At 44.3% G+C, this 72,089-nt stretch overlaps 2 long non-coding RNA genes across 2 annotated transcripts; one reads left to right on the forward strand and one right to left on the reverse strand.

Annotated features, from left to right (window-relative positions):
• Positions 1-7,294: 7,294 nt before the first annotated feature.
• Positions 7,295-22,550, reverse strand: LOC122461136. Its single transcript, XR_006282892.1, has 3 exons — positions 22,490-22,550; positions 9,030-9,136; positions 7,295-8,342 (listed from the first exon to the last, which is right to left on the reverse strand). It is a non-coding gene; the product is annotated as an uncharacterized LOC122461136 (long non-coding RNA).
• LOC119859324 lies at positions 10,886-33,662 on the forward strand. The gene is made up of 3 exons (XR_005294182.1): positions 10,886-10,916; positions 18,751-18,838; positions 33,380-33,662. It is a non-coding gene; the product is annotated as an uncharacterized LOC119859324 (long non-coding RNA).
• The last annotated feature ends 38,427 nt before the right edge of the window (positions 33,663-72,089 follow it).

Below are 72,089 nucleotides of genomic sequence, written 5' to 3' on the forward strand. Positions count from 1 at the left end.
CAACTCAGCAATAAATAATGGGGTAGTACCCTTCGAATTGTGTTTTGTTGGTTTTCAGTCCTGGAGACATGGCCAAGAGACTGTTGAGGTACTTAGCCTCTGTATCATACTGTGGCACTAGAAGTAAAATTCTTTGCCTAACACAAGAAAAGCCAAACCAAATAACCTGCCAATCACAAATAAGCTTTTAGGGAACTCTGGGTCATCAGGATTTCTGTATGAGGCTGGGGCAGGTTAGGAAGGATATTTGTGTGGTTACAACCCTGGCCTAGGACTTGAGAAATCTGGACTCACCTAGCTTTGAGGAGCAGCAGATCCGGATTCATGTCCCACCAGTGAGGAGCAGAGCTCATGGACTTTCAAGGCTCTTACAGCCTGAGTGCCCTTGTTAGTAGCAGTTTTCAGAAAGAGGAGGAGGTCTCATTGAAGAAATGTTCAGGAGTACCTAAGCAGTTACAAATTACAATTAGCGGTCTCAGATGCTAATTCATTAACTGGCTGAGTCTGTCCTCTGAGAAAAATAACACCAATGAATCCAGTGTTATAGATTGATAGATTCATAGATACTAAGGTCAGAAGGGACCATTCTGATCATCTAGTCCGACCTCCTGCACAGCGCAGGCCACGGAATCTCACCCACCCACTCCTATGAAAAACCTCACCCATGTCTGAGCTATTGAAGTCCTTAAATCATGGTTCAAAGACTTCAAGGAGCAGAGAAGCCTCCCTCAAGTCAACCATGCCCCATGCTACAGAGGAAGGCGAAAAACCTCCAGGGCCTCTTCCAATCTGCCCTGGAGGAAAATTCCTTCCCGACCCCAAATATGGCAATCAGCTAAACCCTGAGCATATGGGCAAGATTCACCAGCCAGATACCCAGGAAAGAATTTTCTATAGTAACTCAGATCCCATCCATCTAATATCCCATCTCAGGGGATTTGGCCTATTTACCCTGAATATTTAAAGATCAATTACTTACCAAAATCCCATTATCCCATCATACCATCTCCTCCATAAACTTATCGAGTAGAATCTTAAAGCCAGATAGATCTTTTGCCCCCACTGCTTCCCTTGGAAGGCTATTCCAAAACTTCACTCCTCTGATGGTTAAAAACCTTCGTCTGATTTCAAGTCTAAACTTCCTGGTGGCCAGTTTATACCCGTTTGTTCTTGTGTCCACATTGGTGCTGAGCTTAAATAATTCCTCTCCCTCTCCTGTATTTATCCCTCTGATATATTTATAGAGAGCAATCATATCTCCCCTCAACCTTCTTTTAGTTAGGCTAAACAAGCCAAGCTCCTTAAGTCTCCTTTCATAAGACAAGTTTTCCATTCCTCGGATCATTCTAGTAGCCCTTCTCTGTACCTGCTCCAGCTTGAATTCATCCTTCTTAAACATGGGAGACCAGAACTGCACACAGTATTCTAGGTGAGGTCTCACCAGTGCCTTGTATAACGGTACTAAAACCTCCTTATCCCTACTGGAAATGCCTCTCCTGATGCATCCCAAAACCGCATTAGCTTTTTTCACAGCCATATCACATTGGCAGCTCATAGTCATCCCATGATCAACCAATACTCCAAGGTCCTTCTCCTCTTCCGTTACTTCTAATTGATGCGTCCCCAACTTATAGCTAAAATTCTTGTTATTAATCCCTAAATGCATAACCTTATACTTCTCACTATTAAATTTCATCCTATTACTATTATTCCAGTTTACAAGGTCATCCAGATCCTCCTGTATAATATCCCGATCCTTCTCCGAATTGGCAATACCTCCCAGCTTTGTATCGTCTGCAAACTTTATTAGCACACTCCCACTTTTTGTGCCAAGGTCAGTAATAAAAAGATTAAATAAGATTGGTCCCAAAACCGATCCCTGAGGAACTCCACTGGTAACCTCCCTCCAACCTGACAGTTCGCCTTTCAGTAGGACCCGTTGCAGTCTCCCCTTTAACCAATTCCTTATCCACCTTTTGATGTTCATATTGATCCCCATCTTCTCCAATTTAACTAATAATTCCCCATGTGGCACGGTATCAAATGCCTTACTGAAATCTAGGTAAATTAGATCCACTGCATTTCCTTTATCTAAAAAGTCTGTTACTTTTTCAAAAAAGGAGATTAGGTTGGTTTGGCACGATCTACCTTTTGTAAAACCATGTTGTATTTTGTCCCATTTACCATTGACTTCAATGTCCTTAACTAATTTCTCCTTCAAAATGTTTTCCAGGACCTTGCATACTACAGATGTCAAACTAACTGGCCTGTAGTTACCCGGATCACTTTTTTTTCCTTTCTTAAAAATAGGAACTATATTAGCAATTCTCCAATCATTCAGTACTATTCCTGAGTTTACAGATTCATTAAAAATTCTTGCTAATGGGCTTGCAATTTCAGGTGCCAATTCCTTTAATATTCTTGGATGAAGATTATCTGGGCCCCCCGATTTAGTCCCATTAAGCTGTTTCAGTTTCGCTTCTACCTCTGATATGGTAATATCTACCTCTATATCCTCCTTCCCATTTGTCAGGCTATCATTATCCCTAAGATCCTCTTTAGCCTTATTAAAGACTGAGGCAAAGTATTTGTTTAGATATTGGGCCATGCCTAGATTATCTTTAACCTCCACTCCATCCTCAGTGTTAAGCGGCCCCACTTCTTCCTTCTTAGTTTTCTTCTTATTTATATGGCTATAGAACCTTTTACTATTGGTTTTAATTCCCTTTGCAAGGTCCAACTCTACTTGACTTTTAGCCTCTCTCACTTGATCCCTACATTTTCTGACCTCAATTAGGTAGCTTTCCTTGCTGATCCCTCCCATCTTCCACTCCCTGTATGCTTTCTGCTTCTTCTTAATCACCTCTCTAAGATGCTTGATCAGTGTTGTCTGATGTGAGATGAAGTTACTGAGCCCAACAGTTTAACAAAACCAAGCCAAACCAGGCATAAATTAGCAAGTGGAAATCAGCTAATGCTGCTCCAGTTTACAGCAGCTACCATTCTCCTGTGCTTGTTTCTCTCCTCATTTCAGAAGGCCTTGTTTCCTCAACAGTCTGTGTAGACTGCCTGTGAACCCTCAACACTACCCTTGGATGCTGCTGACAGCCCACTGGTGCATGTCTGAGAGGTGACCTATTTGCAAGAGGAAAGGAGACTGGTAATCACAAACTAATAATGTATGGGGGGAAGCTTTTGGTGGCTGTTACTCTTGTTCTGAAACCACTTTCCAGCTGACCCGTGTGGATGACATAGGAAGTGATCCAGGCATCCGCTCGGAACCCTGATTTTAACCTTAGCTAAATTCAAAAGCTTCAACTCAAGATCTGAGCTTCCACAGCCCAGTGCAGCAAGTTTGGTATTTGTCTCAATGCAGGGGCTTCCCAGGCTGAGAAATCTGCTCAAAAGCTCAAAATCCGAGGGTATTTTTTCCCCCTGGCCCTATACAGCTGAGTCAAAGCTGAGATTTAGAGAGAGCTTGAGGAAGGGAGACTGCTCCTTCTCTTGGGCCCTGGTGAAAGGGCTGAAGGTACAAGGGGCATTGTAAATAGTATTGCTGCATGTAACTGTAGGTCAGTTGGTGAAGGGAACTGAAACTGCACAGCATGGGTACCTAACTGGTGGAGTCTGAACAGTTTTTGGGGGGCTAGAAGGCAGGAGTCCACAGTATTCCTCTGGCTGACTGGGGGAACCTGGGGAGCACTGGAGGTGGGGGGGGGCGGAAGGTGGGAGTAGCCAGGATCTCCTTCTCTGCTAGGTCCTGGCCCTGGGCCCAAGGAGGAAGGGGGGAGAAGAGTCTTCACCTCCACTAGCTGGTACAACAGATCAGCCACCACGTTCTCTCTTCAGTTTGGGGCTTGGTCCCAGCACTCGGCTTCCCACTCTGCAGAGGGTTGCCCACGAAGTCTCAACAACTCAGCAATCAACTAGGGCTTCCCAGCTTGCTTTTCAGTGTCCAATTGCTCCACCTTGTCAGGGAGAAGGGTGGGGTGAAAAGGGTGGCAGGCCTTTGACCTCCCAATCCGGTCTTACCCCGATCCAGACCCTTCCTCTGTAGATCCCTCTGTCCCAGAAGCTACAGCCTGGCTGCCAACCTGACAGTCTCCCCCTGTTTGACTGCCAGAGTCCCCTTTTAAACAGGTCCTCTCTTTGGCACATGCTCCAGTACTGCTCCACAACTCCCTTAGCTTTAGGCTATGTCTACACTTAAAACGCTACAGCAATGCGGCTGCACAGTTGCAGCTACGTCACTGTGGTGGTTCAGTGTAGACACTTGCTACAGCAACTGGAGGGGTTCTCCTGTCACTGTCGTTAATCCATCTCCTGGAGAGGCAGTAGCTAGACTGATGGAGGAATTCTTCTATTGACCTAGCACTGTCTACACTGGAGGTTAGGTTAGCTTAGCTATATCTCAGGGGTGTGGATTTTTCACACCCCTGAGAGACACAGATATGCCAATGTAAGTTTTCAGTGTAGACCATCCCTTAGGGTGGGGTCTGTAAACCCCATCACAAGGAGCAACATCTGATGCACAGCGTACGTGCTGGGGGTTGGACTGAAAGGTAATTTACCAGTTCCATCGAGCACAGCATCCTTGTATCTCACAGGATTCTGCAGGACTCTCCCCCCTCCACAGATGATGCTGTAAACGAGATAACACTAAAGAAAACAACAAGGCGTCCAGTGGCACCTTAAAGACTAATGGATTTATTTGGGCATAGGTGTTTGTGTTTCTCCTTCTGAAGCTGGGTAATTTGAGTCATGTGCAGATGATGAACATATGCAAGTTGTAACCCTACATTAATTTCTGTGCACCTTACCTGCTTTAACAGCAACAGGCTACTTCCCTTAATAACAATTATTATAGTCTAGACATAGCATACAGAATATAATGAATATAAATTGACCCATTTGCAAGAATTTACTGCTGGTGGCAGATGAAGGCTCATAACCAAAAATGTTTAACCTAAACAAAGCGGTACACAAGAGCCAGATTCTGAACTCAGCAATGTGAATGTGGACTAATGTTGATGCTGTTGGTGGAGTTACTCCAGATTTACACCAATGTAAATGAGACCCAAATCCGGGCCCTGGTGCTGTATCATGGAGATTGTTTTTAAAAGGAAACTGCATCTTTCTTGCCCAGCTCATCTGTATGAAAGTTCAAAAACACTTCATATTATGAATAGTTTATCGCCTTTGTGATTATTTCAGGGGAATTTAAGAGCTGGGATAAATTGTTGGACTGACACCCCTGGAGTAAGGAGTCCTCTGTTTTCCTATTTATCTTTGATGGAAGCAGTAAGCTGCCTTACCACCATGTTTCAGCTTTGTTCTGGAGAATGCAAGGCAATTTTACCTGTATTTCCCTTCAGTGGTCATCAAGGGTGCTGACTCTCAGGCTTCTAGCTCCCCCAGCACCCTCTCTCTTGGATAGAGACCTGCGACTCTCTCCCTTCTGACTTTGGTATCTCCAGACTGAACCGTTCGCTGCCTTCCCTGTCTGATTCACAGCAAGAGACTGGCTACCTAAGCAGACCGGTTTGCTCTGTTTTCAGAGACTAAACAACAGTGCAACTGTCCACGGTTAAGCTACCACACAGCTCTTTCTATGCAAGCTCATGCAATTTTTAGGTTAAAGACATTAGAGAAAACATATTCAAAACAATAAAAGTATCAATATGCAGGCTAATCAGCTTAGCAGAGATCACTCTAACTCTGACATGGGCTTTGACAAGTCAGCTGTCCTTCACTCCCCACAAAAGGGTCTCTTTTGTGGTCACAAGTTCAGAGCAACCTCTGCTCAGAACTCATGAAAAGTTTAGTCCATCCTTTCTACAGTTCAGGAGTCTTTGATCTGGAGCAGATAATCAGTGAACAATGGGTTTTTCTTTCTCTTTCAAAAGGCCTCCCAAGTTCTTCCCAGGAAACCTACTTCACATGTATTATTCCGACCAGTTCTTTGACATTCCTAACATTTTCCCAAGGTTTACATTAATTAGGCTCCTAGACAAGTTACATACAATCCTCCCATAACATGTATACCATTGCATTTCTAATACAGTAGAGCTCAAAAGGTATTAAACTTAATTCAGTAAGGTTTGTCCAGAATATTGCAGGAAATTGTCCTCTGTCACTACCACTTTGAGAGGTGACAAGACAAGCCAGACTATCCCCATTTGGTCATCAAACTCTCTTCTGATATTGCTAAAATGGGTGATAATCAGTGGTTGGCTTTGGTGGTGCTTGGTATACCGGGAATAGCTCATGGTGGCTAGCAGTTCTCATTAATCAGCATGACATTTTCATGCCACAGTTGAGCGTGACAAGCAACAGACTTGGGATGAGGCTACTAAGTATAGGCCTGACACAAAGGCCAGGATGGTCCATGGAAAGACTCCCAATCACTTCAATGGACCTTCACTTCCCTGTAAACAGGCCCCACCCTTCACAGCTGCAGAACTTCTAACTACAGAGGACAAGCACATTTCTGTCAAATAATAAAACAAAGCAAATCCCATTGGCTTGATACACGTGCAACAATGGACTTCGCTATGTGCTCCATTGTCACATCTCAGTTCCTTGATCGAAGGATCTCCCAGCAACCTGGGACACAAGCAGTATACACACCCAGGGGCCTGTGCTTCGTGGCTTTAAGCAACCTTTGCACTCCATATGCACTGGCACTATACAGGAGCCCACCCCACCGGACCCTGGTGTAAGTTAGAGCCATCTCAGGGCTTCTGTAATTTTTTCTCTATTTCACTTATGGCAATAGTTTCAGTGCAGTGCATTCTAGTCAGCCTCTTCCTTTCTGTACCTAACCTTGTCCTTTTCCCAACTTGCCTCTGTGCTGGGGCCGAGAGCAAGGATGCCATGTAGGGTCTTTATGCCAGCTATGTAGGCCTCTGCACAGGGTGTCCCACAAGGGGCTGTTTCTATCTTTCTGAGCACCAGTTCATTCTTAGTGTAAATAAGAATCAGGCCCCAAGAATCCAAAGAGTGTTCACAATGTCCTTTGCCTTTGCAAGGCCAACCTTCTGTTTGTCTGTACAGCTAGGTATCTCTGCAATAAACCTGGCCAATCAATGAACAGAGAGCTCAGATGTAACAGAGAGCGGCATGAATAAATCCTACCTTTTGGAGCAGTCGTGTTTTACCAAAGCTCTCCGAGTTTCACATTGGAAGGAGCGAGACAAGTCCTTGCATCCCAGTGCAAGGTGAGGGAGTCAGCTACTTCACCTCATTAATTAAGGTGAAATCAGCACCACCGTGCATGAAGGCAAGGAGGACACTGGGCTAATCATTTATTGCTTGCATGCAATGACAGCAAAATAAGTAGGAAAATCAGGGGCAGCTCACACTTGATGTTTTCATTTTGTAAGCCGTCTCCCCTCTTTTGACAGCCTTTACCAAAGCTGACACTAATTAGTGCGTGATTCACTGGGGATAGCTCATAGTGTCTAGCAGCTCTCATTAATCAACATGAAATTTTCATGCCACGGCTGAGCATGACAAGGAACAGAAATCCCAGCAAATCGCCTGTCTGTGGCTATAAGCATCAGTGCTGAACTGAGGGTAAAGATTATAGTGTGTAAAGTGAGGAAGCACAGCCAGCCAGTCGGCTTCTTGCTGCCAAGTTGAGCCAGACAGAGAAGATGCCAGGGACAAAAACGAAACAGCAGCAGGTTGTCTGCACAAGATGACTTGAAATGAAGCAACCCTCAGAGATACCTTGTGGGGCACCCCCAATCCCGTGGCTTTCCCATTTCATGTAGCCACCTATCAGCTGATGTGTGTACAACGGGACACTGATCAAATGGAGGAGGCCAGATCCTCAGTGGGTGTAAATCACCAGAGCTCAATGCAGTTATGCCAATTTGCACCAGTTGAGAATCTGGCCCATGAGACAGATGCAAGCCAGTGCCATTAACACCTGCCATACAGAGGCACTGTGAAAGGTTGGCAGTCGAGGACCTTTTAAAAAAAATTAAAATTCCACCCACCTTTGGAGGGTGAATTCCATTAAATAACATTAAGTTCCTGCTCCCAAGGCTAGACTGTGCCTTGATGGTACCTAACTCCTCCTTTCTCCTCAAGAGCGGTAGTCACTTTTGCTGGGCCTCCTGCTAATTCATCGGTGCTGGCTGGTGCACTAAGGGAGTGGTGCCAAAGCTCCACCCACACACTTCCCCCTCTGCAGGGTGGGAAGGAGGGGGAATACACAGCTGGCTTCTTCCATTGCTTCCCACTCTCCCCAATCAAAGGTCCAAGAAGACTGTGCAGCAGTGTAAGGCAGGGAGGGATCCTGGATTAGTGTCCCAACATCATATGTCACTTCCCTAAAAGCATGAGATTTTTTTTAGAAATAATAAATGTGGGATCATGTGCATTTCCCTTCTGGTTTCTGAGCCTTTAGAGTGCACTTGGGGGTCATGTTTTGGGGCTTTCCTTCACAGTCATGAACGTTTTTAAAAAAAATGAAAGCTCAGGTTCTCATGTAACCAGTTTCCTTGCAGCAAATGGGATTTTATGAAAGACAGCAAATATCATACAAGTCGGTAACACTAGATCTTATTCCCTCCCCTTACATGCATCTGTATGGCACAATCTAGCCCTAGGGCTGTACAAAGAGGAAGTTCAGATCAGCTAGTATTATTCATTATTAATTAGAAAAATGTCAGTTTAGATAGATAGCCAGCACACTTAACAAGCTGCATCCTCATCTAGTGTAAATCTTTATAATCCTATTGACTTCAAATGAGCTATGCTGATTTGTGCCAGTATGTTTCAAGGTCTGTACAACCAGTTACCTGAACATCCTTCTTAACACCGCTGTGTAGCTGATAACTAGTTTTAATTGAAAAGTTTGTGTCATGTATAATTAGTCCTAAATAATCATTCTGAGCTGAAATGAGGCATGTGACTTTTTCTCCTTTCATTTGAATAGCTGTGGCTGTTTTTAGCAGAGATACTTTTTGAACGTGGTGTATTATAATAAAACAAAGAACCAACAACAACAACCACACCAGTTTTAAAATGGACTTTGGCAGTCAAGTAGCATTTGTGAGCTAACAGCTTTTAGGTTCAGATGCTTCCCAAGAGCTGTGTGTCAATGGGACTGCAGCAAGTGGACCTAAAGTGGTAATAAGAAAGCCATTAGTATAAAAAGACATAGATAAGGAAGATCAGATGAGATTCCCTCATCCAAAACTCATTTTACTCTGAACAAACAGTAATTATTTGCTGTATATTTTAGGAAGGATTTCAACCACAAGAGTCAAGCAGAAAATCTTCCAAAGTCTTACAAGAACTTTTTTGCACTGACAAATGCTGTATTTGGTGCTAGATAGTTATCTAACATCAGGCTGGTTCTGTGTTTCTGGATTGCATGCATAGCTTATTTATGGCATTTTTAATAGAGAGCATATCAATATTTGATAACATTCAATAAATGATTTACAGTCATGAAAATCAAGAACACGAAATACAAAAATCTACTTTTAAATAATGCTGGGGTTGTGACATCTATGAATAAATAACCCTGGAGCCTGTTCCTGCTCTCAGACACACCAATGTAGATCCTCAGGCACTTTAGAGGATTTACTCCAGATTTACAGCTATATTCTCAGAGAGCAGGATCTGGCAGGAGGAATTCAGAGTTAAGGCAGATGCTACTCATATATCATACTAGTGAATGTTTAGCTTTCTTTTATATATAATCCCTTGTCTTAAAGGTGACCAGCAAATTAAATTTAAACAGATACACCCTTTTTTTTTCTTTTTAGTGATATAAGGAAGGCCTGACCAGGTTTTCTTTAAAACAAAATTCTGCTCCTTTCTTTACCTTAGAAATTTGAGGACTATTAACTTTGATCCTCCGTGGCTTTGCTTGAAGATTTTTCTTAGGAAAGTCAGATGTCTATTCTGTTTCAGTCTTTATTAATGGAGACATCCTTGCTCCCCAATGTTTATTAAGAAATTGTTATTATTTACTTGTATTATAGTAGCCAATTGAGGTCAGAGTCTCATTGTGTTAGGCATTGTACATACAAATTGTAAGAGACAGTCCCATCCCTGAGAGTTTACAATCTAGACTGACAAAACAGATAGGGTTGGAAAAGGAACTGTTATACCCATTTTGCAGACAGGCAACTGAGTTTTAGAGAGATTAAGTGATTTAGCCAAGGCCACACAGGAAGTCTGGCAGAACTAGTAACAGAACACAGATTCCCTGAGTTCCAGTTCACTACCTTTACCCATAAGAACATCCTTCCTTGATTAAAACTGCCTTCCCCTCTCAGCTTTCATGTTTTGTCTCTTGTGATGGCAGAATTCCAGTAAGCAGTTGTTCAAAGAGATCTAAGGAAAAAAAGCTTTAAAATTAGACTTGGTGAAAAGTTTTCTAATGGAACTTTTGTCCATCGGAAAATGTCATATATCAAAAATGATAACTTTCTGCTGGAAGGTGTCAATTTTCATAAAATATTGCTTTAAAATATTGAAAGAAAGCAATGTTTTATGTCTTTCCCATCTGGAGAAAATGAAGCGTCCAGTAATGGGGTAGCCCTCTGGGTTAGGTGAGGCTCTCCTGGTCTCTCGCTGGGTTGAGGTCTTGACCCTTCAGTCCTCAGGGTCTTTTCTCCCCTAGACTAGCCCTATAAAGGTGTCAGCAGGTACTTTGGGCACCCTGTAGTGGGGCGGCTGCCCCACTCCATGGGGGAAAGGGCTAGAACAGGCCAAAGAGGCTGCCCAGACTAGCAGCCAATCAGCAGGAGCCTGTGAAGAGCCAATCAGGACAAAGGGAGAGGCAGCCAATCAGGGGCAGGCTGGGTCCTATATAAAGGCTGTCTAGCAAAGGAGTGGGCAATCTCTCCCTGACTAGAAAAGAAGGAGGATGATGACTGGCTCCTGAGGTAAGGAGGTAGCACCTTGGTCAGAGCAGTGCTGGACAAGCAAAGGAGAGCTCCAGCCCAGTTACCTGCCAGGCTGTGACCCTGAGATAGACTATAACTTGCCCCTGAGGTGAGGGGATAGACTTTAGGGTTGTGGTTGGCCTCTGAGGCAGGTGAAAACTGAAGGACTGCTATTAATCCCACCCCTGGAAGGGGGTGAGACTGGAGTAGGGGGCACTGCCGGAAGGCAGGGGCCAGAAGAGGACACTGTCAAGCGGGGAGTGATGTGGGTCCCAAATGAACAGAGCTGACAATGGGTGAGACACCACTTGCAAAGGGTACCCTGTAACTGATGAGGTAATTCCTGGAGCAACCAGCAGGAGGTGCTGGTGGTGGTGAATCCTGACCCTGTCACACACCCCCTATCATTTACATGGGGAACCCAGACCTACTCTCTGCACTGGGCTCCAATCCAGGGCCTAGTATAAGCAGCTAAGTCCTGCATCACCTAAGTGCCATTACGCTAGATCCCATCCCACCAGTCCCATCTTCTCCCCAATGAGTAAAGATATTAAATAACTGGAAATCAAATATAAAGTCTGAGAATCCCAACTCTCTTCTCTTTGGGTTTGGCTATATTGCCATAGTCAGACCTCAGGTAACAGGTGCTTCTGTGGAGCTCCAGCCCAGAAACTCAGTGGCAGTGAGCTGACCTACACTCTCTCTGCTGCCCTGGCCTGCTCTCCTTTTGAGCTCAACCTCCAAGCTGTGCATGCTTTGCAGATATGGCAGGATAGGGCTTCCTGGGCCCAGAGCCATTGCTTAGCACCTTCCCGACCGGTGCAGGGTTTGTAGACCCCATCACAGCCACAATACAAATCAATAGCCTAACCACGACAAAAGCCAGGTTTGCTGAGCCCCAGATCATTGCCCTAGTCATGGGAAATAACTCTATGCCTATGAGTAATGAAAGGTTGGGATCTGCCAAAACCAGTTCTGTGCAAATCTGGACATCATTAATGTGTATGAAGTTGAGTTTTGCTGTGTGGTTGTTACTGAACTAAGCTGTAAATTTGCTAGGGCATACAAAGTACTTCTGCCCAAGAGGGTGTTCAACCACCATTCATCAGCAAGGGAGTTATAATCAAGGGATTTACAATTCAATTACAGATGCCCAAGCACCACACAATGGGGACTGCTCAACTATGACTCAGTTGTACAAGACACTGCCCCCCGGGGGGGGGGATTGCCCAGTCCAGTAACTCAGCAAAGCCCACCATGACATGTCTGGGCAAGTGTCTTCTAGGCACATGGACTAAGGATATAAAGTAGGAGACAGGCAAAAACCTTTACAGTCCCCTCCTCCATTTACAGTGGAAGCAACAAGAATGCTGAGGAGATTGTTTCAGGCTTTAGGGAGAAATCAATGTATTAAGGACTGTAACATCTCCTGGGGTGAAAAAATTGCTTGATCTAAAATACTGCCTAATGCAATAAGATTCAAGATTTAGATTGTGCATTTATATTTTCTCTGATAACTCTGACTCTTTATGCCTACCACTTATAATCACTTCAGTCTATTTCTGTAGTTAATAAATCTGTTATACTTTACTTAAAACAGTGTATTTCGCTTGAATTTGCTTGGAAAAATCTCAGTTCAGTTTACAAGGCTGGTGCGTGTCCTCTCCGTCTTGAGGGAGAGGCAGACTGGGTGATAAATTTACACTAGTCAGGTGTCAGACCAGGGCTAGATGGTACAGCTCAGGGGTGCAAGGCTGGGGAGCTGATGGGAATTGGCTGGTGCTTTTCTCTGTGATTTGTGAGTGGCTCTGGGAGCATTCATGCAATTTAGCTGGATGTTGGGCTCCAAATACTGTTCTGAGTGATAACAGAATCTGGAGGGGTTTGCTGCTTGTCACGAGCAAAACATTGAGACACAGCCCAGGCTGGAGAGTTAAGAGGGCACAGTAGTTCCCCAGTTCCAGGTTGTGCCCCAGGGAATACCATCGAAGTGTAAGGGTATGTCTCCACTACAAGCACTATAGTGGCACAGATGCAGTGCTGCAGCTATGCCACTGTAGCGTAGACACTTGCTACAACAATGGAAGGAGTTTTCATCACTGTAATCCACCCACATGAGGCAGTAGCTAGGCTGATGGAATTCTTCTAACTGCATCTATACTGGGGCTTAGATTGGTTTAACTACATCTCTCAGGAGTGTGAATTTTTCAACCCTGCCCTGTGATATAGCTAGGTTGACTTAAGTTTTAGGTGTAGACCGGGCCTGTGTGCCTTCTAAGGAGTCTTGCTACTAAAGTTGCAGGGGTGTGAGTAATGAAGAATTTGTCTAATGTAGGGACTCCAGGACTAAAAGGAGTGAAGTTTTTAATTAAAAGCGGGAGCGTTTCACCAGGGCACACAAACTTTACTATCCGTTTCCTGTCTGAGGCAGTTGCAAATTACAACCACTGCTTCTTCCCATTTTAATTAAAAGTTGTTACCTCAGTATAATCAGCTTCCCTTGCTTTTGTGTCCTTAATGAGCATAAATAATGGAATTAGAGTATTGCTTAGTATTCAATGTGTATATTGATGGTTAAATAAGGCAATGCCAGTTAGGTTTCCAGGGCCAAATCTGATTAATGTAATGCCTTTAGGAAATTGCCTTGCACCTAGCCTAAGAGCAAATAGCCAAAGGAAGGCTGCAGGGTGTCCATACTCAGGTCTCTACAGTGCGAACATAGTTGTTTGTTCTGTCAAAGGCAAATGCAACTGACAGTTATTTAATCTGTAATGGAGCTGCCTGATGAACAGGCTGGTGTTTCTATTCTGGGTACATTTATCCAGGTAAAGGTCAGTGTTTCTTTTTATCTTGCCCATTCAGCATGAGGACTGGATGTTTGCACACAGTATAAGCAGATTATGGAAGCAACGTGACTATGCCGCTTCCTTCTTCAAAGGGTCAGGCACAGGTATTCCCAACAATCAATATTCCTGCTGGGATTTTCAAAGCCACCTGTTCAGTTCCCTCTAAGGGCAAGGGATGTGGGGCACAAAACAAGTGACAGAAAGAAGACATCTGGAGAAAGAGGACGGGGATTTCTAAGGGGAAGGAGGACAGATAAGGGACTTGAGGAGGATGGGAATAAGGGAAGAGGGAGAGTGTCTGAGGAGCAAATAAGGGAATATCATGGACAGTCCATGGGAAGCTAGACCCAGTAGTCGGAACCAGAGTCTGCAGTCACAAGACAGGAGTAGAGAATCAGCTGGATTGGGATACCGGAAGGTCAGAAGCAGGAGACAAACTGGAGGCTGGAAACCACAACTCGGATGCCTGCAGTCAAGCTGGGTGGGGATGCCAGGACATAAAACCAGAGAAGCACAAGGCATACAGTCAAGAACAGGATGGGGTCCACTTATTCAGACAACTTCTTGTTCCTGATGGTGACTGAAGTAGGGCTAGCAGGCCGATCAGCTGCTCTGGAACTCCACCAATTGGACTTAGAGGCAGAGCCTTACACTGGTGCAGGGCTTCATGGGCCCCAGGTAAACTATTGCTAGCAGGCTGCTAGATGCAGAGTTGGAGCACGGCTACACCCAGAAACCCGGAGGGCTTGTGTTTGAGACCTGTGGGTCATCAAGGGGAAGGAATTAGGAAAAAACTGTAGAGAACCCTGAGGGGAGGAGACCCATAGGTGTCAACTCCATGGGTGCTCTGGGGCTGGAGCACCCATGGGGAAAAATTAGAGGGTGCTCTGCCACCAAGCTCCCCCCTCCTTGCCTCCTCTTCCTCCCCTGGGTACACCATGTCCCTGCTCCTCCCACTCCCTGAGGTGGAATGGGGGTGGGGCAGCAGGAGTGGGGCCAGGCACCGACCAGGCAGAGGGAAAGTTGGCACCTAGAGGAGACCATCCTGCAATGGCTGAAGGATGGACATGGTGATAACCTCCTTGCTGTCATGTAAAAGCCTCTGGTTATCGTTCAAATGAATCTGTTCCCTTTTTCCTCTTAGGCCTTATACCAGAGTATCTCCGAAAATGGAAGCTTCCCCCACCCCACCTCCACACAGAAAATGAACACCATTTTTTTTTTTTTGTAGAAATCTTCCACAGAAATGTTTGGGGTTTGGTTGTGGTTTTTTTCTTTTCTTTTTTTTTTTTTTTGACACAAAAAACCCAAGCCTCCCACCCCCTTTCCCTATTCAGTTTTGGCAACTGAAAACTGAAATTTTTCAAAACCGCTAAAAACATTTTTGGCCAAAAGATTTACAGAAAATGGCTAAACTCTGCCAGTACCTAAGCGTTTCAGTTTTTATATTTGATTTTTCCATTAAAAAAAAACCCTTTGAGGAAACCAAACACGCTGTGAAAATGTATTTAAATTGAAACCCCCAATATTCCAGTAGAAAAACAAGTTGACAGAATTTTTAGCATGGGCTGTGGCTCACATTAGCCGTCAGAATAGAAACCCGCCAGCATTTGTCTCCCCAGACTGGGAAGCATGCTCCCAGTTGCAATATAGACACATCCTCTTTCACCTTCCAGTGCTTGGCTTAATCAAACTGCTCACAGACTCCTATTTTGCAGGCCCAATGAAAAGGACCTGTGACTGCAACACTTCTGAAAGGCAAACTTCTCCCTTAACTTTAGTTCTGCTTCTCAAGCTTCTCTGATGTTGCCCACATCCTGTCAGGTACTTAACTTCTGCCTGTTGGTCATGCACCAGTGAGCTTAATGGACTTTTAAAGGAGGTTAATTAAATACTAATGCTAAGGATCCCTGCACACACTCCACTTGTCCTGAGCGGTGTTAATTTAGGTGTCTACATCTTTAAAACCTTTTTCCAAATTTGACCCTCTGTGGATTGGTGTAAATTACTCTAGGGGCAGGAATACTCTTTGGCTGATTCTCCTTGATCTATTAAAAATCTCAGAGAGACACCATTAAGGTCAGGTAAGATTTGTGCAGTAGGCTAATGCAAGGGCAGGGAGAGACCACGGGGTGGGTTTGTTTGTTTAAGACCATTCTTTGCATGCAAACCAAAACCTTTTGCACTACATTCTCTATTTGAGTCATTGAATTCAGTCAGGTCAGATACATTTAGACTGTGCCCATGTAACTGAGGGCAGAACTTGGCAGGGTGAAAGTATAAAAGCTGCACAAAAATTCTTATATTTTACATTTTTATATCACCTTCCATCCCCGCTACTTTACGCTGACAGTTTTTGGACACTGCTGGGAAAACGTTGTCATGTAAATGCTCAGTATAGTTATTACCCACTTTATGTCCCTATTCCATGAAACATTTAAGCATGCTCTTATGTCCATTCCTACTTAGCAAAACCCTTAAACACATTTTTCTTTAGGCATGCATTAAGTGCTCTGCTGAATAGGAATGCACTGTTGAATCTAGGCATGTATAGGTATTGTGAGGGGTTGTTACCCCCGGCGTGTAGTCTGGGAGCTGTGGGAAGCACTGTGGGCTCCCACCCTCCAGTTGGAAAGGCCTCTCCCACACTGGAGATTCAGCCAGCCTAACCAGGTCCAGTTATCACTCAACATGACAGCAGGTGGCACCACACATCCAACTGAGTTACCAGAGTGCTTTATCTAAGCCACTCAAGGACAAACAGCCAATTTACCAGCTTCCCCCACCTTGCACCCTTGCTGGAGTATAAACTCAAAATTATATCATTTTGTATTGCACAGGGATCTGTACAATGTAAACTCATTAATAAAGTTTGCTTTCCCCTCAATGAGGAAAAGATATGCAGCCACCTTTGCTCACAGAGCTGAGATTTTCCCCAGACACTTCTCTTAAAGGTGCACTAGTTTAGATAACTCATAAAACAAGTTTATTAGCTACAGAAAGATAATTTTAAGTGATAGCAAACAGATCAAAGCAGGTTACCTAAGAAATTAAACAAAAACAGAAACTAAGCCTAAAATACTCGATTATTGATTCAAATCCTCTCACCCTGACTGATGATACAAGCAGCATACTAACTTGTATGCAAGTTTCCATACACAGGCTAGAAATCTCTTTAGCTTGGGACCAGCACTTCCCCCAGTTTCATCTTTGATCCTCACATGTTTGCTTGTATGGGGAGTAAGGCCAAGAGATTGTCACTCCTTGCCTTATAATATAGCTTTTTCCATATGGCAGGAACTCTTTGTTTCAACTTCAGTTCCCAGGCAAGTTTGTGGAAAAATACAGGTACCAAAATGGAGTTCAAAGTCATGTGGTCTAGTCACATGCCCTTGCCTGCCTTCCTGAGTCGTAGCAGCCATTATCCATAGGCTTTCTGGAGTGTTCTCAGGAAGGCTCACCAGGTGGGGAATAAGCGTCTCCTAAGGCCTATTGTTTCCCTTAATAGCTCATTACCTTGAATGGGCCATTCACAACCAGCTGTCTAGACTTGAAGCATCTTGGCTAGTGAGTGTCACCCAGGTGTGACTACATTTGAAATACAGATACATAGGTCAATATTCAAAACTTGATACAAAAATGATACATGCACACAAATAGGATACTCATTCACCAAATCATACCTTTTCCATAGACACCTCACAAGACATGTATTGTCTAAGATGCAGCCTAATTATGTCATAATAATATTACGAGGAAGAATATGGGGGGCAGTGTCATAGGTATATATATGTTATAGGCAGAGCTAGTAGTGTTGCCTATACTTAAGGTTCCCAACACTTCTCATTTTAAGGCTCTCTTTTCAATTGCTTTTAACATTGACAAATTGTAACGGTTTGGGTTGAAATTTTCCATGCCAAGTGGCTGCCCCATGTGGAGATATTGGGGAATGTTTCCAGCAGTAACAGAAAGCAAGGGAACTGGCTGGCGCCCAGGCAGCATGGAGAAGAAAGTTATCTGACTTGCATGCAGAAGAGACAAGAGCCGATCCTGCTGCAGAGGAAGGAAGGAGTAGATTAGGACAAGGAGCGGTGGGGTTTGGGGGGGAGATGGAGAAACTGGATCTGAGAACAGCAAGGACAAGGAGAACTGCGTGAGGGGAAGACTAGGAACCAATGGGGGGGGGGGGCGGTGTCTGAGATCAAAGAAAATCCCACTCGTTATGACATGGTGGTTAGTTACCTTATTGCATAAGCGGCAGAGTCCTGTGGCATCTTATAGACTAACAGACGTATTGGAGCATAAGCTTTTGTGGGTGAATACCCACTTCAGGTGCATGTAGTATGGATTATATGTCGTGTAGATTGCATAGTGTGTTTTCCACAGGACCCCTTGCCACATCTAGTGCACAGCATGGACAGTACTCTAGGGGTGAAGGGCTGTGCAGTGAAGGAGGCTGTTCGTAGAACCCATCTCATTTGTTGCAGAAGTTGGGAGGTGCATGGTAAATGAGGCAGGGTTGCAGGATGAGAAAGGACGGCCTTGTGATCAAGGCAGTTGACTGCTGTCCTGGAGAATTCTCTTCCCTGCCTCAGTTTCTATGTGATACTGGGAAAGTCATTTGATGCAAACTTTTCACAGTTGGCCACTAATTGTGTGTGCCTCATTTTCTGGGTGCCTGACCTGAGACCCTGGGATCTGATGTGCAGAAGTAGTAGGCATGCATGAAATCTATGGAAACTCTACTTGAAATTTAAACGCAAAATCATGCTAAGTGCACTAAAAAAAAAAAAAGGCCCGGGGGGGGGGTCTCAAAACAGGCACCTGAAATTAGTGAACACTCTTGTCCTCAATCATTCTGTGCCTTAGGCCTGTTCTACAGTATTGGGGCAAGTCGGCGACATAGCTTAGGTCGACTTACTGCGGTGTCTACACCATGCTGATAGGAGAAACTCTCCCATCGACATAGCTTACACTTCTCGTTCCAGTGGAGTACCAAAGTTGACAGAAGAGCGATCTGTGGTCGATTTAGCTAAATCGACCTTGGTGTATTAATCACTGCAGCGTCAATTCCTGGTAAGTGTAAATATACCCTCAATCTCATCTGTACTATGGGGAGTACTAATGATGTCTCCCAGGGGTGTTGTGTAAACACATTGATTAGTGTGTGTGTTCGAAGCACTCTGATACCATAATGGTGGTTAGAGACTGCATCATAATGAATATGCCACAAGGGGGTGGCACAAACAGTCCTCCTGCTGCTGTTTCCTAACTTTTGAATGCTTGACTTTGCAACCTTAACATTCTTTTAACACTCTTTTGTGCTATATATTTAAAAAAAATAATCACACACAGAGAGAAACCACCTCTTCTGCTTAAGAGGCCACAGGAATTTGGGACATGAAGCGAAGGCAACATCCAACTAAAATGATAGGCCTCTTCCACTTGAGCCAAATCCTTTAAGTGCTTTAAATTTAATCTAACATGTTAGCTGTTACAGAGGTGTAATTTGTTGAAGGTGTACGGTTTTTATTCTGGCACTTACCAAGGCCCCCAGGAGGCTGTGGACACGGGATTTTTGGCAGTTTATCTGTAGGCTGTGCATTATCAACTCTCCTGCAGTCTCTCTCTCTCTCCATTGTGTGTTTCTCAGAGCCCCATTCCCTTGAAGTTGCCTCTTTACTGTGAGCTCCCTGAAATGTTCCAGGTTCAGATGTGGCTGCGGAGCATAAAGAATACAGCACTGCATGCCTCCTGAATGCTTGTGCCAATGGGCTAGGCTTTAAATGGGCCAGCAATATGGGCTCTTTATTTTGGTTTGATTTATTTTTTTGGCTGTAGACTTACAAATAAAGATAATGTGGAGAACCAGGTGCAAACAATATTAATAATGCAGCTATCCATCACTCTGACTAATCCTTGGAGGAAGAGCCTCTCTCCTCCTGATTGATAGCTAGCTAGATAGGCAGGAAAAAGCCTGTCTGAAATGATTAAAGTGGGCACTATATAACAAGCCTTCCCCATGTTGAGAATGCCACAAGAGAAGCCGGTCACTAATATTTAAACACATATTATACTTCCATCTTCCTGTCATTTTCTTCTCCGAGATGTTCAGATTGGTCTGCATCAGAAAGGAGGCTGTGAAAAGCAGCTGAGCAAACAAACAAAAAAGAATTCATCAGAGAGCAACACACTCACAGGGTTGGTCCTTCAATCTGTCCCCGGATGAAGTGTTTGTTTGTTGTTTGTAGCACCTGCAGCTTGCTAACTTTAAAACTCAGCAGAACCCAGGGAGAATGGAAGCAGTATGGGTGGATGAAGGCAGGATGGAAAGGTTCTATTGCTTTGACCCTCACACCACAAAGGGGATCCCCCAATTTTCCCCTTAGGTCCTCAACATTTTCAACTCCCTCTCTGACCCTGAACAAAACTAGATGCACATGTTTGAGACCTCTGGATGTCTGGTCAATTCGGGCTTTGAGCTACCTCAGTCTTACACCCTCTATGGCTGACCCACAGAGAATATCCCCCTGGTACTTTGTCATGTTAATGGGGTTAGTTCTTTAGGCTAATGTGGTTCAGGTCTAGGATCCAATGCTAGAGATCCAAACCCTGCAAATGATCTTCATTGAAATGTAGGGGCTGCAAAGGACCTTGAGAGGTCATCCAGACCATCCCCCTGTGCTCAGGCAGGGCTGAGTAAACCTAGCACATTCCCGAGAGGTTTACGCAGCTGGTCTTAAACCTGCAAGGTCAGGTTTTTACACCACCTCTCCTGGAAGCCCACTCCAGAGCGTAACCACCCTTCTAGTTTGCAAGGGTTTCCTCATAGCTAACCCACATCTCCCTTGCTCCTGAGGAAGCTGAACATTCCTTAACTTTCCATGAACATTTTGTGCCTCAGCCTCTTACAGCACTTGAAGATTGTTACCAGGTCCCCACTCCATCTCCTTTTCTTGAGACTAAGCATGCTCAGTTTAACCATCTCTCCTCCTTAGGTCAGGTTTTCTGAACCTGTATCGTTGTTGCTGTATCTTCTGGACTTCCTTCACTTTGTCCACATGTACTGCAGCCAGAACTGGACACAGTACTCCATCTGAGCCCTCACCGCAAAGTAGGACCGTTACCTCCCAGGTCTTACAAATGACACTCCTGTGAACATGCCTGTGATGAGACACACTCGCCTCTCATGAATGTCCCTACCAACCAGTGAGTCAGGCCCTGCACTCCCTCTGCACTGTGCCGCTTGCTGCGACCCCTGCTGGCGGCTAACCTTTGCAGGCAGGTTTTCCAGTGACTCAGCCCTCTGGAGAAGTCACACATAGGCCATATGTGAAACAAATGGAAAACAGAATCCCCCCCCCCTTCTGGGGTAAACCGTCCAACAGGGCCTATCACAGGACCCTCTGTTGGTCCCTTCACCCACAGCCCTCCCTGGACTTATTTCTAATCAAATAGACCTTATCACAAGACTCTCTTTTGATGTCTGCCTGCAACCCAGTCCTGGGCTCAGGTCATCAATCAGTCCAGCAGGGCTGTCAAGGTTCCTTCCCCACTCTGAACTCTAGGGTACAGATGTGGGGACCTGCATGAAAAATCTCCTAAGCTTACTTTTACCAGCTTAGGTTAAAACTTCCCCAAGATACAAACTATTTTACCCTTTGCCCTTGGACTTCCACTGCCACCACCAAAGGTTTGACTGGGTTTACTGGGAAAGTGTTGTTTGGAAACTTCTTTCCCCCCCAAAATCCTCACCAAAATCTTGCACCCCCCTGCCTGGGGAAGGCTTGATAAAAATCCTCACCAATTTGCATAGGTGACCACAGACCCAAACCCTTGGATCTTAAGAACAATGAAAAAAGCATTCAGTTTCTTAAAAGAAGAATTTTAAGAAAAGGTAAAAAGAATCACCTCTGTAAAATCAGGATGGTAAATACCTTGCAGGGTAAATTGGATTCAAAACATAGAGAATCCCTCTAGGCAAAACCTTAACTTACAAAAAAGACAGACAGGAATATCCATTCTACTCAGCACAGCTTAATTTTCTCAGCCATTTCAAGAAATCAAAATCTAATGCATATCTAGCTAGATTACTTACTAAGTTCTAAGACTCCATTCCTGTTCTGTCCCCCAGCAAAAGCATCACACAGACCCTTTGTTTCTCCCCCCCTCCAGCTTTGAAAGTATCTTGTCTCCTCATTGGTCATTGTGGTCAGGCACCAGCGAGGTTATCCTAGCTTCTTAACCCTTTACAGGTGAAAGGGTTTTCCTCTGGCCAGGAGGGATTTTAAAGGTGTTTACCCTTCCCTTATTTTTATGACAAGGGCCTATCACAGTACTCTGGTTATTGCCCTTCATGGGCTAGTTTTCATAGTGTCTTAGTCCCTCCTGTGCTCACTCAAGTATTGTCTCTTGCTGTGATATGGAGCTGTGCCCCCAGGGTGTCCTCTGTGGAGACTCCTCTCCTGGCGCTGCAGCTGAGTCACTGTTTATAGTTCAGCCCCCTTTCTGGGGAGGGAGGAGAAACAAAGTTCAACAATTACTGACCCTCTCTGGGCTACTCCCTTGCTCAGAGTTTTAGCTACTGTGGCTGTAGGGGAGAACCCAGGCCCACCCACTGCTCCGGGTTCTGACCCAGGGGCCCTAAAGGTAACAGCCACGTGCTACTTTTCTTTAACTATTTGCTATGGCATTTCCCTGGGCCACTTCCCTTCTTAGCCCCAGTACTTTCCTTGCAGCCTGACTCCAGCCAGCATTGATCTGCCCCTGCCCCTTTGGCTCCAGCCAACAACTCAACTGCTGTGTCCAGCAGCTTCTTTTATATGAACCTGCTGGACTCTGATTGGCTGCTTCCCTCACAGCCTCTCTAGGCAGCCTGGAAGACTTACCTCTTTTGCTCTTTTCTGGGGCAGGGTATGGTAGTACTGGGAAGCCTCTAGTAGGGGACCTCAGGGCCTGGTACACCCTGTCACAATGCCCCTGAATGATATCAGCCTTTTTCACAATTGCATCACATTGTTGGTTTCTATTCAATTTGTGATCTACCATAACACCCAGATCCCTTTCGGCAGTATTGCCACCTACCCACTTATTCCCCATTCTGATTTTTGTGCATTTGATGTTTTTCCTTCCTAAGGGAAATATTTTGCACTTGTCTTTAATGATTTTCATTTTACTGAATTCAGACCAATTTTCCAATTTGTCAAGGTCCTTTTAAATTCTAAGCCTGTCCTCCAGAGTGCTCACAACCCCTCCCATCTTGTGTCAACCACAGGTTTTAGAAGCATACTCTCCATGCCATTATCCAAGTCATTTATGAAATATTGATAGTTCTGGACCCATGGCAGGACAGACTCCCACAGGACCCCACTAAATATGTCTCCCCAGTTTGAAAGTGAACCTTTAACTACTTTTTGGGTACAGTCTTTCAAACAGTTGTGCACCTTACTTATAAGAATTTCATCTAGACCACATTTCCCTAGTTTGCTTATGACAATGTCGTGTGGGACTGTGTCAAATGCCTTATTAAAATCAAGATAGCCTATCTGCAGCTTTCTCCCATCCACCAGGCCAGTAACCCTGCCAATTAAGGAAATTAGTTTGGGCTGATGTGATTTGACAAATCCATGCTGGCTATTACTTATAACCCTATTGTCCACTAGTTCCCTACAAATCGGTTGTTTAATAATTTGTTCCAGTATCTTTCCAGGTCTTGAGGTTAGGCTGACCAGTCTGTAATTCCCTGGGCCCTCTTTGTTCCCATTTTTAAAGTCAGGGCACATATACTATCTTCTCCAGTCCTGTGGGTCCTCACACATCCTCTGTGGGTTCTCAAAGATAATTAATTGTTCCAAGATTGCTTCAGCTAGTTCCTTAAGTACCCAAGCATGAACTTCACCAGGCCCTGCCAACTTGAAGACATCTAACTTTTCTAAATATTCTTTAACCATTTCATTTCCTAATTTGGCTTATATTCATTCCCACTTGTTTTTAATATCAATGGTCGGGTCACCATTTACCCTTTTAGTGAAGACTCATGCAAAATAGGCAAGAAATCCCTCAGCCAGTCATCAGTTATTAGCTCTCCTTCCCCACTAAGTAGAGGACCTACCCTTTCCTTTATAATACTTTAGGACTAAGAGAAAGATGATGTCCAGTGACCGAGGCCGGCTGGGGGCAGCCCAGAGCACAGGTGGTTGGGTAGCCAGGAGGTCAATTGGTATCGGAGACAGTACAGAGCAATGGTCAGAGTGGTCTCAGGGGTTAGTAGCTAGGAGAGCCAATCCAAGGGGCCTGGTCATAAAATCATAGAATATCAGGGTTGAAAGGGATCTCAGGAGATCTAGTCCAACCCCCTGCTCAAAGCAGGACCAATCCCCAATTTTTGCCCCAGATCCCTAAATGGCCCCCTCAAGGATTAAACTCACAACCCTCGGTTTATCAGGCTAATGCTCAAACCACTGAGCTACCCCTCCCCTGAAGGAGGTCAGGAAGATGAGGTGGCAAGGCAGAGTCAGGCAAGGCACCTGGGCAACAAAGTAGAATGAGGCAAAACAGCAGGGCAAGGTGGTCTAGGTAGCAACCAGCAATGGTCTATTGCTTCGACAGCATCCTCTGCCTTTTGGGGTCTTTATATAGCCAGGGACCCAATGAGTGTGCCTGTCCATCCAATCAGGGGCCTGGGGCGTGGCTGCTGTGGGTCTGTTGGCTTTTAGCAGTGAGGCTGTTGGTCAAGGGTAACGGTTCAGTGCATTGTGGTGAACCCCAGCCCTTAGCCACTGAATCAATACCAGCATCGTGACAAGTATTTATACAAACTCTTCTTCTTGACCTTTTATGTCCTTTGGTATGTGTAACTCATTTTGTGCCTTAGACATTCTGATTTTTGTCCCTATGTGCTTGTGCTATTCTTTTGACTCAATTTAGCAATTTGTCCATGTTTTCACTATTTGTAGGATTCCTTTTTGATTTTTCAGGTCATTAAAGTGCTCCCAATGGTGCTGTATTGGCATCTTGCTATTCTTCCTTCATACTTTTTGTCTCGTCAAGATAGTTTGCAGTTGTACCTTTAATATTGTCTCCTTGAGAAAATGCCAGCTCTCCTGAACTCCATTTTTCCCTTTGATTTTCTTCCCATGACCTTACCTACCATTTCTACGAGTTTGTTAAAGACTGCTTTTTTGGAAGTCCATCGTCCTTGTTCAGCTGCTGTCACTCCTTCCTTTCTTTAGAATCATGACATCTATGATATCATGATCGCTTTCACCCAAATTGCCATCAGCCTTCCAATTTGCAACCAATCTCCTAACAGAAGAACTAGGGGTCACCAAATTAAATTAATAGACAACAGGTTTAAAACAAACAAAAGGAAGTATTTCTTCACACAATGCACAGTCAACCTGTGGAACTCCTTGCCAGAGGATGTTGTGAAGGCCAAGACTATAACAGGGTTAAAAAAAGAACTAGATTCATGGAGGATAGGTCCCTCAATGGCTGTTAGCCAGGATAGGCAGGGATGGTGTGCCCAGCTTCTGTTTCTCAGACTCTGGGAATGAGTGACAGGGAATGGATCATTCATTATTACCTATTCTGTTCATTCCCTCTGGGCACCTGGCATTGGCCACTGTCGGAAGACAGGATATTGGGCTAGATGGACCTTTGGTCTGACCCCGTATGGCCATTCTTATGTTTAATTCTTCCCACTTAATCAGAATCCAGTCCAAAATGGCTGTCCCTCTCCTCCTCCTCACTTACTTCCTCCACTTCTGAAACAAAAAGCTGCTCCCTATACCTTCCAAGAACTTACTGAACATTGTGTGTTTTGCGGTATTACTTTTGCAGCGGACACCTGAGTAAAGTCCCCCATTGCTACCAGGTCTCCTGTTTTGCATAGTTCTGCTATTTGTTCTAGAAATACCGCATCCCTCTACCTCCTTGTTCAGTGGTCTATAGTAGATGGCTACCATGACATCACCCCTGGTTTTAATGCTTTTACCCAGAGACTTTCAAATGCTCCTCTACTCACCTCCTCCTGGGCGTGAGAACAAGTGTGTTTACATTTAGATGTATAATGCAACCCCTCCTCCCATTTTATACTCCCTGTGCTTCCTGAACAAGCTATGCCCCTCTATACCAATATTCCAGTCATGAGATTTATCCCTCCATGTCCCTGTGATGCCAATTAAGTTGTAATTTAGTTTATGTACTAATACTTCCAGCTCTTCATGTACATTCAGTATATTCCTTGCACCTAGGGACTTATTATACCTGCTCATCAGAGTGACCTGCAGGGGCAATTACCAGTGACACTGAAAGGAAAATGGTGGAGGGAGACAGGTATATTGGAGAGGGAACAGGTAACTTCCATGGTCAGGGTATCTGCCTTGGTTCTGTGTAAACTGTCTTAAATCATGTTTTCACCAGTATTGTGCTGGTTCATCTCAAAGCTGATTTTTCTGAAAAGGGGGAGGGGCCAGAGGAGGGGCAGGAGCACATCAACTTGATCTAAATATGAAAAGACTTGGGATTTTTTTCCAGAGTTTGATTTTTCAGGGTGGGAGATGGAATGGGGCATTGCAAACACCACCTACTGCCCTCAAAATAGCCAAGCTTCACACCCTGTCCCATCTTCTGCAATGCGTGGGCTGAAAATGAGACCCATTTCTTCAGCTTTCTTCCCTTGCAGAACTCCATTGGAGCAGTGGCACCGAGCTGGGGTTGGCTTTGAAGGAGGAGAGGAAGGATTTTCCCAGCAGATCCTTCTAGTTCAGGAGCACACAACGTGGTAGAACAGCACCAGACTAAAGAAGTGGCTAGTTCAGTCTTAGCTTGATTTGGCCATGACTGGCTTACAATCAGATCCACATGCTCACACAAAACACATTTATAGGTACCCCCAATTCCAGTGTCCCTATAATCTTCTGAGGCAAACAGGCTACTGCACACCTTAGTCACTAAGGTCCATATCCTGCTTCGCTCTTGGAAGGTCAGCAGTGGCAGGGGGAACCACAAAGGGACCAAGGACCTTCCTCCCCACCTTGTTCAACCTGTTTAAGGGCTGGGAAGAATTACTGTACTTGAAAGTTCCTGTACTTTCAAATTGCATGGACTGCTCCCTATGTGCTACCTCAAAAGGTGAATGGTAGCCCAAAGAGGTCAGGGAGTAGACAGTCATGGTTCTGCCTGCCAGTGGAGGGAATATGCTGCACCCCTTCTGGGGCAATAGCACACCCCCATGCACCAGGGCACTGTGGGAAGGGTCCACTTCCCTGAACCAGAATGACTCTCATGCTCTCCCTGGAGGCAGTACACGGTTGTCCCTAAATCATAGAAATGTAGGGTTGGAAGGGACCTCAAGAGGCCATCTGGTCCATCCTCCTGCATTATATAGCTGTAAAAGACCTACTGCAACAGTATCTAGCTAATACATGCCTTCTCAACAAAATGAATCTCTCTTGCCCCCAGGACCTTCAAAACTGTACAATGTGATAAAATTGTCTCTATTCTGGTAGCTTCTAAAGGTCCCAATTAGGATCAGACCCCCTTCTGCTAAGCACTATACAAACTCATGGCATGGCCCTGTTCCAAAGTCCTTCAATCCAATGAAGAACTTCATGGGGAAAATTTTCAAAAATGCCTAATGCCTGAGGTGCCAGGATGTAGGCACCTAGGTCACCTAATGGGTTTTGAAAATGGCCCCCAGTACTAATAAGGTACATAGCAGAGCTTGGCTGCCATTGAGTATCTTTCATCTAGTGACCTCAAAGAGCTTTGCAAACATGAATGCAATAAGCCTCACTTATTTCATCCCTGGGAGGTAGGCCAATATTTATATCCCCATTTCACAGATGGAAAAACTGAGGCATAGAGTCTAATGGACTTTTTCTCAGCTCACAAAGGCCATAATTCAGGGATGCACTTGAACACTCAAGTGTTTTCTTGAATAGGAATGGACTTCTGACTTGAGCGGGACTTAAGCAGTGACTTAAGGGTTTTCCTGAATCAAGACCAGTGTGGGTCTGAGGCAAAGCCAAGAATAGAACCCAGGAGTCCCCTATCCATACATGTGGCGTATTTCTGGCAATGTTTCTGCCAAGATGCACAGATGGGCTGTCAACCATGCCAGCTCCCATTTAAAAAATACAATAGTAGTGATAATGCCCTTGGGCAGTAACAATAACCCAAAATAAGTCTGAGAAAGCAAAATTTACCCATATGTACTGGATTCCCATCAAACTATGATTTCTGCCATATTAAGGTACATTGTGCTTTAATCTATTGTGCTTTATTAATAGCCAGGTGTAATTCCCTTTAAAGCAGGAGATTAAGGTGCTATCTTATTAGGTGGGTTTTATGTGCAATCTAAACTATAACCATTAAGCTGTCTCTTTATATTACATTTCAAAGATTTAACTAAGATATACATAGACAATTAATGTTATTTATTTTAATTGAGTAATTTCTCTTTTCTGCTGAGCCAGTCTGCTTGCAATATAAATTATCACAGGATGCAAATAGCTAGCTAATATAGTGATAGCATATAAGTCGCCATAAACTTCCAGTGTAACATGTTAACATATTTTCATATTGACCATTTCACAGCTTGGATTAACTTTCCCCATAATTGAACTCTTATGCTTAGAGCACCATATATTGAAAGATTATTAGGTGCTACTGTGAGACTAGGTCATGCAACTGGGACCAGAAAATACAGATCAGGACTCCTGAATGCCACAACTTTATTATAGCTTCAGCCTAGATCTCAAGAGTCGCAGAATTCCAGGTAGTTGACTAAAAAGGCAAATTTATAACAAGTCATGGCTTGTTAACATAAGTTGACAGCTAACTTTATATATTCAGCAGTGGGAAACACATCTCATGACCTTCTAGTTTAAAAACAGAAATCTCTATCATCAAAGTTGTAACCGGTTGTCTAGTATGAATTTACAGTGCTCATGCTAGAGAGATTCATAAACTTTACTTTGGAGGGTCTGGGTTCAAACATCAATGATGACCAAGAAGATGGTCTTTATCAATGCTCCACCTGTTACTCGCCACTGGATGGTGACATAAGCACTACACAGCAGTGGTACACATGCATACCAGTAAAAGCAATATTATGCCTGACATATTTTCCATGAATCTCCTCAGATGCTCTTTTACTTTGTCCTATGTGCCTTGTTGTCCCACTCTACATTTGTCTCTTTAGGTTTTATGCTGTGTCCATCACCACTGTATCTGAGCACCCAGTTGTTGAGAGCCAAATGCTTCTTCCTGCTGAGTTCTTCAGGTCCCAGTGTGAGTTACCCAGAGAAGATCTCCCAGAGAACAATGAGGCCTTGCCTCCTGCCCCTGGGCTGAGTAGAGGCGCTCAAACGCTTCAAAACCACCATTTTCCACTGGAAAATGCAATTCCAGCAAAATCCAAAATGTATTGCCAAATTGGGTCAATTTCACCAATATTTTTTCAGAGGAGAGAACGAGGGGAGAAAAGGCTTTAAAAATGTCAAAATGTTGCTTGTTGATAGTATCAGAATGAAGTTTTTTAAATTTTCCTTTCAAAATGATTTATTTTGTATTTTATTATAATAAAATACAAAATAATTTAAAAAAAAAGAGCAAAATCAAATTTGGGAAAACAGCATTCTGATTGACCCAAAATGATTTTTGTTTTCTGGAGTTTTCTTTCACAGAAAAATTTGAAAATTTTCAGGTTTTATCTTGAATTAGAATGAAAACAGTTTTCAAAAATCTTGAAAGTCTCTGCAAAATGGAATTTCTGTTCCTTGCATGCCTCTAGGAGTGAGCCTCCAGCCAGGGATAAAAATAATTTAAAGGACTTACCAGTACATCAGAGTCCTGAGCAGGGGGCGGGGGCCTCAACCAGAAGGGGGCGGGGGCCTCAACCAGAAGAGGCGGGTCTTCAAATCCCCAGGTCCTTTAAATTGAGATTTAAAGGGCCCGGGGCTCCGGTTGTGGTGGCAGCAGCCAGGAGTCCTGGGCACTTTAAATCACCACCAGAGCCCCAGGATGCCACCACTACTCCAGGGCTCTGGCAGCAGGGCTCTGCAGGCGATTTAAAGGGCCCGGGGCTCAGGCCACCACTACCACAGTGGAGCGGTACCAGACCGTATCAGCCTACTTTCACCTCTGCCTCCAGCCTTCTTAGACTTATCCATACAAACACTACTCTGCTCCAAGCAAGAGAGACATGGACGTCAGCTGGGGCTCTGCATGAACAATTTACAGGATCAGGGCTTTAGAGTCCCTAGACTCTGCCAGCCTGGACAATTAGGGGCTGAGCTAGTCTTGGAAATAGGGAGTTTTCCATAGCCCAGTGAAGTAAATGGAAGGGCTCCCACTGACTTCAACTGGCTTTGAATCAGTCCCTTAGATTAAAAATACAATGGTGATGAGGATCAGAAAATTGGATAAGTATATAGTTTGATTAGGTCACAAGGATGCAACCCAGTATCTCTCTTAGGTGTCTAACTGTAACAGGTTGAGCACTCAGTACTGCAGTGAAACCTGCACTTGTTTAAGGGGCTGGATTCTATGACAGAAATATTCCTGGCATATTATTTCTACATGCATATTGCACAGAGAATGTACACTTCTCTGTGTATCAAATCAAAGCTGTGTCCCATAAAACAACAAAGATTTGCAGACCCAGTGAAAGAAGGATTATTTGCAATGCCTGGTAGAAGATTGATACCTGCACCACTCTCATTAATTCCCCTTTTGATCATTTGTTAGCATGCACTGACACACAAGTCACAATGACTTTGGATCTGCTTGATTCAAATATGCAGGCTCCCAGCACTTCCTTCACCACTGTGATTGCCATCAGCTTGGCTCCCCTCAGGATAGGAAATAGCATTTCCTAGCAGCAAAATTGCCTTTGATCAATGGAGTTTATGTAATTTGACTGTACAGCAAAAGTCAGTAATACACAAAGGTCTCCTTGACAATTGCAAATTAGAATGTTTCTCTGCTGAACTAAGAAAAAGCCATCTGCTTGCATAACAGTGTATGTTTTGTTTCTTTTGTATTATACATGCCTGATGAAAGCAGATTGGATTAATCTTGTTCCAAGTGGAAAATATATACCCTCAATACGAAGACTGTCTAGGTTTTAGATGTCACCGGCTAATTGTTGTAGATGGGTTGCCTAAAAGGAGCACAGATTTCAGAACAGAGAAACAATGGTGGACCATAGGAATTGCCATACTGGATCAGATCTCATCCAATAATTTGTCTCTGACAGTGGCCAGATATTTCAGAGGAAACATCCTGTAATAGACCAGATATGGGATGTGAGGTTTAACATCTTTCCAAAAATGTTGTTTTAATTAACTATGGTAACTCTGATTCTTATTCTTCTTATCCATATAAATGTCCAGTCCCTTTTTTAAACTTGCCATGCTTCTGGCCTCAATGACTTCCGATGGTAGTCGGTTCCACAGCGTAATAATGTGTTGTGTGATTGAGTTCTGAATGAGATAGAACCTACTCTTGCTAAGGCCCCAGATCAAATCCATCCCAGGTTGATACTGAGCAAACACTGTTGCCCTTTGATAGCTGATTGGTTACAGATCTGAAGTGAGTTGGCTGGTCTCATTCCCCACTTCTCAATTGTCAGGTGTCCGTATCTCAGCAACTACCACCACATTGAATACCTATTGGTCACATTGCCAGCAGTATTTGCAGAGGTCAAGAACTGGGGGGGGGGACAAAAACCCCTCTATCCATAGAGATGGTCAGAAATTTTCAGGTGGGACATTTTTTTTCCACAGAAAAATGCCAATTTGTCGAAAGTTAGATGTTTTCATTTTGACAAAGTTTCATTAAAAAGAAGAGATGGAAGCAGCATTTTGATAATGTCAAAACATTTAGGTTTGACATTTTCCGAATGGAATGGTTCAAAATTTTTTGTTTAGAAATTACTTTAAATTTTGAAATTTCTTTTCTTTTACATTTTAATTAAAAACAAAACAATGTCAAAATCGGAATGAAAAGGTTCAATTTTTACCAGAATAGAACATTGAGCGCAAGCCTAAAATATTATTTTCCCTTCAGTCACCTTTCTCTACCTACAAGTCTTAGATTAGACACTGAGGACCACAATCTGCTATGGTACCTTACCCTGTGAGTAGGCATATTGGTTTATGGGAACCTGTGGGGTAAAGGACTATTCAGCATTAGCAAGCATGACTGAATCTGGAGCTAAATGAAAAAGATGCTTACCAGCATGAGTTGGGGATGCAGAGCTGGGCCCTAATTGTAGAATCTGCAGTGATACCAGAAAGGTATACAATCACCCATATTATTTTTCATACTTCAGTCTGATGCTCCAATATGGCGGGAGTCGAAGGCCTCTCAGGAGGCTTTCCGTTCATCTTGGGATCAGACCTTTCGTGCACACACTCATCACAATCTGCAGTCAGGCAGATATTTCCTCCCATGATCCAGCATTGAACAAAAGGTGAATTACACATTCCTCTGAAGCAACCAGCATTTTCCGCTGCTGGAAACAGGATACTAGACTAGCTGGTCCATTGGTCTCTGTCCCACTTTGGCAGTTTCTGGCCTCCACAAACAAAATTAACCTCAGCATCACTGTGTGACATTAAGCCAACACTGCTTGTTGAGTCCACTCAAAGACCTCAAGGCAGGCACGGTCACAAAATGCTGCATGGAATATTTATGATGTACTGTTACAACCAGCCTTGAAGGGTGAATTTTTCAGGCTTCAGAGACACCATGTGATACGGCTCAAGCTATCAAACTAACAATGACACACATTTTCCAAGGTAGACAGGTGTTCCTTGTTCATGCACATGTCCAGATGAGAGGCAGAGTTGAGATGGAATGGGATTTAGATGGTGCTAAGATCCAACAATGCAATAAGGATTTGTTCTATTCTTGTGGTTGATGTTCTGCTGGGTTTTCTGTAGCTGGGCCATTTAATTCCCTGAAATGAATCAAATTGAGTTCTTTAGAGCAAAGCACCATGGCTTCATAATATTCATACTGGGCCCAATTGAAGTACTGAAAGTGGGGGGAGAAACACTGACTAACGAGCTTCACTTGCTGCTCCTCAAACTTTGGCTCACCGAAGAAATCCCTGCTGACTTACATAACACTAACACCATCACCATTTTCAAAAACGGAGACAGGGCTGACTGTGGCAGCTATCTAGGCATTGCCCTCCTCTCCGTACTGGGAAGATTCTTGCTAGAATCTCACTGAATCACCTCCTCCTTCTTGCAGAGGAAGTACTTCAAGCATCCCACTGTGGCTTCAGACCATGACAAGGCACCACCAACACAATTTTTGCAGCCAGGCACATCCAGGGAAAATGTCAAGAACACCTGGAGCTGTATATGGCCTTTATCAATCTGACCAAAACCTTCGACTCTGTCAACTCTGAGGCTCTGTGGAAAACCATGTCAAAGTTTGGCTGCCCAAGCAAATTTATCACCATTGTAAGATTCTTTCACGACCAGATGACTGCTTTCATCCTCTGCAGTGGCTCTGCCTCTGAGCCCTCTGTCATCTGAACTGGTGTAAAAAAAGCTGTGTCCTGGCACCCACCCTTTTCTCCATTTTTCTTAGCAGCTATGAAAACGTTAACCTAAGACCATCTACCCCAGGGCATTGGCATTGGATGCACCTGCAACATCTGTCAACGAGTCTGTGGCTGAAGAAATGGACTCCTTAGTCACCAAAGGGCCCATGAAAAATAAAACCTGTGGAAGAGATCATCCTCGAGGGATTGCAGATGACTGGGCCCAATTCAATGGGACTCCAGAGTTAAATGTAGCAACCTGTGCAGCCTCTAGAACCCACTCAAGGTTTAGAGGTGAAATGTCTCTGCTAAAAAAATAAATGCAGAACTTTTCACCAGTGATGGCTGCTCTGTTTGGACACCCACCTGAGCATCTATAGCTGCGAATTAAGGGGTTTGTTTTGAGGAGGCAATTGGAGACATCTCTAATGACTGGGTGTGATGGGGTCTATGAGGCCTTCTCTGCCCCCTGCTGATGGCATCAGCATCCTGACGCTCCCTGCCCGAGGGAACTCCACTCGGATTGGGTGATCAACAAGACAGTCCTCCAGACCCCTAGAGGGGCCTGGAAGAATATTGACCAATCAAGATCCAGGAGGCCAGTTAAGAAGGCTTGCCTGTGCTTGCTCAGGGACACAGCTGGGGGAGAGTGGGACAGAGGAGGAACACCTCAGGGCTAACCCAGAGCCCAGGCCAGGGCCTTGCCCTAAACACTGCAGCTAAGTATTTGCATTTGAAGGGTTTTTTTTTTCTCTTTGGTTAAAGCTGTGCACACAGCCGAATCCTGAGCCAGTGTTTTGTTGTCTGATTGTTTAGAGGCTGACGTGAAGCTTATGGCACAGGCTGTCAAATCTTGCAGACTCAGACAGGCAGCACCTATAATACCACACATGGCCCCAAAGGGGGCACTACAGGGCAGCCCTGTCTCCCACATTGGGCTTCTAATGTGTGGCACAATCCTGTATCAGCAAGAGCAAGCTGGCTCACTACCTACACTATTTAGCAAGAACATCATAAATCCTGTCACTACTGACCCCCCGCTCAGCATCTCCCTATCAGCATCCCATAGTGAATGGATGCATCCCTTGGGGCTGGGAACCTGACTTCCCCTGAGTAGTATCTGAGCTTCCTCAACATGTGTTGCCCTTGCATTGCTGAGCAGTGAATTGAACACCTAGAACTGAATGCTTGATTCTACCCCCCGATGATCAAATTCTTTAAAAATATATATATATATGTTTAGAAAAAAGAAAAGGAGGACTTGTGGCACCTTAGAGACTAACAAATTTATTTGAGCATAAGCTTTCGTGAGCTACAGCTCACTTCATCGGATGCTCACGAAAGCTTATGCTCAAATAAATTTGTTAGCCTCTAAGGTTCCACAATACTCCTTTTCTCTTTGCGAATACAGACTAACACGGCTGCTACTCTGAAACCATATATTTTTTAGGTGTGCCACATTTAACTGAAATTCAGGATCAACACCTGGCACCTGTCCCCTCCGCATTGTCTGTCATATTGAAAACAGACAATGACATCAGACACAGAGGAGAAGGAGGAGGGAAATATGCCAGAATGCAGGGGGTGGAGTGGGGGAAGAATGATTTCCTCTTTGGCTTATCAAGGATTGTGCTTTCCCCTGTGCATGGGGAAATTCAACCTTATAAGCCAACAAGGTCATCAACACCTTGGTTCCTCTGCATTTCCCAGCAACGGGGACATAAAAGAAGGAATAATCTTTTAAGTAGTAGTAATGGGATACATATATATATATATATATATATTTAATTTATTTAAAAGATAGGGTGTTATAATGGTTTAATTAAAATAGTAATGGCACACTTAAAAAAAGAGCAGAGCTAGTGCTCTGTGTATCATCTTGGAAAATTCACTTTCTCTCCCTGAAACTGCCAAGTCATATTGGGTAATTAATCCAGCTTTGTAACTCTGGGGCTTTGTGGAACTCCAATCCAAAGCCCAGGGAGGAACAGGTAGGCTGCCCGCAGAACAGCCAGTAACATGGACAAAAAGGGAAATTGATCAAGGTCTCACTTCAATCTGATTTCAACGTAATTTTAATGACGTGCTGCTTTGTTGCACTGGGGGTTAAGGGGAGAGTTGCCGAAGCCAAACTGTGGGGGGTTTTTAAGTAAGTACTCTACAGTTTTTAAATTCCTGTTGCTAGAGGGGATGGGTGTCTGTGGGGACTAGGCTTTCTCACCACTAATTACCAGTGGAAGTCCAGCCCATGTCTGAGGTGATCTGAAGGCCCTACTGCCTATGTACAGCTCAGTAGCCTTTGAGAAATGATTTGCTTTGGTCTTAATGGGCATTTTCCAGATCATAACATCCATCATCGCACATGACATGAATGGGAATCTTCAGGGATGTGAGACTTCCCTCCCCAGCCCCAGTGGTGGTTGGAGCCCAACAGTTTAAGAAGCCATTCAGCACCAGCTCTGGAGAGGAGTGGTAGCTGAGACATCATGAGAGAGAAGCTGAGGTTGCTTGTAGTGGCTTTGGAGTGTTGAAGCAATTGCTGTGGCCTTGAAGAGATCAGGAGAAGAGGAACTGACCAATGGGACTGGGAGGATACAGGAATAGCGATAGACATACTCCTTGTGCATTCATCACAGCTCAGTGAGAATATTTTTGTAGGGGCTGTGGTGAATGCACAAGGAGCATATGTGGAGGGCTGAAAGTAGATTTCCCAGTCCCTGCCCTCTGTCTGTATAGTTGAAAAATATACAGACAATAGAGTTCTCCTTTATCATTTGAAACTTGGGGATGGAAGATTAAGAGTGTTTATGGGAGGCCAGGGAGTATCTCTTCCTCCAGGAAATCTGTACCTGTCCTGTGATGCAATCAGGTGCTTAGCAAAAACAAACAGAAGTGTTTTCATGAGCTCCTGGGATAAGCCACGACTGGCAGTGATCATTTAAGAGCTCACCCAGAAAGAGTATGAATTTCATAAGAGGCAGGGGATTGACCCCAATGCTCCTTTCAGTTTGGTGGCAGAGAATTAGCCATGGTCTCCTGAGACATCTCACTTCCCCACAACTTTATGGGCCATGGTCTGGATGAGGCAGCAAAAAGCACATCCCTGAGGTGAAGTGGTAGATTTGCATGACGGGAGAATCGATGGGCTTGAGAGAATGGAAAAAGTGGAAAGAACTGTTGGGTTTTGGGTGAATATAGGATGGTGAAAGGAAAATTAATGGGTTTGGTGGGGAAAAGAGAACTAATGCATTTAGTGGGGTTGGGAGGGCTATGAATGGGCTGGGGAGTGAAGGACAGAGGAGAATAGATGGGTTTGGTAAGAAGGAGAATTGATGAGTCTGAGGAGTGGAAAACAAGGTGAAGTCGTATGCCTACTGCAGGTACTGGGGTGGGTGGGTGACCCAAAAGCCTGCCCCATGAACCAAGGGGGAAGAACCATTGAACCCAGGCCATACAAGAATTTTTGGAGGGGGTGGGGAATGGGAAAAAAAACATGAATGGGAATGAGGTCAAAGGTTAAAAATCAGGGAACCAGAAGTAGACACCAAGCAGAGGACTAAAGACAGCACCCACCATTCCTCAAAGGCGTCTAAGGAATCAGTGGACACCACCCAGAGGAACTCTACCCTGGAATTTGGCCCCAAAGACATAGAACACTCCCCCATCCAGCTGCCTCTTCCTTGTGTGATGGACTGCCATCTTAGCTAGTGCTAGGAGGAGGAGATCAATGAGGAGGTCTTGCAACTTTGTGGGGCTATGAATAGAGTGTGCATGAATGAGGTACTGGGAGAGCTAGATGAGGAGCCAAAGCCTGAATGCGTTCTATGTCAATGTGTACTAGGGCCTTCCTCTTGCTTCAGGAAGGACAGTGGTCAGGGGGTTCAGTGAACTACACCAGCTACACGTCCATGCTCACTGCTCTATGGAGTAGTCACCAGCTAATGTCCTCGGTGGGCCGAGGAACCAGAGTGGAATACAGAATGGCCCACCAGGGTTGTCTGGTCCATCCACAAACCATTATGGCCCTAGGCCCCTTTGTTGGCAGTTTGAATGACCACAGAGACTGACCTACTCTCTCATCCCATAGAGGGGGTTACTCTAGGGCAGGGTGGAGTCTTTTGGTGGGGTGCAGTGAAGGCAGGTTGACAGCCCTTGCCTATATTGTATTGGTTCCAGAAACAGAGGACTTCAGTCTCCAGAGTTGTCACCTATCAATGAGATGACTTACTTACACAATCAATCTTTTGCCATTATTTGCATGACAGTAGGCCCAAAACCCCTGACTGAGATCAGGGTCTTATGGAGACCCCAAAGAGCTAGAATCTGCAAAGGCAGAGAGAAGAGGTTGATTGTCTTAATTTTACAGAAGAGGAGCTGAGAGTTGACGTGACTCACCCAAGCTCATACAAGGGATCTGTTTCAAAGCCAAAAGTTCCCACAAGACCAGTCTTCCACTCTCTCAGAGGGTGTCAGGCTCCTTTAAGCATGTCCAGTGCACCTGGACTGATTGCTTTCTCCCCACCTGGACTTCAGAGAAGGCACTTGGACCTTATAAAGGGGAAAGCAGCTGCAGGTGCTTGTTGGCAAATGCCTGCAGATAGTAAGAAAGCTCCAGCAAGGTCCTGAGTCAGCAGTGGGGAGATGCCTGAGAAGAAGACCAAGCTCTAGGCAAGGGGTGCTGGGGGAACAGGAAGACAGACCCTCAGGGCAGTGAGGCTATGCCTAGTTTGGGACTTGGGAGAAAGAAGTGAATATTAAAGAGAGGGCAGACCCTTGAGGAGGAGGGCCTGGGCCTGATGGAAACTGGAATGAAGGCTTTGTAAGTCTGAGTTGTCTTTTGAAAGAGTTTGTGCAGGACTTAATAAACTGTAGCCCAGAAAGGGGGATGTTTTAAATATCAGGACTTGGTGGACTTTGTAAGGGAGCCTGAGTTGAATTGAAGCAGACCTCGGTAGAGCCATTCTTGGCCAGCAGGGGGTGTGAAAGGACAGGCACCCTTTGAAATATTCCCTGACAAATATCCCAGATTCTATTCCTTAGTGGAATTTCCTACTTCCTATAGCTGTGGTCATAAGTATGTGATTCAGGCTACCACAAACGCAGGCTAGCAAAGAGATGGATTTATGCTTGCGGCTCTGTTCAGTCTCTAATTCAGACAGCTGTACCTTGTTTAGAATGTGTGTGCAGTGAAAGTGTTTAAATGGCAGCCAGGGCTGGCTGTCCATTTCTAACTGTGTTTGAAATCCAACTGTTGTCTTCAGCCTCATTAGCCCGTGTCTTGGTTTCAATGTCTGACATTAGATGTAGAGTGAAGGTTTGCATTTAATAGAACAAAAGGCTCATCGCTGACAAGATTTATCCAGGTCCCAAAGCCAGCATGGCTTCACAACTAATATCTGCTACTTATGCTAATGAGTTTCATGGTGCTTTATTAAATCAGCATGGACTCTTCAAACGGGTCTGGATTTATAACAAATGCATGGAATACAAATTCCAGGCAAAAGAGATGCATATGTAAGTTAAACTGTCTGGGGACAATTTGAGCTGTTTGGTACAATGCCCTAGGAGGGAATAGCCCCATGTATGTGTACACAACAGGAGATCACCACAATGCACAAAGAGTCTATCACATAGGTGGTTCATCAAACAGTGCTGCTGGAAAAATACACAAGCTGAGTAAACTTTAATGCTAGCTGAAATGTATCATCATTGATTTATTCTCCTTGCCCAATAGTGCAGATCATTTTGTCCCAGATTTATTTTAAATACAGTTTGATCTTTCCTGACTGTGATTTGTCTTTCAGGGACTGATCCTGCCAAGTGCTGTGTTTGAATTTGGCAGGAGGTGCACGCACTCAGCAACACCAAGATGGAACCCAAAGTCTTGCAGAATTGGGCCCATATGTTAGTATACATGTAACCCTTCTGCCCATCAGAGTTGGCAGCAACAAGGGCTGGGTTCAGTATCTAGGGGTTCCGTTTCAATAACACAATGCAAAACCAGCTCAAGCCCCCACCCAGTGACCTGGGACAATTACATACCACCCCTCTGGGTGCCTCAAAGAGGCAATACTTCCCCTCTTGCAAGCTCAGAGTCTGAGTGTAGCAAAAGTCTTTTAATAAAGGAGGGAAACAATGTGGCATTATGTTGGGGAAACACCACAAACAGGATTCATAACCCAAACCATGAGCAAATGACCCTCCCCCAAGTAAGTTTGATAGTGTCCTTTTCCCCTCAGGGTCTTAAGTCTAGCAATCCAACAGTCACCCCACCCACAGTTTCTGTCCTTGGCCAGTGCAGCTCCAGACTTCAGAAGTTCATCTATAGAGTTTACCTCCCAGCCTGGGTGGAAGTGGGGGGAGGTATGGGGAGCATCTTACATGCTCCACTGCTCGGATTGACAGCCAATTGTCACACCTCTCCATGGGGTTCTGCTGCAGTCTTCACCACCAGCTGTGCCTCTCCACCAGCTATCCTGCTATCCGCTCCACTCGCCATCCTGCTAGCTCCCGACCCCCAAAACACAGCTCTCAGTGAACTCAGCTCTTAGTAACTTTAGCGATTTCAGCTCTCAGCTGGGTGCACCTCAGTGCTGGCACACTCAGTACCACTAGTCCAAAGTAGGTCTGATGCTTAGACCTAGGACTCAGTGATTTCAGCTCTGTAGCACGTAACAAGACTCATAACCAAGTCAAAATTAGCTCTGTTATTACACAGTGGAGAGCAAGAGACAGGGGCCAAAGTGATGCTGAAAACCCACATACCTGTCCCTAACTTCTCTCCATTCACTGAGCTTTGAATCTCATGTGCCTTGCCTAGCGAGTGCTACTTAGTTGAGGGCGAATCCCTCCATCATAAAATGCCAAGTACAGTTCTACTGTCCTTGATTCACATAAGCAGGATAACAACCCTTTATTACTCCTGCCCCAATAGCAAAGAGACTGGGGAATCCCACAGCAGCCAAAGTAACCATTTGGGCAAGCGGTCCATCATGCTAGACAGGGTGAGTGTGCCCATGCAAACGAGATCAGCCCCTGAAGTCATTTCCCACAGCTCACCACCAGCTGTCAGGGTAGAGCTCATTCTGACTCTGCTTACATACATCTAGAAGAGAGACAAGGCTTGAAACCTTCCAACATTTAAAAGGGTGTTAATGGTCAATGGAGCAGTACTGAGATCCCACTGTACCCCTCCCCCCCACATCTCTATATCATGTTTATTTATGTTCAAGGCCTTGAGTATCTCCCACTATACTGTAACATGTAGTGCTTATAGAATAATGCAAACCATAAAGGAGGCCAATTTTTAAAATGGTCTCCTTAAGCCTATCATACTAGGGAATGTGAGACAGCATCCAAAAGATAATTGCTCCTCAAATAAATCACATTCTGAATATGGAACCAGGCCCTCCTTCAAACCATGTAGATAACAAATCCAGCATGCTTTCCAGAGCTATGGGGTGCAAACATGAGTAATGGCAGACCTGCAAAGGCAAAGATACTCCATTGGTCGCTCCCCTCAGGCTGCCAACATCACTGCTGCTTTGTCTGGGTGTATGCCAGCCAGCTAACCCTCATCTGTGCTCTGCTTAGGTCAGGCATTCAGCTGCACTGACAGGAGGGAGGTGGGAGAAACCGAAACACACACCTGAGTGCCATCATCACAGCAAAGGTGCTATATTTCTTCCACTAGCCTGCCTCACAGCCCTGTGTTAATGTGGAACAAGGAGGGAGCCAAGATAGGATCAGGAGGAAGAGTGGTTTTAGGATTCTGCCACCGAACTGGGATGCAGAAGAGTGGAGTTCAGCTAGGGGCTTTGACATGGATGTTGTGTGACCTTGTCTGAATCATTGAATCTCTCTATGCCTCAGCTCCCCAAATGTAAAAAGAGGATAGGAATGTTTCCTTTGTCTGTCTTGTCTATTGAAACTGGAGCTCTTTACAGCAGGGACTCTCTTACTATGTGTACATGTACTGCAGCTAGCACAACAGGGCCCTCACCTTGTTCAGGCTTTTAGATAGTGTTGTAATACAAATCAATAATAATAATAAACACATAGGCACCCTCAGAGAGAAGGGAACGGGGCCACTAGAATGCTGTCCCATCTACAGGGGTCTAACTTTACCTATGGGGGTGCTGAATTTCTGTACAGTATGGATAGCCATTTGTATGATGTGTATTCCTAATACATCTCAGAAGCCCCTGTAGCATTGGGTAGGTGCAGGTTTATGAATTTCACATATAAACTGAAATAAATAACAGATGCTCAGGATTAAGGCAAAGATTTTGTCACAGATATTTTTAGTAAAAGTCAGGGACAAGTCATAGGCAATAAAGAAAAATTCACAGAAGCCATGACCCATCCCTGATTTTTACTAAAAATATCCATGACAAAAATGGGGATCCAAAGGTGTTCACACCACCTGCAGTGGGGCAGCTGTGCGGCAGTTAGGAGTTATGTGGGCCCTCACCATAGGTTGGTTGAGGGAGTTCCAGGGTCTCCTGCAACCAACGGATAGGAGCTGCCAGGGACCCTGCAATGTGCAGCGGCTGGGGTCTGTGGGGTACCCCAGCTGCCCACAGCTCCAGGGGTCCCCTCACCAGCTGCAGTGGTCAGGAGCTGGGATGCCCCTGCTGCCCATAGCTCTGGGAGCCTGCAGGAGCTGGGAGCTCAGGGGTTCCCCTGCTGCCCACAGATCCAGGGGCCTCCATAGCCTGCCTTGGCCAGGAGCTCGGGGGTTCCCCACCACCCATGGCTGCCAGGAGCTGTGGGATACCCCCGTCGCCTGCGGCGGCTTGAAGCTCTGGGGGCTTCCAGAAGCGGCGTGGGAGGGGGGGAATCCTGCAGCTCCCGACCACCACAGGCTGAAGTTACGAACATTGCTGGAAATCACGGATTCCCTGACTTCTGTGACCTCTGTGACCAAATGACAGCCTTACTCATGATATAGGAGTGCTCTGTAAATGACATATCTGCATACAGGTTTCAGAGTAGCAGCCGTGTTAGTCTGTATTCGCAAAAAGAAAAGGAGTACTTGTGGCACCTTAGAGACTAACAAATTTATTAGAGCATAAGCTTTCGTGAGCTACAGCTCACTTCATCGGATTCATTTGGTGGAAAAAACAGAGGAGAGATTTATATACACACACACACAGAGAACATGAAACAATGGGTTTATCATACACACTGTAAGGAGAGTGATCACTTAAGATAAGCCATCACCAGCAGCAGGGGGGGGAAAGGAGGAAAACCTTTCATGGTGACAAGCAGGTAGGTTAATTCCAGCAGTTAACAAGAATATCAGAGGAACAGTGGGGGGTGGGGTGGGAGGGAGAAATACCATGGGGAAATAGTTTTACTTTGTGTAATGACTCATCCATTCCCAGTCTCTATTCAAGCCTAAGTTAATTGTATCCAGTTTGCAAATTAATTCCAATTCAGCAGTCTCTCGTTGGAGTCTGTTTTTGAAGCTTTTTTGTTGAAGTATAGCCACTCTTAGGTCTGTGATCGAGTGACCAGAGAGATTGAAGTGTTCTCCAACTGGTTTTTGAATGTTATAATTCTTGACGTCTGATTTGTGTCCATTCATTCTTTTACGTAGAGACTGTCCAGTTTGGCCAATGTACATGGCAGAGGGGCATTGCTGGCACATGATGGCATATATCACATTGGTAGATGCGCAGGTGAACGAGCCTCTGATAGTGTGGCTGATGTGATTAGGCCCTATGATGGTATCCCCTGAATAGATATGTGGACAGAGTTGGCAACGGGCTTTGTTGCAAGGATAGGTTCCTGGGTTAGTGGTTCTGTTGTGTGGTGTGTGGTTGCTGGTGAGTATTTGCTTCAGATTGGGGGGCTGTCTGTAAGCAAGGACTGGTCTGTCTCCCAAGATCTGTGAGAGTGATGGGTCGTCCTTCAGGATAGGTTGTAGATCCTTGATGATGCGTTGGAGAGGTTTTAGTTGGGGGCTGAAGGTGATGGCTAGTGGCGTTCTGTTGTTTTCTTTGTTGGGCCTGTCCTGTAGTAGGTGACTTCTGGGTACTCTTCTGGCTCTGTCAATCTGTTTCTTCACTTCCCAGCAGGTGGGTATTGTAGTTGTAGGAATGCATGATAGAGATCTTGTAGGTGTTTGTCTCTGTCTGAGGGGTTGGAGCAAATGCGGTTATATCGTAGCGCTTGGCTGTAGACAATGGATCGAGTGGTATGATCTGGATGAAAGCTAGAGGCATGTAGGTACGAATAGCGGTCAGTAGGTTTCCAATATAGGGTGGTGTTTATGTGACCATCGCTTATTAGCACCGTAGTGTCCAGGAAGTGGATCTCTTGTGTGGACTGGTCCAGGCTGAGGTTGATGGTGGGATGGAAATTGTTGAAATCATGGTGGAATTCCACAAGAGCTTCTTTTCCATGGGTCCAGATGATGAAGATGTCATCAATGTAGCGCAAGTATAGTAGGGGCATTAGGGGACGAGAGCTGAGGAAGCGTTGTTCTAAGTCAGCCATAAAAATGTTGGCATACTGTGGGGCCATGCGGGTACCCATCGCAGTGCCGCTGATTTGAAGGTATACATTGTCACCAAATGTGAAATAGTTATGGGTGAGGACAAAGTCACAAAGTTCAGCCACCAGGTTAGCCGTGACAGTATCGGGGATACTGTTCCTGACGGCTTGTAGTCCATCTTTGTGTGGAATGTTGGTGTAGAGGGCTTCTCCATCCATAGTGGCTAGGATGGTGTTTTTAGGAAGATCACCAATGGACTGTAGTTTCCTCAGGAAATCGGTGGTGTCTCGAAGATAGCTGGGAGTGCTGGTAACGAAGGGCCTGAGGAGGGAGTCTACATAGCCAGACAATCCTGCTGTCAGGGTGCCAATGCCTGAGATGATGGGGCGTCCAGGATTTCCAGGTTTATGGATCTTGGGTAGCAGATAGAATACCCCAGGTCGGGGCTCCAGGGGTGTGTCTGTGCGGATTTGTTCTTGTGCTTTTTCAGGGAGTTTCTTGAGCAAATGCTGTAGTTTCTTTTGGTAACTCAGTGGGATCAGAGGGTAATGGCTTGTAGAAAGTGGTGTTGGAGAGCTGCCTAGTAGCCTCTTGTTCATACTCCGACCTATTCATGATGACGACAGCACCTCCTTTGTCAGCCTTTTTGATTATGATGTCAGAGTTGTTTCTGAGGCTGTGGATGGCACTGTGTTCTGCATGGCTGAGGTTATGGGGTAAGCGATGCTGCTTTTCCACAATTTCAGCTCGTGCACGTCAGCAGAAGCAGTCTATGTAGAAATCCAGGCTGCTGTTTTGACCTTCAGGAGGAGTCCACCCAGAATCCTTCTTTTTGTAGTGTTGGCAGGAAGGTCTCTGTGGGTTAATATGTTGGTCAGAGGTGTGTTGGAAATATTCCTTGAGTCTGAGACATCGAAAATAGGATTCTAGGTCACCACAGAACTGTATCATGTTCGTGGGGGTGGAGGGGCAAAAGGAGAGGCCCCGAGATAGGACAGATTCTTCCGCTGGGCTAAGAGTATAGTTGGATAGATTAACAATATCTGCATACGTTGACCAGTAGATTGCACTCAAGATGATGCCATTCTTGAGTTTTGTATGATAAATAATACATCTTGTTGTGCATTGCAGATGACACTCTGTGCAGTTCTTTACATAGTACTCTCAACAGCCCACTGTAGTATCATCACAAATTGAAGGATCCATTGAAGTGATCATTCTGTGAATGGCATAATAAAATCAGGTACGCACATCAGTACAGCAGCAAAAAGAAAGCAAAACTGAGACTGTAAAGTCTTAGGGACAGGGACTGTCTTTTTTGTTCTGTGTTTGTACAGCGCCTAGCGCAATGGAGCCCTGGCCCATGACTAGGGTTCCTGGATGGTACTGTAATACATATTAATATATAAAAATAATTCCATAACCTCTTTTACTCTAAACTGGAAACCTCTATCAGATATTGCAGAAGTTTCCTAAAATACAGTTCAAAACTTTCCGCCATATTGCTTACCCTTTTTATATCTTCCTCCCTTTCCTCTCTTACCACGTCATGTGTAAAATGTTTTGATTATAGGACTGGACCAGACTGCCAGCTAATCCTTGGCCCATAGCAGTTTTACCAACTCTCATAATTTTATCACAACACAAGCCATATTTGGTGATTTTCTTAAAGCTCTAGCTTCTGGAGTCAGGTAATCATGGGAGATGCTCAACTTTCACTTTTCAAAATGATAAATTTTCTGGACAGCTTGGTTTCAGAGGAAAGGTTTAAGTCATGAACTGAATGTAACCCAAAGGCTCAAAAAACAGAAGGCAAAGGCAGACCACAAATGCATTTTTTCCACAAATTTCATGACTTTTTAAGCCAATCTCACGCTTTTGGGGACACAAAGGACTGACTCGTGATTTTTGAATGCTTAGAGTCAGCAAAACTGAGTGTGGGGATGGCTTATAGGAGACACTACTCTAGAGAAGTTTCAGAGTAGCAGCCGTGTTAGTCTGTATTCGCAAAAAGAAAAGGAGGTGCCACAAGTACTCCTTTTCTTTTTACTCTAGAGAAGAGTACCTCCCAGTCATCGATTTGCCCCCTTTCCTCTCTGTCCCACTGTGACAAGACAGGACTCACCACCGCAGCACCTCCTGCTGGCCATCCTGGGAATTAGCTCTCAGCCCTTCCAGTCCACCTTCAGCTAGTGGTGTCACGCCAGGCATCACTGCTGTCTCCACTCTTTGGACCCACATTACTCCTTGGACCTCAGTGTCTTCTTCTGAGCATGGTCCTCCAGCTGTGCCCCTGTTCCACTATCTCCCCCCTTCTGGGGGGGACCAGCAGTCCTTAGTCCCACCACTTGTCTCAGCAGCCAACTTCAGTCTAAGGTCCAGCCCCTCACCTCAGTGGAAAACTGAAGTCTGGATACTGGCCACTCTCCTCATTGGCAAGTGGGGTGCAAAGTGGGGGGGATGACCCAGGCCCACCCGCTACTCTGGGTCCCAACCCAGGGATTCTATAGCTGGCAGCCACCTGCTGCCCTCCTCCAACCTGCTGCCTGTTTTCCCTGGGCCACTTCCCCCATAGCCCTAGCACCCTCTCAGCCCTGGTAGCAAGGCCCTAGCCTGGCAGTGGTCAGACATCAGCTCAACCTCACGTGCTCTGCTCTGCTCTGCTCTGCTCCTTCAGGCAGCTAGTCCTCCTCCCTTGCCTTCCAGGGATAGACTCCCCTCTGCTCTACTGGGCAGCTTTTTATATATGGCCCTCGCTCCAGCAAGCCTTCCCCCTATTGGTGGGCTCAATAAGCCTGTTCTTGATTCGTGGGATCTGTGCAGTGTCCCTGGTGCTGCTTTTAACCCCTTCTTCTCCCTTTGTGGGGTAGCTGCCTCACCACACCATCCTTGCCCCATTGGGGTGTACTGAGCCCCAAGTACTATGGGTAGGAAGTATCCATGTGGTAAGGAGAGGGAAGTGACTAAGACCATGTCCAGAGGTAGGAAAGTCTCCTTGTCTCCCTCCACCTCTGTCTTTGCACATGCCCCAATCCAGGGCATGATGTGTGTAAAGTTAAACACGCCATGTGAATGTTGTAAAGCTCCCTGGGATTGTTTATATTGCAGAGACATATAGAGTATAGAGCTGATGGGATCAGTAAAGTGTGAGCACTGTTCGGGATTTTCTTTGCCTAATGTTTTCAGGCTGTTTTCTCTTTGTCTTTTGTCACCTCTGTTGTAGACAAACCATTCAACCAGACCTAGTGTTTTAGTTTCAAAATTACTTATTGATCCATGTACTAGGGAAGGGGAAAAAAACTAATTTAAAAAAATATCTTAAAGGTAGGACATTACAGAGACTTCAAATTGCTGGATAACAGAGCAGATGCCGCTTTGGCTGTGATGTCTTCTTTTTTTTCAAGACATCAGAGTGAACTGCTACTTTAACATTCAAAACATTTTGACCTCTTCAAGCACTCAGTTTAAAAGGCAAAAGAGTTTGGTTTTGCTGATGCCAGTCCTGCAAACTCTACCTGGAATCTGAGAGTCAAGCTGGGTTCTTTAGGACTCGAACACCAGTCAAAAAAGATACACTGCCCGATTCTTCTGTGATGAAGCCATTGTTTCATTGGAGTTCTGTGATTGGAGGGTCCCCTCCAAGGAGGACAGCCCAGGGACACAATAATTATGTAAATATAATCCAATCACTGTCCAACAAAAGAGAAGGTAGATATGAGCTAAAGCTGTTGTTGTTAAGGTCTGATCCCACTTCCTAGAAGGCAAAACAAGACAAACATGCACAAAAGGGGAAAGAAAGGAAGAGCAAAGATAGACCATGCAGCTTCTGTCTGTGGGGTTGATTTCATTTACAACCTCGCTGCTGGAAAAATATAGGCCTGGCACATGGTCTAATCAGCCACTCCGAGACCTGGCAAATTTGTACCAGCATTGAGCTGTTTAGAGCCCTGCATTGAGCTGCCTCTCTGGTCACACACTTACAACCATGTTGCAAAATGTGCAGTCTTGGCCAGCTAAGCCAGACTTTATTAGACAGAAGCTGGTGGAGGTGGTGATATCATCTGGGTCTCTCTTTTTGGCTGTGTCTCATTGGGACATCTTTTAGGATTAACATAAAGAAGGCCCAGAGTCCCAGGGGAGGTGGGTGGGGGGCCAGCCATGATGGTGAAGCTCGCTCCGTCCTCTTCTCTCATGTTTCACTCAGTCAGCTTTCCCCTGCCCCCCAAGTCTCTTTTTGAGGACCCGAAAATAAGAAGTAATGGGTATAATAGCCGTTCTTTCATTATTTTGTCCCCCAATTCAGTCTAGCTTCCAACACACCAAGTTTGGTTCATTGATTTCCGGATGCACACTCCTTATTTACCAAGCATGATCTTAACGCAGCCTTTGTGTTATGTCAAGAAGTCTTTTGTTTGAACTATTTCAGTCTGCCTCATTTTTCCGATCGACATTTGTTCTTATAGGTTATTGTGGCCTCTTATCAACTTTCACTCACCTTTTGCAGCTGAGTTTACAATTTGGGTAAATCTGTAGGCTCAATTGCCACATGTCCCTTTAAATTAAAACAACAACAACAACAATCCACTGTTGTTATGCTGAAAGGTGCTAATGGCTGCCATTCTATTCGATCCAAAGACAATAATAATAATTATTCCTGGGTATATCTTAAATCCAAAGACAATCACAGAGCTTATTAAAGCCAACAGGGGTGCCAGGCACTCTCTTTCAGGCTCAACAGAAGGAACAAACAAATCTTTTATGTAGTAAAAATAGCTGCAGACAGTGATGGCAGGCACCTGAGGTGATAGCCCACATGGCAGATCAGAGCTAAACCTTGTGGGGTTTCCCTGGTTGCAGATGTAAGGGTTGCAGGCTGTATGTGTAGGAGGCAAAACAAGCCAAGAGAAGTTACTGCGAGTGTGACCCTGAGAGCAAGCAAAGACACAGGACTTCTTGGGCACAGGGCTCACCGGGGTGGCAAGTGTGGGGATTTCTGAGTAAGGACACTGCCTGTTGTTTGTTTCTACTGCTGTCAGGGAACCAGGACTTTGTGGGCATTTCGAGTAAATAAAATGACACCAAAATTATACCTGACTTCATAGAATCATAGAAGATTAGGGTCGAAAGAGACCTCAGGATGTCATCTAGTCCAGTCCCCTGCTCAAAGCAGGACCAAACCCACTAAATCATCCCAGCCAGGGCTTTGTCAAGCCAGACCTTAATAACTTCTAAGGATGGAGATTCCACCACCTCCCTAGGTAACCCATTCCAGTGCTTCACCACCCTCCGAATGAAATAGTTTTTCTTAATATCCAACCTAGACCTCCTGCACTGCACCTTGATACCATTGCTCCTTGTTCTGTCATCTGCCACTACTGAGAACAGCTGAGCTCCATCCTCTTTGGAACCCCACTTCAGGTAGTTGAAGGCTGCTATCAAATTTCCCCTCACTCTTCTCTTCTGCAGACTAAATAACCCAAGTTCCCTCAGGCTCTCCTTGTAAGTCATGTGCCCCAGCCCCCTAATCATTTTTGTTGCCCTCCGCTGGATTCTCTCCAATTTGTCCACATCCTTTATGTAGTGGGGAGCCCAAAACTGGACGCAATACTCCAGATGTGGCCTCACCAGCGCTGAATAGAGGGGAACAATCACTTCCCTCAATCTGCTGGCAATGCTCCTACTAATGCAGCCCAATATGCATTTAGCCTTCTTGGCAACAAGGGCACACTGTTGACGCATATCCAGCTTCTCATCCACTGTAGTCCCCAGGTCCTTTTCTGCAGGACTGCCACTTAGCTAGTCAGTCCCCAGCCTGTAGCAGTGCATGGGATTCTTCCATCCTAAGTGCAGGACTCTGCACTTGTCCTTGTTGAACCTCATCAGATTTCTTTTGGCCCAATCCTTCAATTTGTCTTGGTCACTCTGGACCCTATCCTACCCTTGAGTGTACCTACCTCTCCCCTTTAGTGCCATCCATGAACTTGCTGAAGGTAAAATCCATCCCATCGTCCAGTTCATTAATGAAGATGTTGAACAAAACCAGCCCCAGGATTGACCCCAGGGCACTCTGCTTGATACCGGCTGCCAACTAGACATTGAGCCATTGATCACTACCTGTTGAGCCCGACAATCTAGCCAGCTTTCTATCCACCTTATAGTCCATTCATCCAATAAATACTTCTTTAATTTGGTGGCAAGAATACTGTGGGAGACCATATCAAAAGCTTCGCTAAAGTCAAGGTATATCATATCCACTGCTTTCCACATACCCACAGAGTCAGTTATCTCATCATAGAAGGCAATCAGGTTGGTCAGGCATGACTTGCCCTTGATGAATCCATGTTGACTGTTCCTGATCACCTTCCTCTCCTCCAAGTGCTTCAAAATTAATTCCTTGAGGACCTGATCCATGATTTTGTGTGACTTGTGTCATTTTCTCATCCTAATGGAACTACCCTGCAACACCCCATGTATGGGCTAACCACTCAGGCCAAAGGGGCACTAGCACTTTCACAGAAATGTTAAAGGAAGAAAAATCACAAATATTTGTAATTTGTCCTAGTGCTCTGTGAAATCTCACTGTGACTGTGATCCTGTCCCATGGAAGTCAAAGGCGCTAGGATCCAGCCCCGTGATTCCACCTTTCCATTTTATTGTCATGACACAGAATCAAAATAATTTGAACCATAACCAACCTGAAAGCATCATCATGCAGCCTATAGCCTTAACAGCCCATGATTTCCAGATACTAGCAAAATAAAACATATGAGGTTTTCCAGCTAATTCTTGCCTAAAACTAATACCTATCAGATAAAGTAATTCTCTATAAGGCATTTGGTAGACTGGTAGTAAATTTTAATTGATGCTACATAATAAAGCCAGTGGATAATTTAATTAATGTGCAATAAATGTGCCACTGTACTTTTATAAGAACGAACAAGTCAGGCGTGCCTATGTTGTTTAGAGTGTCAGATACAAAATTCCTTATACGTTCAGGGATGGGATAGGAGATTGGGACTGGGCTATGGAAAGTCTTTCATCTTTTAGGTACCAGGTTGAGTTAAAACCCTCTTGGAAGCCACTATTTGCATGTCTAGACAGTGGCTCTGAGCTGTGCTTCCCAGCTCAGGTAGACAGACGCAAGCTAAAATAGAGTGTGGCCAGAATTGCAGAGGGGGCAGATCAGATTAGCCTCCCGAGCACCCAGAATTGTACTTGGGCAGTTTATCCAAGCCGCCACTGATACTGGTATAATGCTGACAGAGTCCGGACCTTGGCAGGTGGGATCGAACCGGGGAACTTCTGGAACTCACTGCATGAGCCTCTACCGCATGAGCTGAAAGCCAGCAGGCAGTTAGCTAAGGCTGTAGAGCAAACTCATTTAACTCTCTCTCTAAGTGGTCTCGGTGCCACCAAATGGGACAGACCACCACACCCAGGAGGTGTGTGGGTTACACTGTAATAGCCACACTGCTATTTTTAGGTGCTTGATTGAGCAGAAGTAGTGCATGTCAGTGTACATGTGCTCGGAATTACATCTCCCAGCTGCTGTGTAGACATACCCTGAGGCTATATTTAGCCCTGTCCAGAGGCTACTTTAAGGGGTTATGTGAGCCTTAAGTTCAACACAGGGCGTGTGCTGGTCCCTCTGCATGCGGGCGGGTCAACCACCTGTGTCACCTCCATGGAGTTCACTGACTTCCACACATGTCATTGTCTCCTGCTTCACAACAGTGTAAGTCAGAGCAGGAATCAGCCCCTTCGGCACCTCCTGACAGCTCTTTGGTGGCCTATGTGGTCTCCGTCTAGATTCGAAGAGGCAGCATGGGAAAAAGACCTGGCACAACTGACACCCTTTCTGACAGTCCTGGCAGAGAGACCAAAGACTGAATGGACTCAGAGGTTGACCTGTGCTCTCACCTCTACCTTTGTGCCTTCCTATATATGGGCTGCTCCAGGGATGCGTAGGCTGTTGTAACTTACAGCAGCCTCCCCAAGGCTGTCTATAGCTTGTGGAGCCAACCAGAATGGCCATAGATGTATGCAATACAGCCACCCCCCTTCCCAACCTGATGCGCCCCCTTCTGGCCCCACCATGAGCAGCAGGCCTTGTGTTGGAATCAGCTCATAGAGAATCAACGGAGTGCTTGTGCCAAGGGAATTCTTCCCTAGCCCCTTGTGCAGCCTAGAGGGGCCAGAACAGGGCAGTGGCATTCCCTCCAGTCTCACCAGAAGCATGGTAAGGCACATGGATTGTGCAGCATGGAGCACGGTGAGTCGTGATGTCTCTGCAGATGAATAGGTGGCTTCACTCCCAAGCCCACCCACACGAGGGTCTTTCACCCACACAAAAGTCACTGAACTAAAAACACTCTACAAACATGGGGGCGGATGGAGCGGGGGAGTGACCTCACTGAAGTCCTGGAAGTTTGCCCAGCACAGCTGTCACTATCACCTCAGGTGTGCTGCATTCTGCCCCCTCCAGCGAGCAAAACAAAATTCTTGAGCGATTGCTGAGATGATAATTTGATGATGATTAACTCTCAGGTTCAAAAATACAGACACTTCAGGCTCAGCGAGCTGGCACTTCAGAAAACTCTTTTCTCAAGGGACATGAAGAGCAAGTTGCACTTCTAGATATTCGTATATATTTACACCTCGCTCTAATTGCAGGAGGAAATGGCTTTTCTCATGCCAGCTGACAAGCCACTGATCTATGGGCGGCGTACGAAAGATTTCCATTGTAACGCCTGCTTAAGCTTGGATTATCGTTGCTGTTCATGTTTGGCCCAGAACAAACAACAGGGGAGTGAACTGCTGAGCTTTTATCTCCGGGTAGTACTCATACACAATTAGGTGTGGAGCTATTGGCATGTGAAATCTGGTTTGGATTCAAAGCTCCATTCGCCTAACCTTTCTGCAAACCCACAGGAAATAAAGGGATTTTGCTTGGTACTGATTTCTCTTTCTTCTCCATCAAGATGCTTTTTAAGAACCTCCCATTGGCTTTAATGGGCACTGGGTCAGGCCCTAACACAACATGGCTCATAGGACTTGATGGCTTCAGGACCTGCATCAGGTCTCCAGCTCGATCGGGTAATGGCCGAAAGTCGTTACACTGTTAAGTGGCTTTCTGGGAGACCTGTGGACAACAAGTTGGGGAGGTCTCAATAGAATCATAGACTATCAGGGTTGGAAGGGACTTCAGGAGGTCATCTAGTCCAACCCCCTGCTCAAAGCAGGACCAATCCCAAACTAAATCATCCCAGCCAGGGCTTTGTCAAGCCTGACCTTAAAAACCTCTAAGGAAGGAGATTCCACCTCCTCCCTAGGTAATGCATTCCAGTGCTTCACCCCCCTCCTAGTGAAAAAGTTTTTCCTAATATCCAACCTAAACTTCCCCCACTGCAACTTGAGACCATTACTCCTTGTTCTGTCATCTGCTACCACTGAGAACAGTCTAGATCCATCCTCTTTGGAACCCTTTAGGTAGTTGAAAGCAGCTATCAAATCCCCCCTTATTCTTCTTTTCTTCAGACTAAACAGTCCCAGTTCCCTCAGCCTCTCCTCATAAGTCATGTGTTCCAGTCCCCTAATCATTTTTGTTGCCCTCTGCCGGACGCTTTCCAATTTTTCCACATCTTTCTTGTAGTGAGGGGAAGTATGGAAAATCTGGCATTGCCACCAGTGATGCCATTTGAATGGGGATTGGCCATCCAGATCTCTTCCAACTGCTTATCAGTACTGGATCAAGATATCATGGTTTATAAAGTAACCATCCTGCCTACTATCCTTTAGCCTCCCCCAAAGTCCTGAGGACCTGGTGGCTTGCCCATAACTAGCTCTGCTCTTATTCAGAGATTCTAAGACCAGAAGGGACCATTTTGATCATCTCAGCTGACTTCCTGTATATCACTGGCCATACAATTTTCCCCAAATAATTCCTAGAGCAGATCTTTTAGAAAAGACATCCAATCTTGATTTAAAAATTGATGATTCTCCAGTGACAGAGAATCCACCACAACCCTTGGTAAATTGTTCCAGTGGTTAATTACTCTCACCATTCAAAATGTATGCCTTCTTTCCAGACTGATATTGTCTAGTTTCAACTTCCAGTCATTGAATTGTGTTATACCTTTCTTTGCTAGATTGAAGAGCCCATTAAGAAATATTTGTTTCCAGTGTAGGTGCTTATTAGGCTTTAATCAAGTCACCCTTAATCTTCTCTTTGTTAAGCTAAATAGTTTGAGCTCCTTGTGTCTATCATTATCAGGCATGTTTTCTAATCCTTTAAACATTCTCATGACTCCTCTCTGAAACCGTTCTAGTTTAGCAACATCCCTCTTGAATTGTGGGCACCAGAACTGGACACAGGATTCCAGCAGTGGTCACACAAGTGCCAAATACAGAGGTAAAATAACCTCTCTTCTACTTGAGATTCCACTGATGATGCATACTAGGATTGCAGTAGATATTCGGGCCACAGCGTCACAATGGGAGCTCTCATTCAGCTGATTATCCACCACCACCGGCAAATCTTTTGCAGAGTCACTGCTTCCCAGGATAGAATCCCCTATCCTGGAAGTATGGACTGCATTCTTTGTCCCTAGATGCATGCATCTACATTTAGAAATATTAATATATATATGGTTGTTGTGAGGTTGGCTGTGTGCTCTGGGCCGGCAGTACCACCTAATGGTTATACTCTTGGGCATTACACCTAACAGTGAGAGTCCAAGGATCAGTTTCCCTAGCAGTCATGTCTCAGGGTAGTTTCGCCCACTGGTGAGAGCCAAAGGCCACCTTGCCTAGTGGCAATAGCTCAGAGTAGTGTTGCCCATTGTCAAGAGTGTGTGGGTGTAAGGGAAGTCAGGCCCATCCTACTCCACCAGGTTCCAACCCAGGGCCTTTCGAAGCAGTAGCCCTTGTACAGGGCCTAGGGCCTTATAGTCTTAAACATGTTCCCTGGGTCACTTCCTACTCTTGTTCTAGTCCCTCTGGCATCATCTTGGGCTGAACTCAAGGTCCTTCCTGTGTTCAGCACAGAGCCATCTCCTTAGTCTCCTCCACTGGCGAGTCATCACCTTCAATTCCAGCCCTTGACAGTCTTCCAGTGGCTGGGCTATGAGGCTCGATCCCAGTGGCTTTGAGTCCTGGTGGCTTCCCAGTGGACGGCTGCTGCACTTGACTGCTCTCCTCTGCAGTCAGCACGGACTGAGCTGAGTTGCTCCCTTTTAAACGCTCCCTCCACTGGGGAGCACATCCAGCAGAGGTGAGGGGGCGTGGCCTTTTGGGCCTAGAGCAGCTCCTTAACCCTCGCCTCACCAGTGCGGGGTTTTTATACCCCATCAAAATGGTTTGCTTGCTCCCACCTTACCAAGTGACTTGGATCATTCTATATCAGTGGCCTGTTCTCTTTGTTATTTGCCACTCCCCCAATCTTTGGGTCATCTGCAATCTTTCAGTGATGATTTTATGTTTTCTTCCATTAGTAAAGAGTTAAATAGCGTCGGGCCAAGGAACGATCCCTGCGGGACTGCACTGGAAACAGATCTGCTCTGTGACGATTCCCTGTTTACAGTTACATTTTGAGACCTATCAGTTAGCCAGTTTTTAATCCATTTAACGTGTGCTGTACTAATTTTATATTGTTCTAGATTTTTAATCAAAATGTTGTATGGCACCAAGTCAAACACCTTGCAGAAATCTAATCATATTATGCCAACACTTATCTTTATTAACCAAACCCGTCCTTGCATCAAAAAAGATATCAAGTTTGACAAGATGTATTTTCCATGCAAATTTGCATTAATTACATTACCCTCCTTTAGTTCATTATTAATCAAATTGAATTATTTTGCCCTGGATCGATGTCAGGCAGATAGGCCTATGCTTACCTGTGTCATCCCATTTATCCTTTTTAAAAACTGGCATAACATTAGCTTTCTGCCAGTCTTCTGGAACTTCCCCAGTACTCCAAGAGTTATTGAAAATCAACATTAACGGGCCAGTGAGCTTCTCAACCAGCTCTTTTAAAACCCATGTATGCTAGTTGTATGGACCTGCTGATTTTAAAATGTCTCAGTTTAGCAGCTTCTGTTTCATATCCCCCCGAGATGCAAGTGGAATGGAAAGAGTGTCATCATTACCATATAATGAGACGGCAGCATCTGTTTCCCCCCAAAATGTACAACAGAAATATTTATTGAACACCTGTGCTTTTTCTGCATTATTACTGATCATGCTACTATTTCGACCTAGCAATAGACCAATATCGTTGTCAGGGTTCTTTTTGTTCCTAATATATTTTTAAAAACTTCTCATCCTTAATTCTGCTAGACATAGATTACACCTTCTGTCCCTTGGCTTCCCTTACCAATTTTCCACAATTTCTAACTTATGATTTATATTCATTACTACCAACTTCCCCTTTCTTCCATTAGCAGTATATTATTTATTTCTTTGTTTTACAGCTGCAGTAATTTACTCTGTAAAAAAACCCCAACCATCTGGTTTAATCAGCACAGCCTTCTTCCTCAGTTGTGGGATTGTGGTTTTTGGGGTATCTAGTGAGGTGTTCTTAAATGATTCCCAATTATCATGCACATTTTTCTGATTAAATTCTGCCTTCCAGCTGATCTGGCTCATAATTTTTTTCATCTTTATGAAATTGGCCCTATTAAACCACATTATAAATGTGATCAAGTCATGGTCATTTGTACCTAAGCTACCATTAACTTTTAGTTCTGTGATTGGTTTCCTCTTGATCTGTTATGACAAAGTCTAATATGAAATTCCCCCATGTTTGTTGCAAATCTTTTTACTTTAGGAACTTGTCATCTAGAATGTTCAGAAATTCCAAGGATGTGTTAGTACTAGCAGCATGAGACCTACAGTCTATGTCGCTCAAATTAAAGTTCTCCATAAGCACACAGGGTTTTTTTCTTATACGTTATAGATAAGTGTGTAAGGAGCCGGTCATCCTGTTCACTAGTGGAATTTTGTGGTCTGTAACTGACACCAAATAATACCCCATCTTGTGCTTTATCTGTTAGGACATGGATCCGTAAGTGTTCCAAATCATTTTCATCTGAGTTGTTCATGACTCAGAAACAGGTAATGCCATTCTTGACAGAGTGCCATTCCCCCTTCTCCTATTGCCTACTCAAACTTTCCTAAAGAGGTTATAACTATTGATTTTAACATTCCAAGTATGTGAATCACCCCATCAAGTTTCAGTAATACCAACTAGATCCAATTTATGCTCATAAATAAGTAATTCCTATTCCTCTTGTTTGTTACCTCAGCTTCTAGTATTAGTGTACAGGTAATTCAAGAATTTCTTCTCTTCATGTCCATCTGTTTCTTGATTAATTTTGTTCTCAGCATGTTGATTTTGTGCAGAGTGCTCATATCTTCATGCTTTTTAAGCTCCTCTTTTACTCTGAGTTAAACCACCTCCTGGCTACTCCTTAGGGACAGGCCAGGTAAAGATCAGTTCCTCTTCTACTGAGGTGGAGGCCTTCCGAACTGTACATTTCCCTCTCCCCATAGAAGGTGAACCCATATTCCACAAAACCAAAGCCCTCCACCCTACACCACTTACCTAGCCAGTGATTCACTTCCAGAATCTTGTGCCTTCTGTCTCCCTTTGCTAATGGAAGGATCCCAGGAAGGAAGGTAGGATCCCAGAGAAGATTGTTTGTATATTCTTCTTCTACAGCATGCCTCTGCGTTCCCTGAAGGCATCTACTATCTGTGAACTAGCCTGTGACCCATGAACCATCACCAATCGATCCTTGCCCACAGACTTCAGAAGCCGATCCAATCTTGAAGTTATGTCTCATGTTCTGGCACTGGGAAGACAGCACAGGCTCCTGTTGTCCACCTGTCCCTTGCAGAATGTTCTTTCAATTCTTCTGAGCCTTGAATCTCCAACAACGATCGTCTGTCTACCTTGGGCGATTGGAGAACTCTTTGGGGGTAAGCTTGATTTTCTTACCTCTTGGCCTAAGCTGCCATCCACACATATGTCCTGTACATCTCTCTATTCCCTTGGATCTGTTGTAGCTTGAGTAATAGTTTCCATATTTGCCACATTGAGGACCCAATATTGATTTGAAACTTCTAGCTGTGCGGAATTCCTCCTGGTTCTCTTTTCTCTGATGGCCACAGTCTGCCTATCCTCATCCATGTCACCAACCATGGAGAATGCTGCCCCGACCTCTTGCCTCTGGTGGTTACAAACTGCTGGGCCTCCTCTCTGACTTCCTCTCTTATCAGTTACTTTGTGGCTAGCTCCATTCTTCCTTGAACCTGGGATACTGGGTGTTCTGGGCCACGGTGCTCGAAGCACCACAGGTCCAGCAGGAGTACTCTGAGAAAAACGAGGCTTACACACAGCTGTGAGTTATTGGCTTTATTGAAGGTTAGTGACCCACCCGCAATGGGGACTCCAAGCGTTGCAGTCACGGAGGTGGGGAACCCAGCACACTGGAGCTTTGCCTGTGACGGAGTCCGATGGAGGGGCAGACAGTCAGCATTAATAAGCATTACACAAAAACAGCTCATGAATATAAAGTTAGGTGCTTCTTAAAGGGGGGCTTTCTACTACCTGGCGAAGGGCCATGCAAAGCAGCTGTATCCTTCAAAAAATATCTCTATCCCACAATAACGAAGCAGCTATCTATGTCCCACAGTAAGCTCTCGGCTCGAGAAAGCGGAAGTTCCCTGGCTAGGCCGTAACAAACTCTTCTGCAGTCCCTTACACTGGGGTTTCCCAACCCTGGTTTTCTAGGAACTCCACAGCTTCTCTGATTCTTAGTGGCATCTTCGCTTGCCCCTCCAATCCAATAATCTTTTCCTCCAGCACAGCCACCACCTTGCACTTACTTCATGCACAGGAAATCCCTTCTGTCTTCAGGCTGAAAAAATAACATAGCACATCCATTGCAAATCGCCACCACTGTTCCATCGCTGGCCATCTTGCTGTCACACATAGTGCTGAACCTGGAAGGAAAGCCTCTCACGCTCCCTTCCAAACTCCCTCAGAAACTCCTGTTAGCGGCTTCTGGTCCTTTTGTTATAGGAGAACTCAGGAGATAAGAACCTATATCATTAAATGGCACATTTCTGCTCCATTCACACAAATACATGACTACTGATAGAGGAATAATGTACGTTATTTTTTTAAATTCCTTGTGCGCCCTGCTGAATGTATAACTCTTACAGGTAGAGTCCTACTAAACACATCTTTGATTAGCTCAAAATGCAATTTTTATAATAATATTATGCAGACAGCTTGTAAGAATAGCAATGATCTTTTTTTTTCTCTCCTCTCTATTTTAAAATCAGTTTCCGTTAGATCAGTAGAAGATTTACTGGAGAAATAATCACTTCAGCTGCATTTAAACCCTATAAAAGACAGATTGGCTGTGTTTTTAGACTTTTACATCAAAGTAATTAGCACTATATAAAAGTGTTGCATTCATTAAAATGCTCTGAACCAATTCTTATATAGTATTAACAAAAGGAAGACAAAAACTGAAGAATGGGAAATGACAGATTACATTTTGCTGCTTGGCTTCTTTCTTATTCACAAGCCTCATTGCAATTCTCCACGGTAAGTGATAAAGAGACATAAAAACAGCTATGGGAGAACTAGGAGGAGGATGGGCTTGTGGGTAAGGCTGGGACTCAGGTGATCTGGGTTCTACTCCTAGCTCTGCCACAGGCTCTCTATGGGACCTGGCATGTCACATAGGCCCAGATTTTAAAAGGTATTTAGGTGTTGCTGCATTCGGCGTTGCAACAACTCACTGGTTTAGGAGCCTAAAACTTCTAGGTTTCATAGCACTGTCTACACAGCTAATTTCAAAGTATTAGCATGAGCCCTGCTAGCCCAAGTTTGGTGACCCGGGCTGGGAGGCTCGGTACCACAGGCTGTGTAGACATTCCCTAGGAGTCTAGATGGGATTTTGATATCCAAAGAGCCTAAATCCCTTTTGAAAATTAGATGTAGGCTCCCAAATCACTGAGTGAAGCAATGCTGAAATACCTTTAAAAATCCCAGCCTTAATCTCTCTGGACTGTAAAATGGAGATAATAATCCTTCCCATCAGCCTTTGCCTACCTTGTCTACTTCAGTTGTAAGCTCTTTAGGGCAAAGATGGAGTCTTATTGTGTGTTTATAGAGTTCCTAGAACCACAGGGCCCTTGCTTTGGCTGAAGCTGCTTGGAGCTACCAGAATAATAAAAATATGGTATTAGAAGACTAGCTAAAGATTATAAAAACCAGCAAGGGAGCGGAATTATAAATGCCACTGAGGGAGGGAAATTGTTCTAAACTAGTGGTAATAGTGATAAATAGAATGAAATTGTTCTAAACTAGTGGTAATAGTGATAAATAGAATGAAACTCAGGAAATTAGAGTTGAATATCAAGGAAAAGTCTCAGATGCCTAGATCTCTAAGGTGGAGGAATTAAGTTTTAGGGATAGTCTCCCATGAGGTTTGGTAGTAGCTGTATTTTCTGACATGTTTAAAATTAGGAAGGACAAAGTACCAGAGAATATCCTGAAGGTAAAATTATTACTCGGGCCTGGGGATAGACTAGACAATTTAATAGGTCTTCTTCAGCTATGACTTCTCTGAAAGCCCAACCCTCTTCCTATTCCACAGCAGGGAGGGAGGGCAGGGAAATGGGCTGGCTTCCTCTGGAGTCCCTCAGTGCTGCTGCTTGGATACCAGCCCACCAGTGTCATTGCAGAGTGGAGGTAGGTTAATGATGAATGGTGCCCCCCTGTGTCAGTAATATAATGTAACTGATGTGGCATGTCCTGCATCATTCAGGCAGAGAAGTGAGCAGGACGGTGGATTCCCATTGTACTGTCAGAAGGGCTGATCTCTTGATGTGTCTGACTGTGCCTGGAAACAAAATGCCGTGCAAATCCCATGACAAAAGTTGCTTCTTCTGGGATTGCGGGATCAATTTTGCAGGTTCCCTCTGCCCCCCGCTCATCAAGTTCATCTGAATTCTCTGGATGTTTGCACATCACAGGGGCTTCTCACCTCAGCTGGTGCTGAACAGGTCAGGCGTGTGTCTGATGGGCATGGGCTTGCGGCGGTGCTGAACGGATCCAGATGTGGCTGTTTACACAGATGAAATTGCAAGACCAGAATTTGAAGTGAGATTTTAATAGACTGCCTTCACAGCTGCAGGACACTGCTTAAAAAGGGCTTTCAAATCCAACCCAGGGTGAGCGAGTCTCAGCTAATTTCAGTGAGGTTGTGGGTGCTCAGCTACTCTGAAAAATCAGGCCATTTCATTTGGGTGCCTAAGCCTGGATTTGTGTGCCTAAACGTAGGCACCCAAATTTTAAAAAGTTTGGCCTGAGGGACTTGCTCTGATTCACTTGACCTGAGTGACTTGCTCCGTGGAAGAGACTGGGACAGAGCTGTTTTGTTTCTCTTCTTTTCACCTCAGTACATGGGAGACAGGAGACCTCCCTGGATAAAATGGGAAGCTTAAATTGAAGCATTTGTTACCCACTGTGAAAGGAGAGACTTATCTGTTGCCTTCTGCTACAGAGTGAAGTGGTTTCTGCCTTTCTACATCTTCAAGGAGCCATCTCTGTTTGTAAGCTTCCTTTTTCCTCTTCAGAGTGTCCTGAGGTGCCCTTGTAATCCATCTGATCAGGCTTCCTGGTGCTTTGACTAATGAGTAACATCCTTTTCTACTAGGTTGAATCTGTGATGTGTGGAGCTTTCCTCTTCCCATTCACTCATTACTAATGCCAGGTTGCAGTGGAGGAAAGAGACTATGTAGCAGGAGGAAAGGAGGACTTGTGGCACCTTAGAGACTAACAAATTTATTTGAGCATAAGCTTTTGTGAGCTACAGCTCACTTCATTGGATGCATTCAGTGGAAAATACAGTGGGAAGATTTATATACACACAGAGAGAACATGAAAAAATGGGTTTTATCATACGCACTGTAAGGAGAGTGATCACTTAAGATGAGCTATTACCAGCAGGAGGGGGAGGGGGGGAAGGGAGGAAGAAAACCTTTAGTGCTTGAATAGAGACTGGGAGTGGATGGGTCATTACACAAAGTAAAACTATTTCCCCATGTTATTCCCCGCCCTCCCCACCGTTCCTCAGACCTTCTTGTCAACTGCTGGAAATGGCCCACCTTGATTATCACCACTAAAGGTTTTCTTCCTCCCTCCCACCCCGCCACCCCACTGGTAATAGCTCATCTTAAGTGATCACTCTCCTTACAGTGTGTATGATAAAACTCATTGTTTCATGTTCTCTGTGTGTGTATATAAATATCCCCACTGTGTTTTCCACTGAATGCATCCGATGAAGTGAGCTGTAGCTCACGAAAGCTTATGCTCAAATAAATTTGTTAGTCTCTAAGGTGCCACAAGTCCTCCTTTTCTTTTTGCGAATACAGACTAACACGGCTGCTACTCTGAAACCTGTCATGTAGCAGGAGGAGCTACACAGTGGAGAATCATCTGGGTAAAAGTGAGATGCTGGGTGATAGAAGCAGAAAGTCAAACAGTCGACCTGCAGATGAGTTTGTGTAACTTACATTTACAAGAGGCTCTGCCAAAAATTAGTCTGACAATCCCAGGGAACATGGACAAGATAAACCTTCATTTGCTCAGATATGGACTAGCTTACCTACATAGTACATATCGTCTTCAGCGATCTTTGCTTTTTCTGGTAGCTTCTCACTTAATGACATTTGGTTAATGTCAATCTAAACACTGGCCTTTTTCATTCTCATCACCCATGTTCCTTTTGGTTGATAGAAAAAGTGGACCTTCTACAGCCAAAGAGAAAACATAGAGAGAGGTTGTCTCTTGAAATAGTGGATAGTGGAGATGAAGAAAGACCTGGCAGTGCAGGGCAGTTCCCTGAAATGCTCTGCCTGGGTCAGTTTTCAGGCCCAAATTCTCTGCTTCATTCAATTTACACTGAGCGGAGACGAGAGGGCAGCTGTCAAGAGGCTGGTTGTGAGTCTTTGATTGCCCGCACTGGGCTCGAGGCAATTCTGTTCTAAACTGAGCCAGCTGGAGATCATCAGAGCACAACACGCTCTAAGCCACTATTCTTCCTGCCACTCCCTACCCCCAGTATGTCCCATGCAATGAAAATAGCTTCCTTGGCTGTATGCCTTCTGAGGACTCCCATATTCTGTGTGTGTGTCAGGAGGAATATGGTCAGCAGAAGACTTGAGGGAAGTTTCCACTTCTGGTGCCTCCTGAGCAGAGAGAGAAGGGAGAGAGCAGGCCAGAGAATCGGCTCTAGCACTCTCAAGTGATAGGGATTCCATTACTTCCCTCAGGAGACTATTTCACATACTAATGGATCTTAGTTAGGACATTGTCTGCTGAGGCCTGGTATACCCACTGATTAGCATCTCACTCACCCCCACATCAGATGTCACATCTGCCAGCTGCAGCTTAACTCAGAAGTATGGATTTGATAAACTCTCTCACCCTTCCCATACATTAAACTGGCTGCTTTGCAGAGCTCAGTAACTCAGGAGGCGGGTTACGTGGCACAAAAATCTTTCACTTCTCTAGGTTCTTGGCTCCGATAAGGCCCTTAGATTGATTGTGGCCATAAGTTGTTTACACCAGATGACCTATGTGTAATGAGTTGGCCCAGTCTCAGTTGACTTTCTAATGGACAAGTGTCTACATCACAAAAAGTATCCAGAGGGCATTCTCTGCCATGTTAGTTGACCTTCTCAGTGCAGGGACGGAGGATTGAATAGGTTATGAAAATTGAATAACTCTTTAACCACTAGACGTCTTTGCTTGTGAAGGTAGAGCAGAGACTTATCCTGCCATGCCCATTCTGTATCAATTCTGTAATCTTCAGATGCCAGGGTTGTCAGTCTAGCACCTTTCACCAGCATTCAAGCCCCCTGAAGAATTTTAAGAGGGAAAATAACATACTGCTGTAGGGAATTGCCATGTCTTCAGCAGTGCATTTTAGAAGGCCAAGCTAATCATAGGTTCTTCCCAGTAAATGGGATTTAACATGTAAATAGTGATTTAAAATGCCACCAGACAGTCTGCTTGCTTGATAAAAGAGTTGAGGTCAGTGATGTAAAATCAGTGCCCAGTATGCTCATAGAAAGAATTATTATGGGTTTCTGTTGGTATATGCAAAGTATCCCTCAATCTTTCCATGGTCAAATCATTTCCCTAGAACCAGATCAAAACTGTTAATTCCCTTTTCTCCTCCTGAGCCTCCAAAAAACTGCTAGTTTTTTTTTTCAGATCACTGTTTTTAGTCAATTTCATTCGCGAAGACTTCCTGGGATAATCCAGGTACCATCCTAAATGCATCCGATGAAATGAGCTGTAGCTCATGAAAGCTTATGCTCTAATAAATTTGTTAGTCTGTAAGGTGCCACAAGTACTCCTTTTCTTTTTGTGAATACAGACTAACATGGCTGCTACTCTGAAACCCATCCTAAAATTAACATTCAACTGCTCTGGGATGAACCTTTATCCCATGTATGGTGCATCTAAACTATGTGGTCTGAGTTAGGGCCTGATTCTAAGGTGTGCTGCTGACTGCAACTCCTGTGTTTTCATTGGGAGAAATCTGTGGCCTGTAGTATGCAGGAGGTCAGACAAAATTATTATAATGACACCTTTTTGCCTTAAAATCTATGATACCTTTCAGGATCAGGCCGTGAGAATACCTGTAATCCCAGTGGCGACTGTTGCACTCCCATTGATGTCAATGGGAATTTTACCCTTGAGTTGACTGGGAGCAGGATGGTCTCCTTAGACTGTAAATTCCTTGGGGATGGGACCATTTCTTTGTCTGGAAAAGGCTGAGCACAGTGACTGCTCTGAGTCTATACACACATAATAGTAATCAAGCTGTGACTCACTCTACAGAGTTTCCAGTGAGCCCAGGGGATCTTTATGGCCCGTCAGCCTCCTCTGTCAATAACTTCCACTTATCGAAAAATGATATATTTTGGTGACATTAAGGTTAATATTTAAAAAAAAAGTTCTCAGATTTGCTTGTTTCAGTAAAGTTTCATAGATTTCTAACCAGAGCTGGTCAGAATATGGGTTTTTTCTTCATGGAAAACTTTGGTGAAACTTAAAATCTTTTACTATTTTGTCAAAATGTTCAGTGGAAGTTTTCAATTTTTCTTAAACATCCCCCCAAAAACCCCTTTTTTTGGCTGGGGGGGAGATGATACTTGGGAAAATGAACATTTTTATCTGAAAATTACCAAGAACTGAAACATTTTACAGGTTTTGGTTTTCCAACAATAAACTTAGTATAACTAAGCTATTTAGTTAATTTAATAATAAAATAAAATAATAACCTGGCTACTATATAGTTTTTTTTATCAGTAGATCTCAGAGCACTTCACAAGGAGGAAAGTATCATTATCCCCATTTTACAGATGGGGAAACTGAGGCACAGGGAGGTGATGTGACTCCTTTTACATCAGCGGTTCTCAAACTGTGGGACCTCAAAGTGGGTCATGAACCCATTTTAATGGGGTCATCAGGGCCAGCATTAGACTTTCTGTGACCCAGGCCTGAAGCTGAAGCCTGAGCTCCATCCCCACCCAAAGTGGTGGGGCTCGGGCTGCAGCCCCTCCCCCCACAGAAAAGTGGCGGAGCTTGGAATCCAGCTCCCCTTGGGGTCATGTAGTAACTTTGTTGTCAGAAGGGGGTTGCAGTGTAATGAAGTTTGAGAACCCCTGTCCTAGATCAGCCAGCAGGCCACTAACACAGCAGGGAATAGAACCCACATTGTGCGAGTCCCAGTCTAGTGCCCTATCTACTAGGATATTTTTCATCAAAAAGCCCATTTTCCATTGAAAAAAGATCTGATGGAAACATTTTCAGCCGGCTCCCTTTTTATTACAAACGGGAAACCCTACTGATTTAAAACTACACATGTACAGAAATACTAAATTAAGGTATCACACAATAAGGCAACCTTGTCACTTTCTCCTTTTTCAAGAGTGCAGAGCAGCAAACACAATAATACATCTCAGCATCTGCACTTTCCCTAGCCAACTGCTCTGTCTTTCTCTCCGATTCTTACTTTGGCTTTGGACACAAGCTTTTGGCTTCATTAATTAGGCTAACCCATACTTGTGAAATATGAATGTCCTGCCCTTCCTTTTAGAGTATTCTGGGATGCTTTTTAGCACGCTAGTCTTTCAAGGATGTCTTCTTCTGCTAATTAGTTCTTGTTGTGACAGCAGTTCCAAAAGTGTAAGGTTGCTGGAAGGTTTTCTTCCAAACGAGGCCAGGTATTTAAAGTAATTTAATGTCTGAAAAAAAGAAATGAGAGAGGTTATGCTGTGATGCGTAAATAACTGAATTAAAAGCGATGGCACCAAATGAAAAATTGATCACTGTTCTACAAACGTGAATTTCTCCTCCATCTGGAGCTAGTTGGAAGCAGGGAGGTGGGGAAGGGAGAGACGGACAACTAATAGATTTTGCTAAATTATTGAAAGCCAAAAGATATGGATCAACGCAATATGGATTAATTGTGCAAACAGAATCAAAATTTTATTACAGGCGCTAATGAAATATTTATCAGGCAGACTCCTTTTCTCATATGCACTGGAGTAATTAAAGAGATGTAACCCCTAGGTTAACATGCCTCTTCTCATATCCATGTTTGTAAACCAAATGAGAAAATTAAACTGATCAGTTTAAGGAGACTCTGCTCCTCCCTGGCATATGTCCAGCTCACATTCCCACAGTTTTGCACTGGCTAATCTCAGGAGAAGATGGGGCTCCAAGACCCATTGAAATGAACAGGCCCTATATATTTGACACTTGTATGGAAGCATATGGAAGTCAATAGAAAGATACCCATGGAGTCTGGATCTGGCTCATAGTTCTTTAATAGTAACTGTGAAAGAGAAAGACATTTTACTCTTTCTTGCCCTGGAGTAATAGGCACTCAAATAGCATGATGATGGTTGCCATATTAGTGCTGAGAAAGAAAGTTGGTGAGGATTAGCGTGCTTAGTGTTGGGATTCCTTCCAAGATTTCTTCCATTCAGTTCATCTCCAGTTTTCATCTCTCAGATGTCTTTATTCGGCATACAGCAAAGTTATGCTGAGTTGAACAGACGCAACCACAGTGGGTGGATGCAGGATACATCACAGATCCCAAGTTACACAGACAACCTCTTCCTTTATGTATATTTACACATACATTGCATTACATCACATGCTTCACGATTAGTTTGGTTACCTTGTAAGAACAGTATGTTCTGTCCATGCATGACCTACTCTTTACCTCATTTTACATTCCAGGCTTATCTGGTCCATTGTGATCTTGTCCAATGTAAACAGTACTAGGTGTTCCCCCTTTTCTTAGTGAGTGCAGACATCCAGTTTCTAGTGGACCGATCCATTTACCTCTCCAGTCATGCTTATTGAGGAATGTGGCCTCACCCACATCTAGTTGTATATGTCAAGCCCACGCCAACACTTACGAAGTTAGACAACACAAGATTCACAGTAGCATGTTGGTTTTTAGATATTCAGAGGTTGTGGCAAGCAGCATTTATGCCCCACCAGGCCATCATGTATTATGTGTAAACCACATTTTAAAAAAAAAGAAAAAAAAAAGAAAAAACGATTTTAGAAATATTTGGGAGTGATGTAAAAAAATTCTGTTGGGACTATTTTTGTATCTTTCCACCTGTAACGGCAAATGCCTTTGTTCCCATGAGCCCAACTGTATAGGCCTTATAGGGAATGAAAAGAAATACAATTAATAAACTGGTTTCAGAGTAGCAGCCGTGTTAGTCTGTATTCGCAAAAAGAAAAGGAGTACTTGTGGCACCTTAGAGACTAACAAATTTATTAGAGCATAAGCTTTCGTGAGCTACAGCTCACTTCATCGGATGCATCCGATGAAGTGAGCTGTAGCTCACGAAAGCTTATGCTCTAATAAATTTGTTAGTCTCTAAGGTGCCACAAGTACTCCTTTTCTTTTTAATTAATAAACTGGAAACACCTCTAAGTATAACTTAAAATTTTCTTTTTCTACAGCAGAGTTATCATACCTTTAACATCAAATGTTGCAGGACCTTCCAGGGCTCAAAGTAATTGTTTTTGATCCGAATGGGAAGCTAAGAATTTCTCTTTTCCTATGGCATAAAGCTCCGGTTGCTAGCTTTATAGAATTACTGTACACTTTAAATCAGATCACTAATCCAACCTCGGTCTGAGGTGGGGTATTTTGGGGGATGGAGGTAGCCTACAAACATTTCTCTAACAGGTAGATTTAGAAAATAATGGTGTCTGTTTAAAGCTGCTCTTGAGTTGGTTCTAGGACACTGAGGAGAGGAATTAGGGGGCAGAGTGCATTTGAGATGGTTAAATATAAGGGATAAGTCACATCATTCTGGCAAATCCTAAAGGGGCGTAGCCTCCTTGCAGAGCAAACGCCACCTGGTTCGATCTCTAGTTAGGTCCTTAAAGTGGCCTGGTTGGATATTCTCTCTCTCTAGTCACTGGTGGTCTTATTGCACCATTGAAGCTTTTGGTGGCCACGTGATCATTGGCCATTTAGCAGCATTCCTTGATAAACACACTTTAATTTGTCATCCAGGTGCCCATTTTCCATTTGCCGTCAACATGTAGCATACTAGAATGGCCCTTTTGCAAGGTTACATTGATCATTTTTGCCCCAGCTACAGAAAAACTATTGGCCTTTTCAGCAACAAGGGCAGTTGACCAGTTTATCACAGATATAAGCATCCTCACAACATGAACCTATTGACCCTGGAAGGCAAATGTTGGATACATGCACTGCTCAAATAGATATCACCAGCACATATGTGATATATGCATGTGTGTATGTATAATTTCCAAATGACTTTCACCAACAGGCATTTGCACAGTTGCAATCACACCTGCAAGGCGAGTGTCCTCAGCCCTTGACTTTCTCCGTATCAAGACCTTTATTTCTATTTTTAAACAAATGGAGTTCTGTCTCACAGCTATACATCAATGTCATACATGGCTACTATTTACATTCTTCTCTTTTTCATTGCAAGCACAAGTTAATTTTTTTTTCTGGTGCCTAGAATCACAAGAAAATGTAGCAACTCATGCCGAGACAACCTGAGAACCAAGCGAATGATATAGCTTGGTGGAAGAGACGGCACCACTGTCAGTTTTTTTGCCAGTCTTATTATACTTGCTGTTTTTCTTAAATCCCTAGCTCTTGGAGTAGTGATTACGTGAATCAGTCGAGTTTTTTTCCCCTTAAAAATAGTAAATTTCCCTTAAATAGTAAAACCTCTCATAGGTGCCGAAAAAGGCTCAAACATCAGGAGGCAAATGAAAAAAAAATCTAAAGTGTGTATATATGTATTTTTAAATTTTATCAAGTTGTTTAAGCCAATCTTGTGATTTTGGGTAGAAGGGACAACCTCACAATTCTTGAATGCTTGGTGTTGGCTTTGCTAAGACAGACATGCATCTACGTAGAACAATGACTTGCACAGAAAGTCAGCTTCTGCTTTGCAAAGAGAACCATGTGTTTAATTGGGATCTGGGTGATTACAATTGCTCTGTAGGGACAATAGGAAATACTTTTTTCTTTTCACATAAAAGGCAAATGCAGGAGTCTACAAGAGATCAGTGGAAGAGGGCTGTGTGCATGCGGTTGGTTTTTCTTTTCATTTTGTTTTGTTTTTGTAATTTTTTCCTCACAGAGAAAGCAGCACATAATTTCTGCAGAAGTTAAGCTAAATGAAAAGAAAATTGCCTCCATAATGGACAGGCTTAGTTAAGGCAGAACATTTGTAGCCTAATCCTTACAGCAGGCCCAGAGGGACAAGTCAGAAGCTACTTGATATGGCTCCCTGAGGAACCCAAGTCATGGGCTGTGAGGTGGAATCCCATGATGGGCATACCTGGAACCATGTCTGCCTGCTATCTTCCTCTTGGATGCACAGCTCTAGACTTGGTAAAGTCATGTCACTGGCAACAGGAGGCTTTGCTCTTAATTAATGGCCACTGCTCACCCAGGCTGTAGATGTGGCCTGTTAGTGTCCTTCCACTATAAATTAGTCAATGCTAATCCAGCTATGTATGTGACAGCCAACATTTTAGCTGACACACCGGGAATTGAACCTGGGGAACCTCCTCTGCTAAAAAAATCACAAGCTGCTACAGCTTGAGCAAATATTCTCCAATTGGAGCCTCTGTGAATCTGCCACACAGGGGCACCTGTAGCAGACTTACTAGTGGATGGAGGGCTTAGGAGGCATTATACAAACTCCTTTTGGCCCATGTGCACCAGTCCTGCATTGTTGAACAATCAAGGTCTCTCCTTGAGTTTACCTCCAATTAGTTAAATCCAAGCTTGACCTGCTTATTCCTCTCCTTTGGTAGGAGCATTAAAGGTTCCTCCTGGAAGCTTCCTGCTCCTCCCATATCAACCAGTCTGTGTCTGGCCTTCCCAGCTAATCGGCCTTTCTGCAGCACGTTGGGTCTCCAGCTGAAATGACTGATTTCGTCCTATTACCTTCAGACTGCTAGTTCTGCCCCTTTGCTCTAACTCATAACAGGGCACCAGGGCTAGTTAACAGCGTTCTCTTCAACCGCCCTGGGCCAGCTGAGTACCAGCAGAGACCATTCCCTTCCCAACTCTCCTCTGCTGGGCTCTGTATTACTGCTGCTTTTCACGCTATTTACCCGATTCGCTGGGATGTGGTGGTCACTGACAGCAGGAGCCAGGGGTTGCTACTGGCAACAAATGTGCCTACCCCATGCAGCAGAAGGACTCTTGCTGCATCAGTGCTTCAATGGCGAAGCTAGCCCTGACAGAGCTGCAGGACTACCCCATGTGGCACCCGTCCTTTACTAGCACTATGCCTGCCCCCTAACTGCAAATAGCAGCTCAGAGGTGCATTTGCAGAGAGCTCCAAATGGAACACTCTGTCTAAGCCAGTCCCTCTTCCATTATCAATTCCTGAGCAGACACACCGTGGTACTTGCTGGCTAGCAGCACTTCGCAAGTCTGCAGGTGCTACTCACCCAGAGGGGCAGGGGCAGAGCCTGCATCACAAGAGAAGGGAGTTAATTGTAGTTCTCCTTTGTACAAACGAAACAGGTACTTTGAAACGCCCTATCCCTGTCCACAATCAATCTTCTGTTGGTGCGAGAGCCTTTTCCTCTGCAACCTGAGCGATGTAGAATGATCTTTCTGTCTCATCTCTACATTGCTTTTCCTGTCACACCCAAGAAAAACGTATTTTCTCCCCATTCTGCTTAATTCCTTTTCCCTCTGCTAATAGCCTTTTCTCTTGATGATTTAAGTTTATTCATCATACACTGCTTGACGGTTTGTATTGTTTAAAGGGACATTGTCATATCATATTTGGCCCAAATAGACCATGTAAAAATAAGTTTTAGCATAACTAAGCTTGATTTTTTTTAAAAGCATTTATAATTCCAACGGAAATCTCTTATTTTTTTTAACTAATCAACATTTCTCCATAACATATGCAACTCAATCGTTGCAGTGTTACACTAATGAAGGAGAACCTGGGTGTGACACCAACTAGAAAGTAGTTGCAAAGGAAAGTGAAACTCTATTTTTTTTAGTGTTCCAAACTGAGGGAAATTAAAATAATACAAAAAATACTGGAATAAATATAGTTCTCATTTATACGAGTATGAATCCTCAATAATGGAAGTCAATAGAACTACTCAATATTACTCCAATGTAACTAACATAAGTAACTCATCAAGAGCAGAAATTATTGCTGAGTACCAACAGAATGAAAGGACATCAGGATCGGCAACCTTGCATGTTCAAAAATCATTAGTCAGATTGAAATTTAAAAAAAAAATCACAAGATTAGCTTAAAAAGCATGAAGCTGGCTTTTTTTTAGGGTATTCTTTTACTTGTGATCTAGTTTTTTTAACTTTTTGTGTTGATTTTTCAAGCTTTATTCTGCAAACATGAAGTAAGTTTCAATGAATGCTGAGATTCTCCCATAATCATATGGCTCCAGGAGGTGAGGCTTTGAGCAAAAACAAGAATTATCATTTGGGATTAAATCATGACAGCTGGCTATAGTGGGAAATCAAATAGATTCTTACAATTCTTTTGGTTGTAACAAACATTCTCCGGTGATTTTTGTAACAGGTCAAGTTTTTGTTTGTTTGTCTTTAAAATATGATTTTTAA

Source organism: Dermochelys coriacea, chromosome 7 (genome assembly GCF_009764565.3).
Source record: "Dermochelys coriacea isolate rDerCor1 chromosome 7, rDerCor1.pri.v4, whole genome shotgun sequence".
In the NCBI taxonomy this organism is placed as follows: domain Eukaryota; kingdom Metazoa; phylum Chordata; order Testudines; family Dermochelyidae; genus Dermochelys; species Dermochelys coriacea.